Consider the following 70,478-nt stretch of genomic DNA (forward strand, 5'->3'; position numbering starts at 1 on the left):
CTTTCTTTTGGATTATCTTTTTTTTTTAATGAATTGCAAGCGCTCTTTATAAATTAAGGAAACTCATCCTTTTGATCCTCCCACCCCCACCCCAGATCCCTGGTGTTTATTCTTTTCTCTCTGACCGCAAATGTAACAGATGATACAAAATTCAGACATTATGGAAATAAATTGTATAGGAAGAAGCCAATGGAAACAACCCAGGTGTCCATCAAGAGAGGAGTAGGTGAGCCGTACCATGACCCCCTGCCCACCCATTCCCATCCCTCTTTGGTTATATATTTTAGCAACTACATCAAATATTAAATAAAATATCTTAATGCAATGCTTCAGACACACCCCATGGGGACATAAGTCCATGTATGTGCCATGAAACACCACTAGCAAATGTGTCACACACCCCGTCAAACAGAGACCCCTCCCCAGAGATTCTACTCTCTGTCTTCTGGGCACACCTGACTCTTCCTGTCAACAGTTTGTCAGCTTTACTTCTGTAGTTTGTATTATAAAAGCTATAGCATGAGGTTGGGGTTTTTCCTAACCATAAATTGGAAATATAAACAAAATTATATAATGTTACCCACAACCTTGCCAGTCAAAGTGTGGTCTGTGGATCAGCATTGGCATTCCCTAGGAGCTTGTCAGGAATGCAGAATCTCAGCACCCCCACTGCCATGGAATCCGAATCTGCTTTTTAACAAGATTCCTAATGATCTGTGTGCACATAAGCGTTTGAGAAGTATTGCTCTAAAAAAGAATATCGTGAGTTTTGTAAAGTATATTGCATTTTTTACATTTTGAATATACCTTTTCAAACCATTCGTGCCTTTCACATCTCAGAGATTCCAAAACGGTCTGGATGTTTTCCCACCTTGTTGAGGACAGTGTTTTTGAATGAATGCTGTGGAACCGTCCACGTCTGTATGTCTCTTGACTGGAGCACTGTGCTAGCTCCCTGTATCTGTTAGGTTTTGGCTATAGATAACAAACCTTTGGCTGTAGATAACAAAAACTTACCTTTAAGAGCAGCTTACGCAATAAAGACACTTATTATCTCACGTCTTAAGAAGCCCATAGGGAGGCAGCTGTGGGATTCGTTCAGGAGCTCAACTACATCATCCAGATCCTTGCTCTTGCCATCTTTCTCTGCTGGCATCTTCCGTGTGTTGGCTTTTTGGCCTCAGGCTTGTGCCTCCTGACCTCATTAGCATTGCCACAGCCCCAACCATCACAACCTCATATTATAGGAAGGAGGAAAGGGGACAAAAAAAGGTTTTCTCCTCAGTTATTACCGGGGGTGGGGGTGGGGGAGGGGAGGGTGGGGACGACAGTACTTTCCAATCGTGCCCCCTCCCCAACTCATTGGCCAGAAAGAAGTAGGTCACAGGCACAGCACTGGACCAATCACTGGCAAAAGAAAATGGCAGCGCCTGTGACTGGCTGGGATTCACACCTGGAAACTGGGCCTCTGGCTTCCTGAACAAAACCAGGCTTCTGTGAGCACGGAAAGCCCTGGTGACTGGACTGGAGATCAACAGTGTCCAACACACCTCTCCCCTGGACTCGCCACCTCCAGTCCTGCGCCGCCCAAAGGGTTCGCACTTTGTAAAAAATACCAACCCGCTCACATTTAGCTTAAACCTCCCAGGCCCTACCTCTCTCACCACAAAGGAAACAGCAGGTGCCCCAGCGTTGAGAGCTCTGCCAGACCTGACTCTACTCCTTCCTTGTTAGGTGACCCTCCTCCGCGCCTCAGTTTCCTCGTCTGACAAATGGAGATGATAATAGCTACTTTGCACGAGTCACTGAGGATTAAATAATAATAATAACAGCTAATACTTACATAGCACTCGCTCTGTCCCAAGCCCTTTTCTAAATTCTTTAGTTCCATTACCCTTGTTAATCTTCCCAACAATCCGATAAAACAAGACTCTTATCCGCTTCAGCTGAAGCCATCAGCCCAAGTGCAGAGCTGGGACGGGTCGCAGGCGCCGGAGAAACCCCGCTCCGGGGACTGGCTGTGACCTCCGGGGAGGGGACGGAGCTTCTCCGAGAAAGCGCGAGCGCGGGGAGGACTACAACTCCCAGCAGGCTCCGCGACGCCGCGGGCCTATAATAAGCAGCATGCCCCGGGCGGTCCCGCTGAAACTATTTCTCCTGCTAGGGGTTATGCACCGGACTTCGCTTTGTCTATTTTGCTTGCCAGAAATTGCCTAGGAGAACCAAGGAATCTATGCGAGTAAACATTTATTAGCATCATGGATAAGAGGCTTGTGTTTTTTTTTTTTTTTTTTTAAAGATTTTATTTATTTTATTTTTTCCCCCCAAAGCCACAGTGGATAGCTGTACGTCATAGCTGCACATCCTTCCAGTTGCTGCATGTGGGACTCGGCCTCAGGATGAACGGAGAAGTGGTGCCTCGATGCGCACCCGGGATCCGAACCCGGGCCACCAGCATCGCAGCGCGCGCACTTAACCACCAAGCCACAGGGCCGGCCCAAGAGGCTTGTGTTTTAATGCTCACTCCCTCACCTGTTAGCTCTGAGTCTCATCTCTGAAATGGGGCTATTCCTAGGAGTTGCCGCATCGAATTGTTGTGATGACTGCTTGGTAAACGTCTGCTCTTCCGGGGTCCCCTCCTTCCTCTGTGCCAAAGGGTTTTATCAAAGCATTTTATCTCCATGGCAACCCTACGAGGTTGATACTGTCATCCCCTTTTTCAGAAGGGGAAACTGATGCCAGCAGAGGTTCGATCCTTGAAGTCATACAGCAAAGTAAGTGGTGAACGAGGACTCGAACCCAGAAAATTTCACTCCAGAGGTGAGTCCACCTTAGGACCCCAAATGCTTCCCACTTGCTACCTCACGCTTTATAGTGACCTAAAGTCCAGGGCAAATATTTTCTGTGTTCTTCAAGGTAAACTTGAATCACGTGATATGTGGAATAATGTCACGATCATTGCCCGGTGCCAGTGCTGGAAGGAGACCCACGTGACACTTTGAGAGTCAGTTACAGCTGAATTTTACCTGGTTGGAGAAACGGAAAGCTTCCCTGAGGGGGTGATGCTGGATCTGAGAACTGAAGAGTGGGAACAGCACAGGCAAAGGCCCTGAGGAGGGAGAGGACATGTGTTCTAGAGGCCTTGACAAGGGCCAGTGCAGCTGGAGAGGCACAGCGAGTCTCAGAGGTGCAGGCAGTGCCAGGGAGGGGGAAAGTGAAGTGCACCCAGTGTGGAAATTGGAGGGAGGCACTCACTCGCAGGCTGGGGACCCAAGAGTGGAAGCCTTCTTAAATTTGGCACCCTAGACACCGCACTGGCCCCATCCTAGTCCTGGCCCTAAGTGCAGGGACTTGTGGGTAGAGTGTTCATCCCTCCTGGTTTGCCCTGGAGAGTCCAGGTTTCTGCTTGTTGTCCTGGCAAGATTATACTAGGTCCCCTTTCAATCTGATGATTGTCCTTGTTGGATGATAATTCTATGGCCACTTAACTTGTATAGTCTGTATTTTATCCCAAGGGATTGGGGAGCCACTGAAAATTTTAGCTGAAGAGTGTTTTGAGCAGATGCTGGCTGCCATATGGAGAATGAACCATGGGGGTAAGAATGAAGGCTGCTGGGGTCATCCAAGTGGGAGACCTGGACAGCCTACTGTAAGTGGGAGAAGTGGATAGACTCGAGAAATGCTTAGGAGGCACTGCTGTCAGAACAAAGTGATGAATTGGATGTGCTGGGTGAGGGCTTCTGGCTTCCTTGTTCCTCTACTGAAAGTCCTGGTCCTTCCTCTGCCAGTGTCTAGCTGTGTGACCTTGAAGCAGTCCCTTCACCTGTCTCAAACTGTTCCCACATCCCTCTAAGAGGTTCTTAGACCATTTATGATAAAGGAGCCGTCACTTCTTGGATTTAACATTTATTGGCAAATATATATCCCCAGGGCCTTTGCACATGCTGTTCTCTCTACTTCTTTCTCATCATTCAGGTCTCCTTTGAAATGCGACCACCTTAGGAGGCCCTCCCTGACCACCCTCTGCTGCCCCTTCTCTGGTTTACTCTGTATCATATCATAGTTATGTTCTTTCCTATTTATTTGGTTACTTGCTCTCTGTCTCCAACTAGAATGTAAGCCCATAAGAGCAGGGACTTGCTTTACAGTGCCTGGCACATAATAGGTGCCTAGTAAATATTTGTTTGGATGAAAAAAGGGATTGATGCGTGAATGAGTGAATGCTTTCCCTGCCACCTTAATGCCCGCAAATCATTTAGCTGCCCCGCTACAAGCCTCCTCTGGCCCGGGAGCATCGACTCTGGAAGCAAGACGATCTGGCCTGGGTTCAAATTCTGACTCAGCCAATTAACAGCTGAGTTTAGATAAATCGCTTAACCCCTCTCAGCTTCACTTTTCACATTAATCCAGACCTGGTAGAGATGTTGTGAGGATCCAACTAGACAGGAACATGCCCGAAGCAAAACAGGCGCTTTTTTAAAGCTTTCTTTTCTTCTTTTTCTTTCACAATCGCGCCCTCCCAAGTCTCATCACCCCCTTCTCACCAAGCACCTCAACACCTCCCTCGCACCCGAGCCCGGAGGGACTTGAAGGTTGCTGGGCCCTCGCGCACGCAAATATTTTCTCTCTTTAAAAGGACAGAAAAAAACCCTTCCCGGCAACCGGTCGCGCGGTCCGCGAGCGGCGGCGACTGCGCGTGCGCGCGCGCCTGCGCAGAGGGGCTCGGGGACGGGGTGGGGGGGTGAAGAAGGGGCCGGCCTTCGAGCGACAGCGACGCAAGATGGCAGCCACCACGGGCTCGGGTGAGCGAGGGCGCCGGGGCCGGCCAGCCGAGGGGGCGCGGGCTCGGGCCGGGGGCCGGGGACCCGCAAAGGCTCCTGCAGCGGGGCCGGGGCCTCCGCGCCGCCTCTGTCCGCTGGGCTCCGCGGCGGCGACCCGGGCGGCCTGAGAGGGGAGGAGGAGCAGGCGGTGGCCGGAAGCACGGGCGGGGGCCGGAGGGGCCTGTGGGCGGCGCGGCGAGGCCCTGAGGCTCCCCGGGGCGGCGTGAGGGCCCCGCCGAGAGGAAGGGCCGAGCCCCGCGGCGCTGCTGGGCGGCCGGAACGGGCGAGGGGCGAGCCCAGAGTTCCTGCTGAGGAGCCCGGGGCGGGCGGTTCTTTGGGGGAGGTCGAGGGGTTCCCTAGAGGATGAGAAGGCGCCCCAGAGCGAATGGAAGTCCTCTCCTGGGTTCTGGGGGTCCGGTGAGGGGAGAGCCCTGGGATGTCCGTGTAGCGGGGACTTCAGAGAAGCCCCTCGGGATGGATGGGAGGAGGAAGCGGGATCCTGAGGGGTGACTGAGAGGGTCCCCCATTAGTGAAGGGGACAGATGCAGCGTTAGTTTTGTGGTGGGGTTAGCTGAGGGTGTCTCTATGTTGATGAGAACGGGGGAGTCTTGGGGTGGCTGCTTTTGGGAGGATTAAGGGTATCTCCATGGGGTAAGTGGGAAGGGGAAAAGGATCTCTCAGATTCCAGAGGAATCTGGTTGGAGCGGCCCATAGTGAAATGACCCCATCGTTACCGGGCCCCTGTTTGAGGAGACGGATGTTCGGTTTTAGGAGGCGAGCTCTGAGTGGGGCACTTGGCGGAAGCTTGTGATATTGGGTGAAGAACAGGTGAATTGGGAGCCTTCGAGGTGTCTGTTGGGCAGTCCCGTGCAGTGGGTGAGAGTGGGAAAAGGTCAGGTTTCAGAGATGTTTCTTTTAGAGGAGAAAAATCTCCTCTGTTGGGTGCAAGAAGCGTAGCCTAAAAGTGTCTGTTTCATGGAGACCGTCTCTCCCCGCCACTCCTTTGGATATTGGTGACAGATATGTGGGTTTAGCTCAGAAGTTCCCCATCGGCTGGATGGGCATGGGGAGAGGAACAAATGAAATGGGAACTTTTGGGTGACTTCTTGGGGAAGGAAGCCTGAGCAAACCCCCATCTCTCCAAGACGGGAGTGAGGGGGCTGCACTTGGGGGAGAGGGAGTTCTTCCCGTCCCTAGTAGGTTGGGGGAAGCAGCATTTATTCTCTGCTCTCGTCCGGCTCCTAAGATGGGCCAGAGGATCAGATCCCGAAGGGTTTGTTTCAGAGTTAACATTGTGCATCTGAGCATCAGGATGGATTCAGGTGGCCTTCTTGAGAAGTCAGTGAGGATTGGCTGGGGAAGGTCCCAGAAGGGCTGATGAGGCAAGAGATTCTGGAAGTGCAAGATTTGGGGGAGGAGGAGCGTTCCCCTTTTGGTGAGGAGGCTGTACCCTGAGGTGCCTGGCAATGAAGCTGGCCAAGGAGGATGGGGTGGTGATGGGTGGCCTCTGATGGAGGAGGCAGACGGACACCAGGTGGGTACCTAAATCCTCCAGCTGTTTAAGGCCGTAGCAGCAGCACTGGTTTTTTTTTTTAATTTTTTCCCCAAAGCCCCAGTAGATAGTTGTACATCATAGCTGCACATCCTTCTAGTTGCTGTGTGTGGGACGCGGCCTCAGCATGGCCGGAGAAGCGGTGCGTCGGTGCGCGCCCGGGATCCAGGCCTGGCCCGCCAGCAGCGGAGCGCACACACTTAACCGCTAAGCCACAGGGCCGGCCCAGCAGCACTGTTAGGAGAGGTTGGTGACCTAAAGCGAACAGGGTGAGGGGAGTCCATCTTTCCAGGATGTTGCTCCTCTCGAGTCCCGAGGAGCCGTCCTTGTGTGATTGTTAGGGTGGGAATAGAAGGAATTGGATGTAGCAGATCTGACTGAAATGGCCTAGCACGGGCTGCCTTTCGCACTTAGAGCAGTGAAGTCTTCCTGGAGGATAGAGGAAGCCACACATCCTTTTCCTAGATTTTGGTTTCAGTTGGAACAGTGCTGAGTCAATTCATATACCAAGATACTGCCAGAGACGCTCTCAGAAGAGAGGCTGAGTCAGGCCAGGCTGCTGTGGGAAACTTCTCAGCAGAATAACACCCCCGCCAGGTTGCTATGAACTGGAGGTACAGTGTGTCCAGAGCAGCCAGCGTCATGGTGGTATTGCGGCCCAGCCCTGCTGACGGTCACTTGAGACTGGCTACCTACAATCCAGTTTAACAGCTACTTAATTCTAACTGCTTGAGGCCCTGCCGATTGAAGAGCACTTCGTAAATGCTCTGGTGGTCAGAGAAAACATCATCAGCTGCTGGCTAGTGGAGTACAAGAGCCCTGGGCATGGTTTAGGTGATGTGGAGCAGGCTTTGAGGTGCCGCAATATGGGCTTCCCAAAACTTCTTGTCTGTTTATTCAGTAAGTATTTATTGAGGGGCTGCTGTGTCCTGTTGTGAGTAGTGAGGAAGATGGACATAGCCCCTGTCCTTGAGGAGCTTCTGTTCTAGTCAAGGAGAAGGCCATTAAAGAAGTAAAGAGTTAAGACAATTTCAGATAGCAGTAAATGCTATGAAGGAAATCGTGTGATGTGATAAAGGGTGTCTGGAGAGGTGGTCAGGGAAGGCTTCTCTGAGAGGAGGCATTTGAATGGAGACAGATGATGGGAGGACCCGACCCTACAGCGTGTATCACAGGCAGGGGAGGGGGAGACAGTGAGTGCAAAGGCACTGTGGCAGGACCGAGCGGGCACGTTGAAAGAACAAAATAAAAGCCTTAGTGCCCAGGGAGGCTCGTTCAGGAGATGAGTTGGAGGGATGTGGCTTTGGATGTTATTCAGTGTGAAGGGAAGCCGTTGAACAAGTACCAGTATGAAGTAGGCATTTACTAAACACTTGCCGAGTGAATGAATGAGAGTCTTAGAAAGAGGGGGATGACAAGATCTGACCTGTGTCCCTAGGCGGTGAAAGGAGTGCAGAGTGCTAAGAGTGGAAGCAGAAAGGTCTAATTGGGTTAAACTAAAATGAGTGTACAGGCCTCTCTGCTTTCTAGCTCTGAGAGTCCTTCAGGTGTGGTCCAGGGCCCTGAGGCCTTTCTTAGTCAGGTTTAGAACCAGCCTCTTGATTAATCTGTGCCCCTGGTTGCCAGGAAACAGCTGTGAAGTCTTTGAGTTCCTGTAAGGGCTGAACTTAGTTTTTTATGGTCATGCTTTCAACACTTGACTACAACACCCTTCCACCTCCCTTGGTTCTGCAATGTGTGATTTCTGCATAGATCCTAAAGGGTGGGACTGTGAAGAGCCTACTAATCCCTCAGGATGCCCGGGCTGTGACAGGTGACGTCCTCCTGCCTTGGCCTATTGGAGGACCTCAAACAGTGGTCCTTAGCGGCCAGGTCCTTCCTCTCACCCAGCATCCAAAGGCTTCTCTGACAGTTAACCGGAAACCAAGTGCCAGAAGGGGAAGCCCTGGCTGGGCATGATTTTAAATTTGTATACATTGGCGTGGTCTCTTACATGCACTCAACTTATGAAAATTTAACCACATGGGCAGTGGAGGTTAAGTAGTCTTCCATTCCATTCATGGCTGTTCCCCTGAGAGCTGGAGATGGGAAATGAGAACTTGTAGTCTCTTTGGTCTCATTCCGTGTCTCACAGTGTGAGCATCTTGTGCTGGTTGTAGCTAAGTGCCTTTTGTAGAACATGGGCCCTGCGTTCAAGAGAGCTGCTTCATACAGTGCTCAGCTGAAGGAACAATCATCTGCTCCAGTGATGGACAGGGAAACACTGTTGGGCCAGTACTATTGCCCTCCCTAGGGATTGCCAAGGTTAATGTGATGATCTTGACGTTCCCCTTCACAGTAACTTCACCACCACCCTTTTTCCCCATCACGTTCTCTTCTCCCTCCCTCTTGCTCTCACCTGAAGCGTAGCTCTACGTAATTTGATAGAAGCGGAGTACAAACTGTAAAGTCAGGAATCCTCTGTTTAATTCTGAAAGGCCGCAGTGAAGTACAGAGCAGCACGTTTGGTGAAGTAAATATTTTAATTCTTTTATATTATGTGTAGTGCCCTAGAGTTTTCCAAGTACTTTGACTTAGCGTCCAAACTCTCCACAACCTGGCGAGCTAAGCAGGGGAAGTGCTGGCCCCACAGTATTACTGAGGGAGATTGGTGGCTGAGGACTGGTGACACTCAGACTAGAGCCCAGGGGTTTTGACTCCAGTTCCCTCCTCAACCTGCTCCAGTACCTTAGGAAGGAAACGGAAAGGCCTGGATTTTGGCATATGCTCTTCCTGGGTCTTAGAGTGTTTATCTTGGTGAGGGAAAGGACTTCAATGAGAAACATCTGCCACCTGTAGCAGGAACCCTTTGTATAGCATCCCTGGCCGCTGTTGATCCCATTCTGAGTAATGTGCTGTGCAGTGAGAGTGAAGTCCATTTTTAAGGCAGCTCTCCCTTATACCCTGTACTCACTAACTCACACTCAGTGGGCTTAGGGCCCCCTCATGTCCTGTGCAAAGTCGGTCCTTGTCTTCAGTTACATGCAAGCCCTTCAGACTTCTTTTTAAGCTACGCTTCTAGGGCTCACTGTGCTAGACGCTGTGTTAAACACATTATCTCATTTCTCACAGCAACCCTTTGAAGCAGGTATCTCTTGTGAAGGTGAGGAAACTGAGGCCTGGAAAGGAAAAATGACTTGCCTGAGGCTCAGAGCCAGGGACTTGCAGAGCCAGGACACAGAAGCAGGACAGTTCTGCTCCAGGACGCACGCCCTTGGCCATGTTTTCATTCTTCCAGCCCCGGTTGCCTGTTCTCCAGCTAGGCGTCTCAAGTTCCTTCAGTCATTGGCAGGTCTGTTGACATTTCTGCCTTGGCTGATTAGTTCTTTCATGGGTAGATAGTAATGACTGTCAAGTGGGATTCTTTCCTCCTCCTCACATTCACCCTATCACAGTCCAGTAGGTGTAACCCCAGAACAGATGCCAAATCCCCCTTCTCTCCATCGCCATGATTGTCAGTCTTGTTCACCCAGAACCACCTTTCTCATGCTTAGAAGACTGCAAAAGCCTCCTGCCTCCAGCCTTGCCCTTTCCCAGTCCATTCTCCATAGAGGAGGCAGAATGGTCTTTACAGACATAAACCAGAAACTGCAGCTCCCCTGCACAGAGCCCTTCCCACTGCACCTGGAATAAAATAGATTTCTTTTCCATGGCCCATGAGGCCCTCTGTGGTCTTGGCCTTGCTGGCCCCTGACCTCCTGGAATATCACACACACCTCTGCTCTTGCTCGTCCCCTTTCAGGGATGCTCTGCCCCCAGATCTTCACGGGACTGACTGCCTCTCGTTCTTCAGGTCTCAGCTCTCCAGAGAGGACCGCCACATTTAGTATGGTCTTCTCAGTCCTTAGCACATCTCTGTTCTGTTCTCTCCCAAAGCACTTAACCTTATCTGAAGTTCTCCTGGTTTCTTGCATATTTTCTATGCCTTTCCACTAGGGCACGATTCTGTCTTGTTCTCTGCTAAGTCCCTAGTACCCAGCATAGTCCCTGACATATAGTAGGTGCCTAATAAATATTAAATGTTGCAATGAATTAATCCAGGATCTCACCTTGATATAGGCAGATAGATAAATTTGACATATTTGGAGAAACAATGTATCTGATAGGGCAGAAGCAAAAATGGCTGTTCACCTTTCAAAAAGGAAAGCTCTTGTCCTGATCAGTTGTTATTTATAGAGGGCTGTTAGCATAGAATTAACTCTGTCCTCTCCTTCACTAACTGTCCTGACACGCTTCCCACATCCTGTTCTTTGTCTCCACCTCTGTCACAGAAAATCTCATCTTTGACCTTGGTCACCCCAGTGGAGAGAAACACAGGGTCTTGCATTTTGTCACCAGCTGTTTGTTGTCACATTGTCTGGACTATAAAGAATGATAGATTGCCACTGTTTCTTCCCCTAGATCGGTGGTTCTCAAACTGGCGTGCATCAGAAACACCTGGAGGGCTTGTTAGCTTGCTGGGCCCCACCCTCAGAGTTTCAGATTCAGTAGTTCTGTGGTGTAGTGTAGTGTTCGGGGGTGTAGCTGGAGAATTTACATTTCTAGCAGTTCCCAGGTGATATGTAGGCTGCAGGTCTGGGGACCATAGAGAACCATTGCTATAGAGAAGGAGAGAAAAAATATGCTCCCCTGGGCAGGCACTAACTAGGCAGCCAGACTGCACTTGCCAGTTGCTCTGGAATAAAAGTTCCCTGCCCCTGACTGTATATCCACTTTGCAGGAGCGTTGAATCCAGGTGCATCACCTTCCAGACCTCCTTATTTTCTGAAATAGGAGCAGCACCAGGCTCCTAGCTCAGCTCACTGCCTTCCCTGAATGGGCAGCCAAACCAGTTTTAACTAGCAGCTTTCTGTTCAGGAGCAACCTGTGAGGCTTTGCCATTTTAAATCAAGACCCAGGCCAGACCAGGGTTTCCTGAGATTGGCATGCTGCAATAGGTGCTGCTTTGTGGCCAGGATTTTCCCAAAAGATGTTTTAAAGGGCTTCAGAATCCTTTTGTTACCACAAATATTTTAATATGTTGCTGTGTTTCAAATTACTGCATTAAATGTTTTACTATGACATGGTACAAAACCCTATCAAATATTTATGCCTTTTCAACCTGGTTGTCATATTTTCTTTGTAATATCCTGCAGCTGCTGACTTTTCAGTTTATATTTAGCCAAGAGAATAACGGGCTGACTTTTGATACTGATACAGATCCAGGAAAAATCCTTCTGGAAAGAAGAATTCTGGAGTAACAGGAGCAGATGTCTTCTTTTAAAAACTCTTGGATTACTGTGATATTTTAGCACCTTGGTGAAGTTATCTTACCATTTTCATAGGTAACTTCTCAATAGTTACAGTCTATTAATAATCAGAGTCCATTTTTACATCGTGTATATTGTCATTTGAAGCTGCCTTTTAGGGGTCAGAGTCACACAGAAATTTTAGGACTCATAAGATTTAGGTTGATTCAATGGATTAAAGTGCCATAGGAATAAAACATATGTTAGAGAGTATTCTTGAATTTTTCTGATCTGTTATGCTTCTATTTTGGGGCATTTATGGATTTAATTTTTTAATATATTCACTGAAATCTTATGTTTAAATTAATATGCCATGATTTTGAGTTTATACTCTCCGTTTGGGATGGGATGAAGTGCTCACTTAGGACTGATACACTCACGAGGTCTATAAGATATCCAAACTTCACCAGTATTTGGATTTATGTCCCTGGAGTAGCCCCTGAAGTTCTAGAACTAGAGTGTGGTCAGGCCATTTGGAGTTAAATGCTCTTGCTTTGTAGAAAATATTGATGTATTAACTTTATGTGCAGTTTCTAAATGATTTGAAATATCAGTAACATGCTTTCATATGTATTTTATGAAACAAAGTTCATTTTGTAGTGAAGAGTCTTTGGCTCATGTGGTTTGGGTGAAAAACCAGTTTTCCCTCATTTAAAAAAAACAACTTGCCTTAAAAGTCTTGATCACACTTCATTAAAAAATAACGAAATTTTAATTATCTCAAAATAAAAAACCTTAGGTATCTCACTTATGTGGTATCAATGTCCCATATTTTGGCCACAGTAGACCTTATTAGAGTTTACAATAGGAAAGGAAGAGATACTGCCATTTCTTCAATCAGGACACATTTATTGAGTACCATTATATGCCAGACAGCATACCAGATTCTGGGAGGCAGGATTGAATGAGTCACAGCTCTAACTTGAGAAGCTCAGAGAATGAGTCAGACAATAAAAAAGAAAGAAAAGAAAATTTAAAGAAAAGAAAAAATACAGCACAGCCATTGCGTGAGGGTGAAGGTATATGGGGGGGTTGCTCTGAGAAGACATCTGCAGAGTACCTGGCTTCTGATTTAAGATTTATATTTCTTCTTAAGATCATTATATTCAAAATTTAATGGATAACTTGTCTTGGGCTATTTAAAATCCATACTAAGCCCCTTTGATAATCTTGATAATATTAGACTCCCTTTTAATAGTGCTATGAATGTTTCCCTGCTGTATTTTCAGAAATAAACCAGTTAGAATTTCGTGACATGGAGCATTCTTCATTCTGAAATAATGTCCCTAGCTGTCACCCAGCCACCCATTCATTCATTCGACAAGCATTTGAGTTATCATACTCTGGCAAAGCGCTCTTTGAGGTGTTGGAAATTCAGCAATGAACAAAACAGATGAAGTTTTACTCTCATGGAGCTTATGTTCAGATGGGAGAGACAGACATTAAACAACTAATGAAGTGGAAGTGAGTATATTGAAAATGTCAAGTGGTGATGAGGGCTGTGAAGAAAAATAAAGCAAGATAAGGGAATGGAAAGTTAGACCTTAGATGAGGAAGAAGGGAGCCGGCCAGCCATTCACAGCTCCGGGATGGAGGATTCTAGGGAGAGGGAACAGCAAGTGCAAAGGCAGAAAGTCAGGTTACTTATTGAGGAACTTAAAGACGAGTGTGGGGGGCGGTGAGGCTGAAGGAGGCGAAGAAGCAAGGAAAAGGGTGGTAGGGACTGATGCTGGAGGAGCAGGTGGGGCTCTGTAGGCGAGCTAAGGAGTTTGGATGTCTGCTGCTTCCGTGGGAGGCCGGTGGAGGGCTTTGAGTAGGGGCATGACGGGGTCCCTGTGGCGAAGAGACCGGGTGCACTAAGGGACCAGTTAGGAAGCTGAGGTGGCACGGACTGCAGTGATCACAGTGGAGGTGGTGAATGTGATCCTATGTGGGGTCTGTTTGGAAATGGGTTGGATATGGGATGTAAGGGAAAGTTTTCTTAATCATGACTCCAAGATTTTTGGCCAGAGCAATCTGGTAAATGCTTGTGCCGTACACTGAGATTGAGGAGTGGGCGTTTTTGTTTTTTGAGGAGTGCATGGGAGTTCTGTTTGAAGTGTTGTAAGTTGGCGAGGCCTATTAGGCATCTGAATAGAGATGTCTAGGAGGCAGTTAATTGAAAATATAAATTGGAGAGTCATCAGCTTCGTTGGTCTGCGTAAAATCACTTGGGGAGTAGAGTAGACAGAGAAACACAGGTCGGTGGGCTGTGTGTGCCCTGAGGCCGGGCAGCCAGTGTTTGGAGGTCAGGGAGGTGAGGCGGAGCAGCCAGTGAGGGAGGAGGAGAACCTGAGGCTGGGAGAAAGAGTTAGAGCAGGGAGGAACCTGAGGATCAACCACAGGACTCGGCTACATGGTGCTGCTGGGTGCCCCTGACAGGAGCAGTTCTGGTGAGTGACTAGGTGAAGAGCCTGCTTGGAGTAGGCACAGGTAGGGGGAAGAACTGCAGACAAGGCGTCTGGACAGCTCTCCTGAGGATTTTGGCTAAGATGGAACAAAGAAATGAGATGGTCGCTAGAAGAGGATATGGGGTCAAGTGAGGGTTTATTGTTTTTATTTTATGGTGGATGATACAGTGTGCTGGTGCGGGTGATTCAGTGCTCTGTGCCAGGTGTTACACAGAGTGCCGTGCAAGTTTTCCGTCATTTATTCTCCTTGCTGTCTGTGGAGACAGGGACTGTTGGGAGCCCTGTTTTGCTGAGGCTCGAGAAACTTGCACAGTCACACAGCTAGATTACTGCAAAGTTGGGGAGCGAGGACATGATCCCAGGTCTGTGCTCTTAATCCTCTGCTGAGAGGTTACAGAATTTTCTCTGAAGTGTACTCCAGTTCTTTTTTGTAGGAGATAACTTAGCCATTACTCTGACCAGCCTTTTTATTTTTTATTTTTTTTTCAGGGTAATAAAAAATAAAACTTTATTAAAGTAGCTACACTTGGCAGCACTTTTTCAGTGGTACACCTATGAAGCAAGACTTAAAAATAAGCATAGTCTCATTTCGTGCATTTCTGATTAATTATGACAATTCCTTTTTTTTTTTTTTCTTCCCCCCAACCCCAAAGCTCCAGTAGATAGTTGTATGTCATAGTTGCACATCCTTCTAGTTGCTGTATGTGGGACGCGGCCTCAGCATGGCCAGAGAAACAGTGCGTCAGTGCACACCCAGGATCCGAACCTGGGCTGCCAGAAGCGGAGCTCGCGCACTTAACCTCTAAGCCACAGGGCTTCTGACCAGCCTTTTTAAAATAGCATGCTAGACCAGCTCTCCTTACATTCGTGATCCTATGTCTGTGGCATCTAAAGATCGTTTGTGTGAACATACACACACAAGGAAGCATGGGTTGACTTTGTGTTTATCTTTTATAAACTGGAGTATGCGTACCTTTTTATCCTTTGCTCAATTTTCGGAGTTTTCAACAAATATTTCTCTGAAGCCTACCATGTAAAGGCCAGTTGTTTTTATGTTGCATTGTAAAAATGGGAACTACCACCATAGTCATGCAGATTAATACGTGCTGCCTTAAATCTCTTAACATTCCTTCTGTTTGCCACCGTCTAGACCTGTAAGAAGTTTGACAACGTGTTCTGTCACCTATTTGCTCTGGCAAATGCTTCTGGCTTTGTATCCCAAGATGTTAGTAGTAGCACATCCCAAACCTGGCCTCTAATCCTTCCATCCCATCCTGAACATTACCCAGGAGATTTGGCTTATCTCGTGCCCTACCCAGAGCCTTTGCAGCTCCCCACTAATTACCCTCAGGGTAAAGTCCAGTCCCTCTTAGTAACAGGGCCCTACCTCTGTAGCTTTCATCAAATTCAGAGGGATCTATGACCCCCTCAAAGATTAAGAAACATTGTCCTGTCATAGATTATATTTCTCTCATACATTTTGATACTGTTTTGTTTTATTAAACTTTGTATGTGTATATCTAGTTTCTATAGTGAGACTTTATACTCTGATTGGGAGGCCTCTGTTTTTGTTTCTTTTATAGCCCCTGTAAGGTCTAGCATGGTGTTGGATAAGTGTTGGATAATCATTGCACTGAAAGAAGGTGTGTGTGTGTACATTTATGTTACTGACAAATGTACAGGGAAATTGTGACAAGCAGGTAAAACGCCTAGCAGACTTTTTTCTTTTTAATTGCAATCCTGAAATCTGTGGCTTTTTTGCTTGTAAGTGTGGAGTGAGCTCAGTTTTACACGTGTTAAATGTGGTAAGCCCCAGGAGAGACCCTTACCAAGTGGGATGCAGTAGATCAGCTGACCAGGTGGTAATTAGCCACTTCTGTTTAAATATCAGAAAAACTAAATGAACCACTCCATGATTTGTAAATTTTTTGTAATTCCTGATTTCTCTGAGACATTATTATTCCCCAGACTTTACTTTTAATCAATTTTTGAGTGAAAATAAAAGTTTATGGCTTAGAAAAAGTAAATTAAAAAGTAACAGTCTCCTTTAGAATTTATCTAGTTTGTGGACTTATTCTTCAAGATTTAGCTAAGTAAAAGTTAACAGAGTACTTAACCACCCAATGCTTCCAGATTAGCACATTTATCAATCTTTGACAAAGGGTTTAAGATATCCTCTGAGCTGGCCCAGTGGTGTAGTGGTTACGTTTGCGCGCTCCGCCCAGGGTTCACAAGTTCGGATCCTGGGCGTGGACCTCTGTACTGCTTGTCAAGCCATACTGTGGCAGGTGTCCCACATATAAAGTAGAGGAAGATGGGCATGGATTTTAGCCCAGGGCTAATCTTCCTCACCAAAAAATAAAATAAAATAAAATATCCTCTGAGCTAAACCTAGGATGTTAGGGCTCAGAGGGATTTTTGAGAACAATTAGGTGAGCCCAGATGTTGCAAAATGATGGTCCATAAGTAGAATCTGCCCTACAGACCTTTGGCCAGAGCAGAAGAGTGACTGTCCCCTTTAGACAGAACATATATTCTCCAGCTCACCTCAGTTCTTAACACTCCCAGTTGTTTTAAGCCGGACATTAAAGAAATTTGCAAAGCCATACCACTCTTGTCACTAATTTTCTTTTGTCTTTGGAAAATATAGTTATCTCGTTAAGATATGTTATTTATCTTAACACATAATGGTTTGTTGTGATTAGTTTTAAATGAATTAAATATTTTTTAAATTTCTGTTTTAATTTCTAATTTGGCAAATATAAATAGCTATAATGCACATAAACAAAGGCTCTTTGAAATCTATAATTTTTAAGATTGTAAAAGTTTAACTGCTGTTCAAATGGAATAAATGCTTATTGTAATCAGTATATAGTACAGTTATTCTGATATTTATATGTATATTCCAACTCTTGCTTGGAATATTTCTAGACTGCCTAATAGATATTGGCTGATCCAAAGTTTTTCATTTATTAAACTGTTTCTGATGCCTATTTTATAACTGAATCAAATTGAATCATCCTATAATGTCAGTACTGCAAAAACAACAAAAAGCTAACTGTGTCCTCTGTGGTGCTCAGTTACTGTTCCAGATACTAACCTAAAATAAGTTTAGGTTGACTGAGCTCCCTATTTTTTTTGTTCGATTGTGTATATGGGCTTTGCACACTTGGTTTTTAAGTAATTGAATGTCTAATCCAATGGAAATGTCTGTTGGAAATATAAGATTCACTACTAATATAATATGTCCCCCTACTTCTCAAGTCAAAATCAAACATCAGAAAAATATAGCTTGAATTCATTATCTGTTTTGAAACTAATAGCAATGAGCTTGTGATATTTGGATTAGGATTTCTTAATCAGATCTGTTGTTGGGTGAAGAGGTAACACTTCTGGCTGCAAGGATGATCTTTGCTAAAGTTTACAAGAGGAATAGTCATACCAGAAATAGTTAATCCGGCCTGACTTAAATATCTGACACAAGGAAGTAGCACATTTTTTATCTTGTTGAAAACAGCAACTCGAAATAGAGGTCACGTGTATAATTCCATTCAATAATGAAGGGCTTAGGGGCCGGCCCCCGTGGCGTAGTGGTTAAGTGCAGGCGCTCTGTTGCTGACGGCCTGGGTTCGGATCCTGGGCGTGCACCATGCACCGCTTGTCAGGCCATGCTGTGGCGGCGTCCCATATAAAGTAGAGGAAGATAGGCACGGATGTTAGCCCAGGGCCAGTCTTCCTCAGCAAAAAGAGGAAGATTGGCATCGGATATCAGCTCAGGGTTGATCTTCGTCACAAAAAAAAAATAAATAAATAATGAAGGGCTTAGCCATGGAAGCTGTTGTACTTTGCCATTGTTCATTTGACTTGAGCAAGTTTTGGTAACATCAAAGAACATGGACCACTTAAAGTTAGTCACTTAGGGAATACCTTTCAGTGCGAGTCTCAGCCTCGGAGAATCCTCCGTCCTTATTGCAATCAGTGTCATATAACTGAAGCCCTGAAGAAGGTAAGGGAGCGTGACTGATGGATATCTGGGGGAAGAAGGTTCCAGGCAGAATATTCCAGGGAATAGCAAGTGCAAAGGCCCAGAAGTAGGACTTGCCTACAGTGTGGTTGACAAGGTTCCTAAGTTGTTTTATTTTGTTATGCAAATAACATGAGATCATAGTTAAATCAGGAAATACAGAAAAGTGGGGGGATATCACCCCAATCCTTGTACCCAGAGATAGCCACTGTTATCGTCTTGGTCTCTATCCTTTCCAATTTTCTTAAGTTTCTTAAGATGTCACTTAGTATTTATAATTGGTTTACTAGGGTTGCCATAACAATATACCACAGACTGGGTGGCTTAACAGAAATTTATTTGCTCACAGTTCTTGAGGCTAGAAGTCCAAGCGCAAGGTGTTGGCAGGTTTGGTTTCTCCTGAGGCCTCTCCCCTTGGCTTGCAGATGGCTGCCTTCTCACAGTGTCCTCGCATGGTGTTTCCTCCATGCATGCATGTTTTCTTGCTGTCTCTGTGGGTGTCTACATTTCCTCATAAGGACACCAGATAGATTGGATTAGGGCCCACCCAACGGCCTCATTTTAACTTAATTACCTCTTTAAAGACCCTATTTCCAACTACAGTCATATTCTGAGGTGCTGGGAGTGAGGGCTTCAACATAGAATGTGAGGGGACACATTCAGCCCATTACACCATCTATGAACAAGTACCTCAGCTATTTATCAGTCTTCCTTTGGCTGATTCTGTGCTCATAGGGTATTCATTTTTATTAGTGCAGTCTTATAAATTCACCAATAGTAGTGCACAGTGATTTTTTTTCCCCCTAAGCCAGATTAGTTAGGATTATTAAGGATTTAGATTTAACTCTTTCTTAACAAAAGACATTGTGTTGTCTGGTTCTTTGCTTATAATATCACAAACATCCGTCAGTTTTGTGTTTGCTGGAGGAAACTTAATCCAGTATAGCTGAATAATCCAGGTGGCTATTCTATGGATGAAAAATGCCAGCGTTTTCCAAATAAACCATTCAAGTATGCTTTCAGGTTTTTGCTGTTTTCTTTCAAGTACTATCTGTGCTATTTAATATTTTTCTTCAATCAACTGACTCTTTTGGTTACATTTATTTTAAAAGGACCTTCTACCATCATCGTAAATGGAAAGTGAGTATAATATTACTTGCTCTGAGTTCTTAAACACAAGACTGTAAAGTGAAGTGTTCACCATGTGCCACCTACAGTCATCTAATGCGCCAGTAGCAACTCCATCCTTCCTGTTGCCAGACCAAACGCCTGCGAGCATGGTTGACTCCTCCCTCTCTCACACACTTCACAGGCGACCTGACAGCAAATCTGATCAGCTCAGACCTCTAAACTATGTAGAATTGTGTTCCTTCTCACACCTTCTCTGCTCTCACCCTGGTCCCAGCCAGTCTTCTCTCTCGCAAGGATGATTGCAGTAGTCTCCTGGCTGTTTCTGCGCCAGCTCCCATCACTGCATTCCTCACACAGCAGTCAGAACCTGTCGCTCCTCTCTTCAGAGCGCTGGTGGCTTTCCGTGTCGCCCGCTAGCAGCTGGAGTCCCTATTTTCCTACTGCTCTCCCATCTCGCTGACTTGGCGTTAGCTGAATTGGGATCTTAGTTGTTCTTTGACACTCTGGGCAAGGTCCTACTTCAAGGCCTTTGCACTTGGCGTCTCCTCCACCTGGAGGAGTCCGCTCAGCTGTCCGTAAGTCACACTCCGCCATCTTCAGGTCTTCAGTTGTGACGCCTGATTGCAGTAAGGCTTTCCTTCGTCACCTGTTTAAAATTGTAGTTCCTTCCCCCAGCAGTCGGCTCCAGACCACCGCCGGCTGTCATACTGCGTCAATTGCGTATTTATTTTGTCAATTATACGTTTCCCACTAGAAGGTGAGCTCCAAGAGGGTAGGCGTTGTTGTTTTGTTCACTGCTTATTCCCCAGTGCCTAGAAAAGTGCCTGACGTATAGTAGATGCTCGGGTATTCATTCCAGTTGAGTTAATAGTAGGATCTGTCCCACGCTTTGGGAAATGCTGAGATATACTGGGAACACCTCCCACAGTCTTGAGTCCCTCCAGTGGGTCTCTCTTCATAGTCATATGTTGAGTGCTGCTTGCCTCTGAGAGTCTAGCCAGTTGGCAGCTCAGCATTTAAGGCAAAGAAAGCTTGTAACTTGCCTGGATCCTGAGTTATTTCCAAAAGAAGTAGTCCAGATGCCAGGGAAAGAAGGGCAGGAGGGAGAGGCAGACAGGATTGGTTAGGAGAGTTGCTCTGTGCCCAGGCAGAGGAAGAAAATCGGTCTCCCTGCCCTCCCACAGCCTCGTCCCTCTCTGGCCCCTGTGCCCAGGCTCTGTTCTGGAAGACACCCAGAAACAGCTCAAGCCTCAGCCTGAGCTCGGGTACAGTGGCTTGAACCTGCGAGGTGTGTGCATGCTTGCTTCCGTGAGCTACTCACCAAGCTTTGGGATTTTTGGAAACAAGTAAATCAGAGAACTGGCTGCCCTCTTTAAGCTTTTTCACAAGTTGAGAGAAACTGTGGCTTAAATAATTGAAAACTTTTTTTTCCTTGGCACCTTCAGTTGACTCTGAGTTGATCAAGAGGACACAGTTGTTATTTGATACTGCCTGGGCGGCTGTGCCACCTAAGGTAGTTTGAGAATCATTCCAACAAATGAGCACACCCTTAGCCTCAGAAATGTGTAATAAGAACAAAACAAAAGAGATGGCCTCTTTTCTTCCAAGGCACTTTTGTTAGCACTTGATATTGATGGTTTTCATCATAAACTAGTGGACCCAAATTATTCGACATGTAAACTCTTTATGACGTTGGTCAAAGCCAAGGGGATGGGGGTGGGGTGTCTTCTCGGTTTGGTCATCTAGCCCTGGTTTAGTCATCACTTCACTTGTAACAGACCATGTGCCCTTCCTTCTGGTTGTGCTGGTTGATACAGATGGCTTTGTAAGCAGCAAGTTTGAGGTACAACAAATGTCAGCAATTTTGTGCATGTTAGCATCTTTATTCCCAGGTAGTGGTAATGAGCCGCTAGCTCTAGGCTTACAGGTTCCCCTGGAGTTGCTAGTATCTTGAATTTCTTTCCATTTATTTTAGGAGTAAAAGTCCCTCGCAATTTCCGACTGTTGGAAGAACTCGAAGAAGGCCAGAAAGGAGTAGGAGATGGCACAGTTAGCTGGGGTCTAGAAGATGACGAAGACATGACACTTACGAGATGGACAGGGATGATAATTGGGCCTCCAAGAGTAAGCGTCGAGCCGCGGCTACAAATGTCAATGTCTTAAATTCACTGCCTCCTTGTAAAAATATTAGCCTTGTCACGGAAAAAGCTCACCAATGGTATATTTTCTGAAATGTGGCTATTCTTTTTTGACCAGTTTCAGTTTATATATTTGAACCTTCTCTGATGCTGTTTAATCCCTCTAAATGGTAAGCAAAAACCTGTTTAGACTCCCAGTGTGAATTTACGTGACAATGTAGACAGTGAGATTTGAGGTAATTGTACCCTCAGATGGAGTTGAGAACAAACTCTTGGGCTTATCAAACAACAAGGCTCCAGATAAAACCAACATTCCTGAAGACAGTGTCCAAATGAACTTTGGAAAGCCTTCACGGTTGTGGTTTCTATTGATTGTTCCTGGTTCTGCCATGCATCTGTATCCTAATTGATCGGGCCATTCAACAAAGGATTATTGCCTGCCTGGTCTGCTCTGGTCTGTTCCAGGCACTGTTAGGCCCAGGAGCCTTTACAAAGAAGATGAAGACAATGGGGATGGGGAAAGTGACCTCTCTTAGAGCTTTGTGATTTGTGAGATTTCCCAGTCTTCATAATGCCAGATCACCTTTTTTTATGGTACATAGTAAACCCCCCCAGAAATGTCATGTAATTCTCACAAGAACCTGTTGTTAGGTGCTACTAGTGTGTAGTTGCATTCCATTTACAGATGAGGAGACAGACTCAGAGAAGTAAAGTTACTTGCCGAAAGTCACATAGCTGATAACTCCCAGACCAGGTCTGACTCCAGAGCCTGGGCTCTTAACCACTATGCTACAAGTCCTCCTCCTGTTCATATTTTGAGTTTTCATCTGTTCTCATTATAGAATTATCCAAAATGTTAAGTAGTAATTTGGTGTAGGAGTGAAGAAATAGATTCCCATAATGTGACACTTGTGTCAGACGAGCAAGAGGAGATTCTGCCTGAATGTAGGGGAACTTGCCTGTGTCTGCTTGTGTTCAAGGATGATGAAGTTCATTCATTCTTTTCACTGCATGCAAGGTTCGGGATAGAAGGACGTGTAGGATGTGGCCCCGGCTGAAACAAGGAAGAGCGTCGTGCTCATTGTTGGCACAGTCTGGTGTTCATCTTAGACTGTCATAACACTCATGGTGAATGACTGGCTTTGCCATGTAATGTTACTTCTTGAGTCATCCTTGTGACCCTATAGTTTTGTTTTTTGGATTTTTTAAAAAATATTCAATCTGTTTTTACTTGTTTCTTAATCTTTTTTTAACCCCTGAAAACCAGGATTTTCTATATCTGTAAAATACTGGGGAAAACCTGATCTAGAAAGCTTGTTTCTTCTTGGAGATCATTTTTCTTGCTGTCTCTGAAAGTCCATTGTATGGTGATGGCTTCCTTCACTGCATTTCTTCTCTTCCTAAGAGTGATGTAGGTTTATTAAGGATGAGAACTATTCTTCCCTCCTCCTTACTCTCCAGAGCACCTGGAAATGACTCAGAATGGGGTAGCAGTTAATAGATTTGTTAGTCAACAGACTGATTTTCAGGTTCTAACAAGTTAAGAATGAACCAGTGCACAATATTGTGAATACACTAGATACTACTGAATTACACACTTAGATAAATGAACCACTAAGTTTTATTGAAAATATTCTCTTCCACCTAAAAACAGAGTTGCATTTTATCTCTTTCCAAAGAGTGCTACTTTTTTTTTTTTTTTTTAAATTTTTATTTATTTATTTTTTCCCCCCAAAGCCCCAGTAGATAGTTGTATGTCATAGTTGCACAGCCTTCTAGTTGCTGTGTGTGGGACGCGGCCTCAGCATGGCCGGAGAAGCGGTGCCTCGGTGCGCGCCCGGGATCCCAACCCGGGCCGCCAGCAGCGGAGCACGCGCACTTAACCTCTAAGCCACGGGGCCGGCCCATAGAGGGCTACTTTTAATGAGTAGCTACGGTATGCAGGGTGCTTTCCATACATCCTTTTTTTAAATAAAAGCTTTATTGAGATATAATTCACATAACATAGAATTCACTTATCCTATAATACACTTTTAAAGTGTACAGTTCAGTGGTTTTTGTTATATTCAGAATTGTGTAGCTATCACTAATTTCAGAACATTTTCATTACCCCAAAAAGAAACTCCATACCCATTGGCAATCACTCCCATTCTGCTCTCTACTCCTCACCCTTGACGATCACTAATTTACTTTCTATCTCTGTGAACTTGCCTGTTCTGGACATTTCATATAAATGGAATCATACAATATGTGGTCTTTTGTGACTTCCTTTTACTTAGCATAATGTCTTCAAGGTTCATCCATGTTATAGGACTTAATCAGTAGTTCATTCCATTTTATGGCTGAATAATATTCCATTATGTGGATATACCATATTTTGTTTATCCATTAATTAGTTGATGGGCATTTGGATTTTTTCCATTTTTTGCCTATTATAAATAATGCTGCTATGAACATTGGTGTACAGGTTTTTGTGTGGACACATGTTTTCAGTTCTCTTAGGTATATACCTAGGAGTGGAATTATTGAATTATATGGTAACTCTCTGTTTAACATTTTAAAGAATTGCCAAACTGTTTTCCAAAGCAGCTGCACCATATTACCTTCCCACTAGCAATGCATGAGGGTTGTAATTTCTCCACACCCTCACCAATACTTGTTACTGTCTTTTTACCTCATAGTTTTTTGTTTTGTTTTGTTTTGTTTTGTTTATTGATGTTTTAATAGTTTATAACATTGTGAAATTTTGGGTTGTACATTTTTGTTTGTCCATCACCATATATATGTCTCCCTTCACCCCTTGTGCCCACCCCCCTACCCCCATTGCCCCTGGTAACAACAATACAGTTTTCTCTGTCCATGTGTTGGTTTATATTCCACATATGAGTGAGATCATACAGTGTTTGTCTTTCTCTTTCTGGCTTATTTCACTTAACATAATACCTTCCAGGCCCATCCATGTTGTTGCAAATGGGACGGTTTTGTCTTTTTTTATGGCTGAGTAGTATTTCATTGTATATATATACCACATCTTCTTGATCCAATCATGAGTTGAGGGACACTTAGGTTGCTTCCACTTCTTGGTTATAGTGAATAATGCTGCAATGAACAGAGGGGTGCATAAGCCTCTTTGGATTGTTGATTTCAGGTTCGTTAGATAGATTCCCAGTAGTGGGATAGCTGGATCATAGGGTATTTCTACTTTTAATTCTTTGAGGAGTCTCCATACCGTTTTCCATAGAGGCTGCACCAGTTTGCATTCCCACCAGCTGTGTATGAGGGTTCCTGTTTCTCCACATCCTCTCCAATATTTGTTGTTTTTTGTCTTGGTGATTATAGCCATTCTGATGGGCGTGAGGTGATATCTTAGTGTTGTTTTGATTTGCATTTCCCTGATGATTAGTGATGCTGAACATCTTTTCATGTGCCTATTGGCCATCTGTATATCTTCTTTGGAGAAGTGTCTGTTGATTTACTCTGCCCATTTTTGATTGGGTTGTTTGTTTTTTGTTGTTCAGTTGTGTGAGTTCTTTATATATTATGGAGATTAACCCCTTGTCAAATATATGTTTTGCAAATATTTTCTTGCAGCTGGTGGGTTGTCTGTTCATCTTGATTCTGGTTTCATTTGTCTTGTAGAAGCTCTTGAATCTGATAAAGTCCCACTTGCTTATTTTTTCTTTAGTTTCCCTAGTCTGGGTAGGCATGTCATCTGAAAAGATTCCTTTATGACCAATGTCAAATAGTGTATTGCCTATATTTTCTTATATGAGTTTTATAGTTTCAGGTCTCACCTTCCGGTCTTTGATCCATTTTGAGTTAATTTTTGTGAATGGTGATAGCCGATGGTCCACTTTCATTCTTTTGCGTGTGGCTGTCCAGTTTTCCCAACACCATTTATTGAAGAGACTTTCCTTTCTCCATTGTAGGTTCTTAGCTCCTCTGTCGAAAATTAGCTGTCCGTATATGTGTGGTTTTATTTCTGGGCTTTCAATTCTGTTCCATTGATCTGTGTGTCTGTTTTTGTACCAGTACCGTGCTGTTTTGATTACTATTGCTTTGTAGTATGTTTTGAAGTCAGGGATTGTGATGCCTCCAGCTTTGTTCTTTTTTCTTAGGATTGCTTTAGCTATTCGGGGTCTTTTGTTGCCCCATATGAATTTTAGTATTCTTTTTTCTATCTCCGTGAAGAATGTCATTGGGATTCTGATTGGGATTGCATTGAATCTGTAGATCGCTTTAGGTAATTTAGACATTTTAACTATGTTTATTCTTCCAATCCATGTGCATGGGATGTCTTTCCATTTCTTTATGTCATCATCGAGTTCTTTCAATAATGTCTTGTAGTTTTCATTGTATAGGTCTTTCACCTCCTTGGTAAGATTTATTCCTAGATATTTTATTCTTTTTGATGCCATTGTAAATGGTATTATCATTTTGAGCTCTCGTTCTGTTAGTTCGTTATTAGCATACAGAAATGCAACTGATTTTTGTAGATTGATTTTGTACCCTGCGACTTTGCTGTAGTTGTTGATTATTTCTAATAGTTTTCCAACGGATTCTTGAGGGTTTTCTATATATAAAATCATGTCATCTGCAAATAGTGAGAGTTTCACTTCTTCGTTGCCTATTTGGATTCCTTTTATTCCTTTTTCTTGCTTAATTGCTCGGGCCAGAATCTCCAGTACTATGTTGAATAGGAGTGGAGAGAGTGGGCAGCCCTGCCTCGTTCCTGTTTTCAGAGGAACGGCTTTCAGTTTTTCCCCGTTGAGTATGATGTTGGCTGTGGGTTTGTCATAAATAGCCTTTATTATGTTGAGGTACTTTCCTTCTATACCCATTTTGTTGAGAGTTTTTAACATAAATGGATGTTGTATCTTGTCAAATGCCTTCTCTGCATCTATTGAGATGACCATGTGGTTTTTATTCTTTGTTTTGTTGATGTGATGTATCACGTTGATTGATTTGCAGTTGTTGAACCGTCCCTGCATCCCTGGTATAAATCCCACTTGATCATGGTGTATGATCTTTTTAATGTATTGCTGTATTCGGTTTGCCAATATTTTGTTGAGGATTTTTGCATCTATGTTCATCAGCAATATTGGCCTGTAATTTTCCTTCTTTGTATTGTCTTTGTCTGGCTTTGGTATCAGGGTGATGTTGGCCTCGTAGAATGAGTTAGGAAGTGTTCCACCTTCCTCTATTTTTTGGAATAGTCTGAGAAAGACAGGTATTAAATCTTCTTTGAATGTTTGGTAAAATTCACTGGAGAAGCCATCTGGTCCTGGACTTTTATTTTTTGGGAGGTTTTGGATTACTGTTTCAATCTCTTTTACTTGTGATTGGTCTATTCAGATTCTCCATTTCTTCTTGGTTCAGTTTTGGAAAGTTGTATGAGTCTAAGAATTTATCCATTTCTTCTAGATTGTCCAATTTGTTGGTGTATAATTTCTCATAGTATTCTCTTATAATCCTTTGTATTTCCGTGGTATCTGTTGTAATTTCTCCTCTTTCATTTCTAATTTTATTTACTTGAGCCTTTTCTCTTTTTTTCTTGGTAAGTCTGGCTAAGAGTTTGTCAACTTTGTTTATCTTCTCAAAGAACCAACTCTTTGTTTCATTAATCCTTTCTACTGTTTTTTGGTCTCAATTTCATTTATTTCTGCTCTGATTTTTATTATTTCTCTCCTTCTGCTGACTTTGGGCTTTGTGTGTTCTTCTTTTTCTAGTTCTGTTAGGTGTAATTTAAGGTTGCTTATTTGGGTTTTTTCTTGTTTGTTAAGGTGGGCTTGTATTGCTATGAGTTTCCCTCTCAGGACCACTTTTGCTGCATCCCATATGATTTGGTATGGCATATTTTCATTTTCGTTTGTTTCCAGATAGTTTTTGATTTCTCCTTTAATTTCATCAATGATCCATTGGTTGTTCAGTAGCATGTTGTTTAATCTCCACATTTTTGTCACTTTGCCAGGTTTTTTTTTGTGGTTAATTTCCAGTTTCATAGCATTATGGTCTAAAAAGATGGTTGTTATGATTTCAATCTTCTTAAATTTATTGAGGCTTACTTTGTTTCCCAGCATATGGTCTATCCTTGAGAATGTTCCATGCGCGCTTGAGAAGAATGTGTAGTCAGCTGTTTTTGGATGGAGTGCTCTGTATATGTCTACTAGGTCCATCTCGTCCAGTTTTTCATTTAAGTCCACTATTTCTTTATTGACTTTTTGTCTGGATGATCTATCCATTGATGTAAGTGGGGTATTAAGATCCCCTACTATTATTGTGTTGTTGTTAATATCTCCTTTTAGGTTTGTTAATAGTTGCTTTATGTACTTTGGTGCTCCTGTGTTGGGTGCATATATTTACCTTATAGTTTTGATTGCTCTGACTCCCCAAGGTTAAAAGCAAAGTCATAAAAGGAACTATCTGCTTCTAGGTGCTTCCTGTGGCCTATCTATTTTATGATTAGCTACAAGGTATATGCTGTACATCTGGAACATGAACATAATTATTAAAGCATCTACATAGAGCACTTGAGTGACTCATCTCCCTGTTACATTTTTGTTATTGTATTGCTCAAAAGGAAGTCTTCATCAAAATTTAAAGGTATATATACCATTATGATGCAGCAGTTCTGCTAGGAGTTTACTCAGCTTTTCTTGAATGTATTGCCCAAAAGCTTATATGTACAAAATTATTTCATGCAGCATTTTCAATTGTAGCAAAATATTGGAAACCACCTCAGTGTCTTTTAATGGACCATATTATGTCCTGTTTAGCTGTTGAAAAGAATGAGACAGATTTGTGTGTGCTGAAATGGAATCATCTCCATGGTATTTAAGTGAAAAAAGTAAGGTACAAAGCAGTGCACAGAATATGCTGCCCCTTGGGATAGGGGGAGGAGGGAGAGGAAGAGGCCATACATGTACTTGTGCTTCTATGTGCTTAGAATACTTTTGGAAGAACATAAAAGCTGGTGACAGTGGTTGCTGTCTTCAAAGGGGATCTGGCTGGCTGGGGCCAGGGTGGAAAGGAGACTTACTTTTTACCATATACCTTTTTGCACTCTTCAAGTGTGCTTTAATCATTTGTGTGTTAGCTATTTGAATACTTTTTTTTTTTTTTTTTAAAGGAAAGCAAGTCCTCCAAACCTAAAAGCAAAGCTTCCCATCTAAGTGCCCCTTCCAAAATTCTGGCAAATGTCCAGCTATCTACAGCATTAAATGTGGAATATTTCTTCTCTGCCCGCATAGGTGTTCCCCGTAGCCAGGTTATAGAGCAGAGTTTCTCAGCCTCGACATGATAGACATATTGGGCTGAATCTTTCTTTCTTTGGGGCTGTCCTGTGCATTGTGGGATGTTTAGTAGCATCCCTGGTCTCTACTCACTAGATGCCAGTAGCACCTTCCTCCCTGACTTGTGACAACCATAAATGTCTCCAGATGTTGCCTAATTCCCACCACTCCCTCAGCGTGGGGGGTGTGTTGTGCAGAATTGCCCAGGGTGAGAAGCACTATTATACCGCTGGTGTTCTCCAGGATAGTGTTTTTCTGTGTGAGTTAGAGCCTGGGTGTGTGTCTATACACATACTTATCTAAAAGTACTGTATGCTGGGGCCAGCCCTGTGGCGCAAGTGGTTATGTGCATGCGCTCCACTGCGGCGGCCCAGGGTTCGCCAGTTCGGATCCCGGGCACGCACCGACGCACCGCTTGGCAAGCCATGCTGTGGTGGCGTCCCATATAAAGTGGAGGAAGATGGGCACAGACATTAGCTCAGGGCCGATCTTCCTCACAAAAAAGTAAAATAAAATAAAAGTACTGTATGCTTTCTTAAGAACAAAACAATTACAGGAGTGTGTGAAGTAGCAGGAAAGTGATCCTTTCCCTGTTTTATTATACTCCCCACAGCATGGAAACTGGTCGTTTGGTGTGTGGTGTTTTTCTACTGGCTTTTGCTGTAGGTACGCAAACATAAATACATATCTTTTTAATAAAAATGAGACCTTGCAATGCATGATGTTTTGCAACTTCATTTTTTTGAACTTAACAGAGGGTAGACATCTTTCCATATCAGTGCATATTGACCTTTCTTTTTAAAAGCTTTAATTTACATGTCTAATATATGAATATATTTTCATAAAAATTTTCAAACAATACAGAGTAGGTAGAGTAAGAAGTTCACTTTGTTCCCCTTAACTCTTTGTGTCAGTCAGGAAAAGAGAAACCATACTAGGTATTTGAACAGAGATAATTTACTATAGGAAGTTGAGCAAATAGGTATTGGACTGAGAAAGCAAAAAAGGCCCCTGAGAGAGCACAAAGATAGCACTGCAGAAAACAGTCACCACCCCTGGGGCTGGGAGGACAGAGGAGGCCCAACCAGCAGAACCTCGCCCTTGGAGGAGGTCCCTTCCTCCGCTGGTCCCTGCGGAGGCGGGGAGACGGGTTGGGGGAGCCCTCAAAGACCCGAAGCTGCTCTTGCTGCCAAGGTGAGGGGTCCCTGCTGGGTGAGCTGACAGGTGCAGAAGGAAAATGGGAGGAGCAGGTCCCTTTCTCCTGTTTGTTTTATATTAGGATTGTGTGGCTTAGTCTTTAGGTTGTAGAATATTCAGGTGGCACTAGGGTTGAATTAGAGAAACGAATAATTAATACTGCCTTGAGGTGGGTCCTGTGGCTCACTCAGGATACCCTGACTGGTGGGAGGAGGGAGAGGTTCTGTACAAAGGAAATCATGTCTTGTCGCTGTCTGGAGGGGTGGGTGCAGGGCTGGTTAGTAAGCTCCAAGCCCACCTTCTCCGCTCTGCTTTGGCTGCTGAGGCTGGCACTCTGCACTTGCTTTGTCAGCTGCTTCCTGCTAGGATCCTCCAATCAGGGGCACGGGAAGGAGCCTGAAAGGCACAGAGAAGGGATTTGCTCCTTCCTGTTTGCCTGTTGTTGTGACTGCGCCACTCTGGTAGTGACCCCTCATGCTGTTGTCAGCAGTCGGTTCCAGCATCCAGCCTTTGGGGGCACGGCCAGAACCGGCCTTGTAGCGCCCCTCTTCAGAGGTCTGAGTTCAGCTCTGGAGACATTTCCCTGAGCCCCTGGGTCTAGTGAACTGCGGCTTATTGCCTTTGCTCCTCCAGCCTCACGGGTTACCCCCCGCTCCCTGCAGTTACTACCGCTCTGTTAGTGCAGATTTGCTTTCTAAAGCTCTTCTCAGTCCAGTGACACCTCTGCCCTATTCCCTGTATTCAGTTCTCTGTTAGAATACCTCGTGCGGTGTCTTTTCCTGCGGTGTCTTTTCCTGACTCATCCCCACTCTCCTCTCCAGTTGACCGTGAGCAGCAGTTTAGGGCGTCTCCTTTCACAGCTCTGTGCCTTTCCCTACCTGTCTACACCCTGAGTCACTGAGATCTTCTCAGGCTCTACACAGTCTCCCTTCTTAGAGGGCCCACCCTTATTGCTAACATAGCATGTGCCCACATTGTACATTAAACATAATTTTTATATAACTACATAAGATTTGAATAGAGTAGCAGTTGACTAGTTGGCCTGATGTCACCTTTTTATGTATTAATTTAGATTTTGTAGTTTTCTTGGCATTTTTTGTAGTCTACCTTTTTCGTCTTCTCATGTCTCATACATTTTTAAAGTAAATTTTATAATACTTTTAGATTTACAGAAAAGTTGCAAAGGTAGTATAGAAAGTTCTCATACACCCCCATTGTTAACAGTATAGTACATTAGTCACAACTAATGAACCAATATTGATAGATTATTATTAAGTAAAGTTCATAATTAATTCAGGTGTCCTTAGTCTTTACCTTATGTCTGTTTTCTGTTCCAGAATCCTATCCAAGATACCACACTCTATTTTGTCATCATGTCCTGGGCTCCCTGTGGCTGTGACAATTTCAGGTTTTTCTTGTTTTTGTTGCCCTTGACAGTTTTGAGAAGTACTGGTCAGGTATTTTGTAGAATGTCTCTCTCTTGGAATTTGTCTGATGTTTTTCCTCATGAGTAGGCTGGGATTATCTCATATATATATTTTAGGCCCAGGAAAAGGTCGTAATCTCTAGACTCTGGGCCTGGAGTGCCTAATGGAGGAAATAGCCTGTGTGACATAAATATGCCCAGAGTTGGAGGGAGGTGTCTGCTTTTATAGGTTGTACATATTCTGCAACTTGTTGGCTCTACCACGAGCTGTTTTGGCAGTGTGTGTGTGTGTGTGTGTGTGTGTGTGTGTGTGTGTGTGTGTGTGTGTCTGGGCCTCAGCCTTTGAAAAGGCTAAAGGATCTGGTTATATGAATATGCCATATTTGTTGAGTCAGTCCCTCGCAGGTGGACATGTAGATTGTTTACGGTTATTTTTGCTATTGCAGACACTGCTTCACATTTTTGTGCACAAGTATGAGTCCATCTGTAGGAAATTCCTAGAAATGGTCTTGCTGGTCTGAGTATGCCTATTTGACGGTTTGATAGGCACTGCCAAATGCCCCATGAAGCTCAAGCCACATCAAAAAAGAGGAAAGTGTTTGTTTCATTATCAAGTAATGAATCTTAAGAGCTGTGTTCCTCACTGAGACAGAATGTTCTAGCAATTCTCCTTCAGGCACATTTCCTTTCTTCTTGGAACCTTTTTAGCAGGTCCCTGGAGCATCTGTAAACAAAACAAAAGAAGAAAACCAGAGCTACGGAAGTCTTCGTTTGCTTGCGCTTTTTGATTACTCCGCAGGTGCCTTTATGTTTATGTGCCTTGAGGCATTTTTTACTGTGTTGCAGTGAAATTGCCAGTTGAACGTGAGTGGTCAGAAAGTCAGTATTTCTTTTTCTTTCTACGCGGTCGGTCATAGCATAGGCGTTTCCACGTTAGACGTCCGAGTGTGGAGAGAGAGGTTGAGATCTCAGTGTGCTGAGCAGGACCCGCTAGCTGCACAGCTGCTTAACCGCTGTGCTGCTGCTGTCGATGGGATGAGGAGTGGAGCTTTACCCACACTGATGAGCCACAGAACATTCCAGCGGACGGATACATTGGTGCGTCAGAGCCTCCAAATGTGATATCAAATATTTTATAATTGTTTATTATTATTATTTATTTATTTTCCCCCAAAGCCCCAGTAGATAGTTGTATGTCACAGCTGCACATCCTTCTAGTTGCTGTGTGTGGGACGTGGCCTCAGCATGGCCGGAGAAGCGGTGTGTCGGTGCGCGCCCGGGATCCGAACCCGGGCCGCCAGCAGCAGAGCGCGTGCGCTTAACCACTAAGCCCGTACGGGGCCGGCCGTTATCAAATATTTTAAAAGACTTTCTGATTTTGGTAATTACCACGAGCCCATGGCCCTAGGGACTTTTTATGTAAGAAATTCTGTCTTTGAATTGTGACGAAACCTTTGAGTATGAATATAGGACACCGCCAGAGATGAGTGTGGGGTCCATGCAGTCAGCAGATACTTAGTGTGCAGTTGCTGATGGAGGCTGTGCTAGGTGCTGAGGATAGACCTTTTGTTTACACCTTTTGTATTTTCCTTAAATCTCCATGGAAATCCTGCCCTTTTTTGCTTCCTACTTGTTAGGTTTACTGAGTGAATTTTTTTCTCTGAGGAAACTCCTTGACTGGAACAAGATGTTCATTTTCTGTAAGCATGAAGTGCAGCATTCATTTGTTCAGCAAACATTTGCGTTCCAGTTCTGTTGAGTACCAGTTCCCCCTCCGTCTTCTGTGTCTGGTGAGGGAGGTCTGGCACGAGACTGGGTGTTAGTCTTCAGATGAGGGTCAGGAGGACTTGTGCGAGGAAAGTGCACTTGAGCCATAAGCTGCCGGACGCAGAGGAGCAGCTGGTGTGGGGACTCAAGGTGGAGAGGTCTTGGCACGTTTGAAGAGTAGGAAGGAGGCCAGAGGGGCTGGATGGAGAGGGAGGAGAATGAAGGGAGAGAAGGCATGGGCACACAGGGTCCCATCTGGGGACTTGGGCTTCCTTCTCAGGTCTCTAGGGAGCCTTTGGAGGGGTTAAGCCGGCAGGGACACTTTCCAGACCCCTTTTTAAAGGGTCAGTCAGGCTGCTGTGTGGAGAACAGACTGTAGAGGAGCAAAGGAGAAAGCAGAGGCTTGGGGTGATTCAGATGAGGTACGGTGCGGGGGGAGAGTGGATGGGTGTGGGGTCTCCTTTGGAGATAGAAGCTGAGACTTTTTGATTGGGAGGTCGGGGTAAGAGAAGAGGGCAAGCCTGGCTGGCTGCTGGGTTTCTGCTTTAACTAGCTGCTCAATGGTGCTGCTGCTTAACCAGGGAAGAAGAGAAGAGGAGCAGGTTGAGAGGGTGGAAATCCAGGATTGAGTTTCGTTTCTTTTTAATAGTTTGGGGTCTCTGTTAGGTGGATGTGGAAGCTTTCTATGGGTATCTTATGAATGCCTTCTGAATCTTAAAATATGTTCCAGCTTTTTTTGTTAGGGACAGGCCACTATTTAGACATAATGTTTTCCAGGGTTTAAATCACACCCTCTGTGATTTATTCCCCCACAAAGACCGCTAGATGTCGCTGTTTACACAGGCAGGAGCCGTTACTTGTGCATCATGTGCTGAGGAAGGGACACAGGTGCTCTCGAGGGGAAACTGTAGGAGGGTGGCGCCTGCCTTTGAGGAGGCCGGTCTCATGGGGAGATATCACCCTCTGGTGTGGTCTTCAGACACAAGTGATAACAGTGTGACTTCGTATAGGACAGAAAGCTGTGGACTAGCCTTCTGCCCTATATGATGTTTGAACAGGGTCTTAAAGGTTGTGTGGTAGTTCGGGGGAGCGGGGCACTCTGGGCAGAAGGAACAGCCTGGCAAAGGCAGCACGTTTTGCTGCTCGTCGGGTAGAAGTTAAAGTGGACAGTGGAGAGACCCTGGGGGACTGGACTTTTCCAGTGTTTCTCAACAGAGGTAGGGTTGGCATTTGAAGCAGGACTATTTTGTCTCCACAGGCCTGGTGTCCTCGGCCCCCACCTCACACGTAAATGCCAGTGATCTCTCAGACAGCAGGGAGGGGCGGTACATGCCAGTTGAGGTCTCTTGTGCAATGCAAAACCCCAAAGTGAAGGTGAAGTGGGAAAGCACCCCCACCCCTACCTTGTGCTTAATTGTGAAGTTCTCTAAAGAGTTGCCTGTTCTGTGCTTTGGACATGGTGGCATTTCATGCACTGGCTGATGATCCTGGTGTGAACAGACATTTAATGTGGCTTCCCAGAATAAAGAAGGCCTCTCACACGCCATTCCCCAGAGCATAGGACAGGTCTGCTGAGTAGAGAATTAACATAAAACAAATCCATCTGATTGGACTTAATAATACTGACTTAAAACTTCAATGATACTAGCTTAAATTTTCTGTCTCCTTTTTATTCCCCCAAGGCCAGAATTCGTATGCATTAGTGTCGGGCCTAGTTACTGCTAATTAGCAAACAACAAGTAGACTGTGTCGTGGAAGCACATGCGCCAGCTCTGCAGGCGGGAATAAATAGGGTTTCAGAAGTTCTACCTTTTTGAATTCTTTGTTTGTAATTGCCTGACATCTCTGTACCCTTTTTTTCCAGACAATTTATGAAAACCGAATATACAGCCTTAAAATAGAATGTGGACCTAAATACCCAGAAGCACCCCCCTTTGTAAGATTTGTAACAAAAATTAATATGAATGGAGTTAATAGTTCTAATGGAGTGGTAAGTTGTTTTTTCTGCCCCTACTTGTTCCTCAAGTGTTCAGAAATGCTTTGTGCTTTAACATCAGGGGCACTTGGGACCTGATTCCATGTGTTCTTTGGTTATTTGATGATAAAATATATTGCAGCGTGAACATGCGCAGATTTGGGATGGGGGCCTGTTTCCCGATCGTGTTTAACCGTCACCCATACAGCACTTACTCTGGGCCAGCCCTGCTGGTCACTCTGAGCTATGAGCTCATTCAGTCCTTGTGATATACCCCCATGAGTTAGAGAGGAGGAAACTGAGGCACAGAGGGGCGAGATCTTGCCAGGGTCACACTTTTGCCTCTTGGGCCTTACCTGTGGACCACTGGTACATGATATTTTTTTTTCCTTTAATGGCCTTGCTTTTTAAACTTATGTTTACTACCATTTGCACTACCTTAAGTGGAAACCAGTCTCACTTGTCATTCAAGAAGGAGGTAATGGCAACAGTAGACACTGCAAAACAAAGCAAAGTTAATAAATTCTTCCTGCACATGTTGCTTGCCAAAGCCTTTGAGCCTTTGAGGCCTGCTCTTGTTCGCAGATATCAGAAGTGGTAAAGGGTGTTACACATTAGCATCGCATGACTAGGCCTTTGTTTTGAGGTATTCAGAAAATTTGAAAGAAAATTGGAAAAAGATGAGCCTTGTGACTACGTGTTCAGTATTTAATGTTGCATCTGAGTTCCACCTAAAGTCCTGGACCTACTCGACCCACGCCTTGGGAAATTTCTTGTGGGAAATGCTGCACTAACTTGAGAGAGTATGACACTGAGGCAGGCCCTTGTCATTAGAGCATGAGTCCGGGCCACCTGTTGCTTTTGCTCTCCCTACGGCCCTGCACATCTTTATCATCCATCACCTGGGTGCAGAGTCGAACAAGGACAGGCCCCGAGCAGAGGCAGCAGCGGGCCCAGGAGCAGGTCACTGTTTAGAGCCGTCGTGTTGCGTCTCGCCAAGTCAGGGCCACTTCTCAAAGGTGGCCTTATTTATCCAAATTCTTTCTCTTAGACAGTGAGGGTTTCAGACACAAAAAGGGAAAAATAGACTGACTGGAGGGGAGGACTCATGCAGGTGTTCTGCCTGTCACATACCATTGTGAGATCAGCGTGTTCAACTTGAAAAATCCGTTTTACTCAAGTTTGTCCTGTAGCTTAACTCCAGCCTACAGCTCTTCTTTTGTTTGACAGCCTGACAGTAATTTGGGTTTTGTTTGCCTTTTTGTAGGTGGACCCAAGAGCCATATCAGTGCTAGCAAAATGGCAGAATTCATATAGCATCAAAGTTGTCCTGCAAGAGCTTCGGCGCCTAATGATGTCTAAAGAAAATATGAAACTCCCTCAGCCGCCTGAAGGACAGTGTTACAGCAATTAATCAAAAAGAAAACCACAGCCCCCCCCATTCGATTTAAGCAGTCTTCATTTTCCACAGTAGTAAATTTTCTAGATACGTCTTGTAGACCTCAAAGTACTGGAAAGGAAGCTCCCGTTCAAAGGCAATTTATCGTAAGATACTGTAAATGATACTAATTTTTTTGTCCATTTGAAAAATATAAGTTGTGCTATAACAAATCATCCTGTAAAGTGTAACCACTGTCCACATAGTTGAACTTCTGGGATCAAGAAAGTATATTTAAATTGATTCCCATCATCACCGGTGGGGCACATCTAACTCAACTGTGAAAAGACACATCACACAATCACCTTGCTGCTGATTACACGGCCTGGGGTCTCTGCCTTCTGCCCCGTCCCTCCCCCTGCCTCCCCCCTCCCTGCAGCAGCCCTCCAGCTTGGGGTGGCTTGTTGGAGTAGATGTGGAGGTTTCAGGTCACCGCCTGTGGGACTCCTGCTGGTGGGGGGGGTGCTCTGTCTGCATCCCTGGTTTCTTTTTTTAAGTCTTAAATGATGCCCCCCTTCCAAGCCATCATCCTTTCCCTAGTCTCCGCTACCACCCTTGGCCGAAGCATAGATTGTAACCCCCTCTGCTCCCCTCTGAAATTGGCCTTTGGTGAGGAATTCAGGGCTTTCCCCATATCTTCTCCCCCCGCCTTTATCGAGGGGTGCTGCTTGTCCTTCCTCCTCCTCAAGTCCTTTTCTGCACCGTCACCACCCAGCACTTTCCACGACATTGCCTTGCTTTGGCCAGAAGCCATCAGGTAAGGTTGGAAAGAGTCTCTGACCTCCCTTGTTTAGTTTTGGAACCACATTTATTTACTCTCCACCAGCCTGGGAAATGAATATTGGGTCCTCAGCCCTGCCCCCCTCTGCTATCATCATCAGCTGATGCGTTTTCTTAGCTCAGGTTTTGATAAGGTGAAAAGAACAGTCACCAGGGTTCCTCAGCCCTGCCAGCTCTCAAAGCCCTTGGTGGTTAAACCTGGAGAAAGGCCACAGAAGACACTTGTAAGCACACACGATCCCTCTGAATGAATTGTTTTCTTTTCCTGTAATTGCTTTTGCTTTTAAAAATGGAAGAAGTTAAACAGGGCTGTCATTTGGTCATCCTTGCAATCCATTTGGGTCTGGTTTGGAATTTGACAACTGGAACAAAAGAACCTTGAATTCGGTGCATATTTTGGTTTTGGTGCTGCTGCTTCTCACGGTCCTCAGCAGGGATTCAGAAAGAACTCGGTGTGCACAGCAGATCCCGGAAATTGGCGGGCTTGACTTCCTGGCAACTTGCTGCGTTTCTCCACTTTTCTGTTCAGGACCACTAAATGCTGAGATGTGGATGCATACTGAAATAAAAGCAATGCATTGTGTTCTAAAGTTTTTTTTTTTTAATTTAGCGTTTGTGTAAAACTACCTTTTAAAGCAGCAACTATCAAGTCTGGAAACCAATTGATGTTTCCATTAATCTTTTTCTGGGGGAAACCTTAGTTCGAAGGATTTAACATCCTGTAAGTAAAGTTTAACATAACAGTATTCCATAAGCAGCCTTTTTATTGTCAGACCATTGCCTGATTTTAATATAATAAAAAAAAGTGTGCATTAATATTTAAGAAGCTGTGCTCTTTTTCCTCTTGGCATATAATTTATTTAGGAACAGAATTTAATGTTGAGATGCTTTGATTCAAATTGGCACCCTAAAGCAGTGATTGGCAAACGTCTTCTACAAAGGGCCTAGGTTAGTAAATATTTAGGCTTCGTGGGCCAAGAGGCAAAATCAAGGATATTATGTAAGTGTTCATATAACATGAGAATACGTATTTCCACAAATTTTTTTAATGATAAAATTCAAAATATAATAATTGAGTACAATTTTTTCACAATGTTACAGGCCTACTAATAAGAATGGAATTCCTTTTTTAGGGAATAACATTTAGCTTAATTGGGATTCAAAGTATTACCTGTTATCAAATCAATTGTAAATGTTCATCTGTAAAAATCATTCTTCATTTGAGGAGCTATACAGAAACAGGCCGTGGGCCAGATTTGGCCCAGGGACCATAGTTTGCCAGCCCCTGTCCTAGAAGATTGTAGTAAAAATGAGGAGGTCCTTCCTTTGATTTAAGTAGCTTTGTGGGACTCAAGCTATTAAGTCTCCATTAGTACCTGTCTTTTTCGGTGGATTTAATAGTCTATTGGAGGGAGGAAAAAAGGATCTTCACATGTATTTCTGGTATTTGAAACGAGAATTTTGATTGATGATTGACAGTTTGCCATCTGCTGTGTGACGAGTAGAAAGGTGGTGGCTGTTTTTACCCAGGATTTGAACTTCCTGCTGTGGTCCCAGCTGCCAACAGGCATAACCTTGGTGTCCTGTGGCAGGAGCCAGGGCCCTTCTTTTGGGCTGTTGGGGAGCTCAGGTGTCAGTACCTGGCCACCTGGGAAGAACCAGGTGGTTCCTAAAGGCCACCCTCTAGAAAGCCCTGCCTGAATTTTTGCCAAAAATTTGAATTTTGAATTCAAAATTCAAGGATTCATTATGAATCCTCTGGAATGAATTGCTGCCTTTCGGTTCCCCTAAAAGGGGATTGGGCCAGGGACGTTCGTGGGTTCTTCGCCCTCAGTCAACTTGCCCAGGGAGAAAGAGGACAGGGAGCTTCTAAAAGTATTTCAAAATGCTGCTGGAAAACCCCAAAGCAAATTCAGGGCTGTCTAAAGGTGCCAGCCCTCCTGTGCTGAGTCACCTCCAGAGAGGAGAACGAGTGCCATCTGAAGTCCTGGAGTTTCCCCCTTTTACCGTGGTGGGCTACACGGAAATGGACCTAGAGCCTCTGCAACACAGCTAGAACCTTCTGTGACAACCGACGGAATCCATGGTCTGTGGTGGTTCTGTCCGGCAGTTGTGTGATCTGCTCTTTCTCGTTGCTGGTGGGGTCATAGGTGGTCTGAAGTTGATGGCGGGAGTTCAGGCCTCAGCTTGGGGCGGAGAGGAAGCGCTCGCCTGAGGTTCAGAGAGAGCGCCGCTTTGCCAGGTGGCCTCCCCGGATTACACGCTTCAGGTCCCCAGCTCCTGAGAGAAGATAACGTCCACTGTTAGTTTTCACTGTGTGGACCTGCGGGGAGGTCTCCATAGTGACCTGACAAAGTTGGGGGGAAGCACCCCCTTTGACCCAACAGTAAACCAGCACTGGGTCTCCACTGCCCCGTGACCTCTGACCACGGTCTTGGGGTGAGGGCAGGTCCCTTGAGGTATGTCTCTGCCAAGGAAGTTCCTGAGCCGTTTGGGTGGGGGTGCCACCGATGCACTGCTGCCTTTAGTTGTGACGTAGCAACAGGGATGGTGTCAGATGGCACAGACCCTGCCAAGTGTCTGCTCCTCTGTCTGCCCTGGCTGCCGTTGCTCCCTGCTGGGCCTCTCGCTCTTTACCCTTACCCCCAGGGGCGCGCATGGATGCTCAGTCGTGTTCCCTTTCCTTGCCTGTGCCTGCTTCACTTCCTGCCCTCATTCCAGAAGCCCCTGAAGGACTCGGGATGTGGTGTCAGGGGGTCCTCTTCCTTGTTCAGACAAGGAAATTCCTCTAAGGAAGGGCGGCTGGTGCAAGCGTGTCTTCTCTCCGGTCTGAGAGGAGTCAGGTGCTGGGGGCGGGCTGCACGTAGCTCTGAGCCCTGGGGAGGAGAACTGGACGAGCCTCAAGGGCTTTCTTGTGGGGATTACACGCGGTCACCTGCTGCTGTTTTAGTCAGAGCTGTGGCACAGCTGAAGGTGACCTTGGGAGAAGGAAGATCTCAGTGCTCGAGCCAAGCTCGTTGCCGCCGCTGGTCCCGTCACTGAGCGGACGGGTGCTGGCCACATCTTTGGGTTCTGGCATGTCTGATGTGGGGTTACTGTGAAGGTGCCACTGAGTGTGAGGGGTGTGGGCTCAGGGAACGCCAGGCCTTCCTGATGCCCAAGAGAAGCTGTGAAAGCAGAAGTTCTGTGACGTCTCCAACATGGGTGTCGGCTGACGAACTTGCTTCATTCCTTGTGCAGAACAAGGTACCATCACAGCTTGCAGACCATGGTTGAGCCCTCCCCACATAAGGCTCTGTCACCAGTCGCGCTCCCAAGACTGTCATCGTAGTGTCCTTTGACCTCTGGGAGGCCTGTGGTCCTGGAAGCTCTGCCCAGGGACGTGCTGTGGTCCTCCGGGCACGGGCAGCACCGCCTGTGGCACAGGGGGAGGCTCCGAGTAACAGCTGCTGCAGGACCCACGGGAAACAGGCCACGTTCCACTGAGTGAGATGCCGGCCACTGTGAGACGCACGGTTTTATATCCCACCAAGAAAAAACGCTGCCAATGACAAGCGTAAGACACGATTGATGGTATGGAACGTCCCAATTCTGGAATGTCAGGATGTGAAAGAGTGTCCACTCTAGAGTTGTCGAGAAGCAGGGTGCATCAGCTGTGATAAGGACAGAGGTGGTGGCCACGCTGGCGGTGGACGGAGACCACATCCCAGCCCCTGTTCAAACTCCTCTGCCCCTTACACCATGACGGGGACTTCTGAGCAGAGGGCCCCATTTTCGTTTTTACTAAATAGGGAATGCGTGAACCTAGAAAGTACCTCAAACGGTAGACAGGGACAGAATGGAAGAGGACGCTCCCTCCTTTCTGTCCCCCTCTCAAGGCAAGCACCAGGGTGGGGTCCCTCCGAGACTGAGCCCACCGGCCAGCCAGTGCCCTCTCCCCCTCTCCTTTCGTTCCCACCCACTATTTTTTTAAAAAACATAACTGGGGGGTGGGGCTGGCCCCGTGGCTTAGCGGTTAAGTGCGTGCGCTCCGCGGCTGGCGGCCCGGGTTCGGATCCCGGGCGCGCACGATACACCGCTTCTCCGGCGATGCTGAGGCCGCATCCTACATACAGCAACTAGAAGGATGTGCAACTATGACATACACCTATCTACTGGGGCTTTGAGGAAAAAAAGGAGGATTGGCAATAGATGTTAGTTCAGGGCCGTTCTTCCTCAGCAAAAAGAGGAGGATTGGCATGGATGTTAGCTCAGGGCTGATTTTCCTACAAAAAAAAAAAAAAAAAAACCATACCTGGGACTGTGGCATCCACTTTGCTCTTTCCCCGGACGTTCTCTTCCCTGACGGGACCTCTCGAGGTCCCCGAAGAGCAGCCCCAAGGAACTGCCCTGTAGTTGTGAACAGCTGCCGAGCACCCAGCACCCAGCTTGCCACCACCCAGGTGACCAGGCCCTTACTGATGGACACTGAAGTGGCCTCCGACGTTCTACCGCTGCTCGCCAGCCTCGGTGCACGCGCGCGTGTGTGTGCATCCATGGAATAAAGTCCTAGAAGTGGCTTCTCCATCCAGGGACATGGGCGTTTTGATTTTGTCATTTTCAAGTTGCCCACCAAATAAGGACCAGCTTACCACCACCACCCCACCCCCCGCCCCCCGCCCCATGGTGTAGTTCAGGGGCTTCCCCTCCTTTCTCTACGATCGTTCTTGGCCCGTCTGTGAGCTGAACGTGCTGTTTGCGAGTGTTCACGTGCGTTTTCTTATGTGTAAGGCTGAGTGTCTTTTCTCAAGTTAAGAAGCCATGTTTTTTTCCTCTCAACTATGTCACCTTGTTCCTTTTTCCTGCTGGTTTGTAAGAGTGCCTTCCATGAAGGAGTTCTCGAGTCTGAGACGGTCATTGAAGCACAAACAAAAGGCTCTTGTGTGGCTCGGCAGGGCTCGCCGATGGGTGGCCACCGTCACCAGCCACCCAGGGCCTTTCGGTACAAGCAGTTCAGGTCGGAAACCCTTCCCTTGTGGTCAGCTGGGGACGTGTTCAGCCCCTCCTCGAGCCCTGTCCACCTCAGAGTGCCGTGGATGAGCAGGGTTGAAGATAGGCATGTGGCCCGCAGAGTGGCTTCCTGATACCCCCTGTAGCGTGCTGGGTGACGTCGGTATGTGTTCTGATGTGGACGGGGGAGACGAGGAGGTGTCCTGCCCCCCGGCAGTGCTTTGAAAGTGCAGAGCTCCAACCTCATGCCAACAAGTGGGTGCTAAGTTGATGCCCTAGAAACCTCTTGCTCCCAAAAGCCTGTTCTCACGTCCATCACTACCTTCCTAGGCTCCCGGCTTCGCCCTCGGCCCCCTCGGCCATTCCCCACACACAGCAGGAGGGATCCTGTTAGACAGCCCAGAATGCTCTCCCCTCTCCTTTCCACGTGGCTGGCTCCCCATCACCGGATCGCAGCTCACGTGTGTCCTCGGGTGAGAGGCCCCAGCCCCCTGTCCTTCTCCGTCCTCCTCACCTGATGTGTCTCGCTCCTGGCAATGACTAACATCAACGATCTGATTCCTTGGCTTCGCCATTCCTTTTTCCCTCACTGTCATGGGCTCATGCAGGTGGGCGCCTCCTCTGGCTGATTCACGGCTGTGCCCCCTGTGCCGGGAGCAGTGCCTGGTATAAAGTCAGGATCGTTAGATGAGGGCTCGAATTATCCCAGAGCTGGGCCTGGGCCTTCCTCCCCGGGCCACGGGCAGGGAGAAGGGCAGGGTCCCCACGGCCTGCGCGGCCTCCCGCTGCCTCCACCACATACTCACTAAGCTGGGTGGGTGGGTGGAGGACAAACAGGTGGGCTAAGAAGGTTAGCAGTTCCAGGTGAGGTCTGTGAACGGCGAGGGATGGAGGGACAAGCAGTGAGCGTGAGGTGGGTCTTCACGGAATCTCTGTACCTGGCTCATCCTGCCCAGGCCGGCCCCAGCTCATCGCCCACCAGCTGTGCGCCCCTGGGCAGGTTCCTTAAGCTCTCTGTATCCACTTCACAGGGTTGTTCTGAAGTTTACGTGGTTTTACGTGTAGCGGGATTCTCACAGTCCTCGCACCCGGCAAACCCTCACCCCTCAGTAAACGTTAGTCAGCTGCTGTTACTACCCCATTCCACGGCAGGGAAGAGAAACTCCCCCGTCTCCCCGCGCGGCGATTCGCGGCTCTGGCTCGGGCCTGCGCGCCCGCCGGGGGCCGGCAGAGGGCGCCCGCGAGCTGCGGACGGAAGCGCCCGCTCGTTCTGCCCCGGCGCTGGGGATGGAGGGCGCGACAGACGTGGCCTCTGGGCAGGGAGGGGCCCCCTCGGAGCGGGGCTCTCGGGCGTCTCGGTGTGCGCTGTGGCGCAGGGCGGCCCTGCAGGAGCCCCTGCAGGAGGGCGCACACACCGCCCAGCCCCTACCTGGAGGAGCTCCACCCCAGCGCCTGCGCTGGCCTGCGCTACCAGCCCTCATTTTTTCACTGAGGACCGAAAAGGGCGTGTCCGAGGGCCGCGGGCCGGGTGTGCAGGGTGGGGTCGTGCCGCGGCGCCGTGGCGGCCTCTGGCTGCAGGGGTCGCAAACTCAAATGCTTCAAGGGGCTGATGGGGGCCGCTGGGAACTGGGGAACCGACCGTATTTGCCTCTGGAATGCGGGCTCAGGGTGGCCGCATCTTTTCATATTTCGAGAGAGAGAAGCCACACATCAGGATATAGGCATCTCAATTTTTTTTTTTTTTTTTTGCTGAGGAAGACTGGCCCTGGGCTAACATCTGTGCCCATCTTCCTCTACTTTATATGGGATGCCGCCACAGCATGGCCTGACAAGCTGTGTGTGTCCGTGCTGGGATCCGAACCTTCGGACCCCTGGCCACCGCAGCGGAGCACGGGAACTTAACCGCCACTCCACCGGGCCGGCCCCATCACCTCAATTTTTATGGTGGCAACGAATTAAAGGCTTTCTTATTTTTAATCACAGTTGCCGCCTCTGAGCTACCTCTTAGCCCTCCCTAGGAGGAGGGGGTTTTGAGCAAAACCATCTCCCCCTTCTCCACTTGCCTCCCCAGTGCCCCTCCTCAGCCTCAGTTTACAGTCACCTTCTCCATCTGGGTTAGGAGCCATCTGAGCTTCCCCAGTGAAGCTTCCAGGCATTGGTTCATTCTTTTGTTCATTCAACAAGCATTTATTAGGTGCTTTCTGTGTGCTGACCCCTGTGCTGGGGACACAGCAGGAAACAAAACAAACAAAACTCTGTCCTTCGTGGCACTGATGTGTGAACGGGGGAGACAACAGTAAACAGAGTGAATTCACGGGGTCACTTTTCTTTATTATTTTTTTTTTGTGAGGAAGATTAGCCCTGAGCTAACATCCATGCTAATCCTCCTCTTTTTGCTGAGGAAGACCGGCTCTTAGCTAACATCTATTGCCAATCCTCCTCCTTTTTTTCCCCCAAAGCCCCAGTAGATAGTTGTATGTCATAGTTGCACATCCTTCTAGTCGCTGTATGTGGGACGCGGCCTCAGCATGGCCGGACAAGCAGTGCGTTGGTGCACACCCGGGGTTCCAAACCCGGGCCGCCAGTAGTGGAGCACGCGCACTTAACCACTAAGCCACGGCGCTGGCCCACGGGGTCACTTTTGAAGCATGAAGCGCATCCCCAGTAAAGGAACAGAAAGGGACGGCAGCGCTGGGCAGGGAGGGCCTGTCTGAGGAGGTGACCCCAAGTGTGTGGAGAACCTGCTGTGCCCAGAACCTGGCAGGGTGGACAGTCCCATGTGAAGGGAACAGCAAGAGCAAAGGCCCTGGGGTGGGAAGATGCGTGTCACATGGTCTCATTAAAAGTCCACGGTGCCTGGTGGAGAGCAGGCACTCTGAACAGATGGCTAAATGGACATGCGTGTGCTGGGCCAGGCCCTGTGCTGGGCACGGGGGAGACGACATGTGGTAAAAGAATGAATGAATGAGGGCCGGCTCCGTGGCTTAGCGGTTAAGTTCGCGCGCTCTGATGCTGGCGGCCCTGGTTCGGATCCCGGGCGCGCCCCGAGGCACCACATCTCCGTCCAACCCGAGGCCGAGTCCCGCGTACAGCAACTAGAAGGATGTGAACCTACGACATACAACTATCTACTGGGGCTTTGGGGGGAAAAAATGAATAAATAAAATCTTTAAAAAAAAAAAAAAAAAAAAAAGAATGAATGAATGAGCGAATGTGTGAACGAACAGCTCTGGGGTTTGCAGAGTCCAGCTGCTGCTGCCCCTTTGTCTCAGCTTGATCCCGGGCCTCTCCCCACACGTGTTCTGGCCTCATACACAGCCCAGCTGGGACTGATTTTCCAGTCCCACCTCTGGCTGGAAGGACCCCTGCACAACCCCAGACAGCCCCCCCAATCTGGCCCGAGCCCCCTTTTCTATGGCTCCGGGTCCACATGGCTTGTCCGGGGCGTGGGGTGGAGGAGGGAGCTGAGCTGGTCCCTAATTTCCCTGGGCCAGGCAGACAGGAGGTTCCAGGAACATCAGGCCCTTGCTCGGAGGAAGGCGGTGATCTGAGGGCAACAGAAGCCCCACCCCACCCTTCGTCCTGGGCTGGAGTCCAGCCTGGATGAAAGAGATCTCTCCGGAAAGGTGGCCTCGTTGGCACGTCCAGCCATGAGTGGTACAGAGAGAGGACGCATCTGTCTGTCTGACTCTTGCTCATTCAACAAATATTGTGAGAGCCTCCTCTGGCCAGGCACTGGGGATGCAGAAGTGAGCAGGGCCGAAAAACCTCGTGCTCTCACACTGCATCACGCATCATTCCAGGCGTGGGAGACAGAGAGGAAAGAAGTAATGAATAAACAAGATAATTTCACAACTGGGTCAGGGTAATAACAACAGCATAGGGAGCTGATGTGACAGGAGAAAGGGTGGGGGGCTGCTTAAATGGGTGGGCAGAGAAGACCCCAGCACTCAGGTGACATCTGAGCTGAGTGCTGACTGGAGAAAGAATTGGCAGAGGGAACAGCAGGTGCAAAGGCCCTGAGGCAGGCACGAGCCTGGTGGGATGGTGGAACAGAGAGCAGGGCTGTGTGGCTGGAACAGAGTCTTTGAGATGTCAGTGGTAGGAGACGGATGAGATGGAGGCAGGCCCTCGAGACCCGCTGTGATGGGAAGAGTGATTGTGACCACCTCGTGGGGTGATGTGAGAATTAAATGAGACAGTACGGGAAAGTGTCTGGAACACAGTGTGAGTTGTGATTATCACTATTGTTATCGCTCACACATTCCCTCAAGGTCTGGCCCTCAGGACTGTTCTGGGAAGGGCCGTCAGGTCTTTTGGGTTCTAGCTGTGGCTTGTGGCATCCGCAGCCCCCTCTGTTGACCTGGCTGCCCCCCAGGGTCTGGGGGATGGGAGTGGACACTGCCTGGCCTGAGGTGGTGGCTCAGCCAGCTCCAGGGGTCCCTGAGCTGCCCCCCAGCCCAGCGCAGTGGTCTCCCCTCCCCGGGAGCTGTGCCCTGGCCGCCAGCCACAACTTGGGGCACCTCTCCCAGCCTGGTCCAAATCCGAGCCCTTCTGGGTCCCTCTGACCTAATGATCTGACCTCCCTGAGCCTCAGGCAGAGCCAACACCTGCCCCTCCCCCCCCGTCCCCCCACCCCCCCCCACCCCCCCGTCCCCGCAGTGCCTCTGGCGCCCAAGCCATGGGCTCCTTGGAATGTGATTATTTTTCTTCCCAGATAATTCAGGCCAGAAGACTGGGCCAGCCACTTCCGGCCGTGCTGGCCTCCCTGCCTCCCTGAGCCTTTGCTCCACAAACTTGACACTGTGGTCGGAGGCCTAAAGGCAGAGCCAGAGCCCCCGTGCCCCCCTCGCCCTGGCCCGGGTCAGCGCCCAGGAATCTGACCATAAACACCCAGGACCCTCGGTGCCCCTTTCCCACAAACTCCAGCTGAGAAGACACTGACCCCGCCCTGGCCTCCAGGGGTACTGCCCTCTACAGTTCACAGGGTGATTCCTAATCTCAGAGCTCCCTAGAGCCTCCTGGTTAACCCGGGGACATGTCAGCATCCACACGTCCAGATCCATTCATTCAACAAGTATTTAAGGAGCACCTACTGTGTGCCAGGCACAGCCCTAGTCCCAGGGGATACAGCAGGGAACCAAACAGAAACGCCTGCCCTCGTGACATTGACATTCTGGGGGTGGTGATGGGCAGTGGATGCAGGTACAGGTGGGGGTGATTGGAGTGGGGCTCAGGTGCCAGGGAAAATTGCCAATGGAGCAGGGAAAGCCTGATATTTGAAAGGTGGCATTTGAAGAAAGACCAGAAGAATGTAGGGGAGTGAGTCATGGGGTCATCTGGGGGAAGAAACAGCCGGTGCAAAGGCCCTGAGGCAGGAGCGTATGCCTGATTTGTTGGAGAAATGGCCAGGAGGCCAGTGTGGCTGCAGCAGAGAGAGCCGGGGGAGGAGGGAGAGGATGAGGTGGGAGATGGGAGATGGATCATGCAGGGTCTTGTAAAGATTTGCCTTTTTCTCTGAGGGAGACAGGAGCTGCGCAGAGGAGGAACAGGATGGGACTCAGGTTTGCACGGAGTCCCTCTAGCTGCGTGTGGAGAACAGACCACGGGGCAAGGGTGGAAGGGGGGAGCAGGAAGGTGACAGAGATAGACCCGGGGGTGGGAGAGGATAGGGCTGCCCCGGGCATTCCCGGGAGAGCAGGTAAGAAGCGGTCGGATGCGGGACACCGTATTTCATTGATTCCAGGATGCACGTTTTTTCGTGTTGTGCGCCTCTCGGGTCATACTCCAGAGCCCCTTAGAGTCAATGAAATGCAGAATGTCAGACAATGGGGTTCACAGGACGCACTTGTGGGGGGCTGTGGGGGGTAGAAGGAGAGGAGCAGGGCCCCCAGGTCCTCGGCTGAGCCCAGGAGGCCGGAGTTGCCTTTTCCTGCCCCAGGGAAGGCCTGGGGGAGCCAGTGTGGGGGTGTGCTGGGTGTGAGTGTGTTGCACTGCCACGCCTGCGGGACCCCCAGACAGAGGGACCAAAGAGGCTGGCAGGTCCAAGCTGAGCGGAGAGCTGGGCTGGGGACAGATGCCAGAGTGGCCTCGTGGAAATGGAGTTTAAGGCGGAGTCTGAGCTCCCGGGGGCAGCTGTGGATGGAAACAGAAACGGAGGCCCATAAAGCCTTCCGCGGCTCATGGCTTTCAAATTAGGACAAGGCCCCCCTCCCGCAGGCACAGCCCACCTGGGCAGGGGACCTGGGAGCCACTGGCACCCTCTGCCTCTCCTCGTGGGTGCAGCCCTGCACCAGGCGCACGGCACAGAGCACAGCCGGGCCAAACTCCAGGCCCTACTCAGCCCTCTGCTGCACGACCCTGGGGTCTTTGCATGTTAACAGGATAAAACTGAGGCCCAGAGAGGCTGAGTGACTGGCCCAAGATTGCACAGCTCTGAGCCACAAAGTGTGATTCAACTCTGCCCAGTGCAGTCTCGAATGAGTCACACTGCCCTAACTCCCCATCCCTGACCCCACCCCGATGATTATCAGCTACTTGGCAGCCTGGTGAGGTGGGTTTATTTGGGCCCGACTGAATAAATTCAGGCGCACGAACATCACACCCACGATCTCACTTTTCTTCCCAACCCTCCCACAGCGTTGTTGGCACCCCCACTTGACAGATGAGGACAGTGGGGCTCAGAGAGGGTAAGTCACTAGCTTAGGGTGACCCACAGAGCTGAGATCTGAACCCAGGAGGCCTGGGCCCCCCGGGCAGTGAGGTGGCCCAGGGACTAAGAATAACAGTCAAGGCTTCAGGAGCATGTTCTGCACGCTGGGCGCACTGCAGAAATAACCTTCCCCCAGCCCCACAAGGCAGGGACTATGTCAAACCCATTTTATGGAAGAAAAAGTGAGGCCTAAACGACTGTCCGTGGGAATCCGCTGGTCCCTGCAGCTCCCAAGGCCCCCACTGGCCCATCCTTCCCCAAGGCACCAAGGTGGTGGGAGGGGACAGGCTGCTGGTGACCTTGGGCAGTTTGCTGGCCCTGAGCCTTGGTGCCCTGGGCCTGAGCACAGGCTGACTCAGAGCCCTGGGTCCCCCAGCCCCGGGGACATTCTCCAAGCCCCCTGCTCACCCCAGCCCAGGACCAGATCCATCAGGCTGATGCCTGTGACATTTTTACCTGGGGCCAGCGCTTCCTAGGAAGCCGTGAATGCCGGACCCTGCAGCCTGGCAGAGCAGGGACGCCGGGGGGTGGGGGGCAGGCCCCAAGGGGCCGAATCTGCACGGGCTTCGCACCCACCGCAGCGATGCTCAGATATGTCACAAAACCTGCCCGCTGACCTGGCTCTCGGCCCAGCCAAGCACCTTCCAGGCCTGAGTTCCCAGAACCAGCACAGCCCTGGCGCTGGGGGAGGCGGGGAGGCTGAGGCCCGAGGCTCAGAGGGGGCGCCACGGGCCCAAGGACGTGCAGCTGGCAGGGGCCGAGGGGGCTGGAGTGGGGGTCTGAGCGCCTCGGGACTATCTGCTCCACAGCTGGGCGCAGAGCAGACACAGCTGCTGCGGTCCCGCGCCGGAGGGCCCGGGGACAGGTGCCGGGTCCTTGAACCTGGGGAGCAGCGGAGCCCAAGGTGTGTGCGGGTGTGCGTGTGTGTGTGTGTGTGTGTGTGTGCGCACGTGCGTGGGCGCAGGAAGAAAACCCAGAAGGAAACTCTCCCACATTCTAATGCCCTCCCTCCAGCCAGCTCTCAGCCAGGGGCTGCCACTCCCCGGGACACTCGGCAATGTCTCGAGACATTTCTGGTTGTCACAACAGGGGGGTGCCACTGGCATTGGATGGGTGGGGCCCAGGGATGTGGCTAACCGTCCTACAGTGCACAGGGCAGCCCCCCAGCAGAGAACAATCCAGAACGTCGGTGGTGCCCAGGCTGAGAAGCCCTGCTCCAGCCTGTGTGAACTCGGGGGTCTTCTCCTTCCTCCCTTTAGCTTTTCGTGTTTCCTAAAGGGCAGTGACAAGGAGTATGGACGGTGCAGCCAGGACTGGGCTTCCCATCGCGTCTCACCAGCTGTGTGCCCTGGGCTAGTGTCCTTACCTCTCTGATCACCAGCTGTGGCCTGGTGGGGCACGAGGCCTACCTCCTGCGGCTGTGGGAAGATTCAGTGAGAGATGTCTGTGAAAGGCCTGGCTCACAGTGGGCCCTCCATTCAGGAGAAGCCAATGTTCGTGTCGTTAGGAAAAATAATAGTAACAGTGTCAGTGGCTGAGCACGGGCCATGCCCAGGGGCTGGGCCGGCACGTCACATAAAGTCACTCGAGTCACCCTCCCTGCAACCCTTGGAGGGAGGGACTGCTATTATTCCCCATTTGGCAGATAAAGAAATTGAAGCACAGAGAGGTTAAGCAACTTTCCTGACGTCACACAGTGCGTAAGTGGCAGAGCAGGGATCAGAACCCTCACCTCAGGGCCCAAGTCCCCACCCTTCAGCCACTGGGGCCCTCACTGCCTTTGACATCAAGTAAAGGGGCTTTTGGGTTGAGTTTTCCCAACTGTCTTCTCTAAAACCTGGGATGATTAAGTCTTTGTTGGAGTTCAGATCACTGCTAAAATCTCGATGCCCCTTGTACCCGGCCACTACCCTCCTGCCCGAGCCCCAGACACCCTGCTTTATGGCGGTTCCCCAGAGAGGGGCCGAGACTGCTGGGAATGTCATGCCCCCTCCTGCCTGGAGCTGACTTCAAAACCCTCCGTGTCGTGAGCCCCGCTTTGATTTCAGGCATTTTATGGGTATGAAATCCAAGCCTCGGTCCTTCCAGATAGGGAGCACCTTGGGGGTGGGGGTGGCCTTGTGGGGCCACTAGACAGGCCATGGGGCAGGGGTGGGGCATTGAACGGATCTGAGGCCAGGAAAATATAATGCCCCTGTCAGGATTCAGGCTGTGTCCCGGGAGAGCGGGACCCCGGGCCCACTCATCTCAGAAGGCACCTGTAGGCCAGGTGCTCCTCATCTCATCCACTCTCCACAAGAGCTTCTGCGAAGCTGGGCGACTTTCCTCAAATTACAGATGGGGAAACTGAGGCTTGGAGAGGAGCAGCCACTCACCCATCACTCAGCCCAGAGCCGGGTTTCAGGCTCTTTCCCCTGCATCCTGCCGCCTCCCTACCTCCAGAGACCACAGCAGGAGGGACTAAGGGCAGACAAGGTGGAGAACTTCCCTCCCAACAGCCTGGGCTCTGGGATCTACCTGGAGGTGATGAGACTCACTTGGGTGGACTTTCTGAGGAGCGCCCAGGATCTGGGGACAAGTACTGGCTGCAGCCCATCTGAATGGCATCAGGCCCTGGGGGTCCAAGCTGGGCGTGGACGTGGGCTTCTGGGACAGGGGTGATGTCTCCAGAACCCGATTCCTTGCCACCGCAGCCGGAGCACCTCAGCAGCTCCTCACCCCCACCCCTCACCGGCTGGACCGCCTCCAGCCCCCAGCCCACAGCCGGAGCAGGCGCCCCGGGATGCAGACCCGGTCAGAAGGGACGGGGCGGTCACCTCGCCACACGCGGCCAGCCCTGGACGGCCACCGCACTGGACTGCTCCCGTTTGCTCCTTTGCTCCCTCGTTCATCCATATGAGTGAAATCCGTATGAGTCTCCTGCAGCTGCTGTAACAAATTGCCACCAAATTGTGGCTTAAAACAAGAGACATTTACTCCCCCACAGTTCTGGAGAATTCCGAAATCGAGGCGTCAGCAGGGCTGTGCCCCTCTGGAGGCCCCAGGAGAGACTCCTTCCTGCTGGTTCCAGCCCCGGGCTCCCCATGCTCCGTGGTTCCTTGGCTTTGTAGACACATCACTCCAGTCTCCTCACATGGCTTCTTCCGTGTCCCCGAGTTCTCTCCTTATAAGGACACCAGTCACTGGATTTAGGGCCCCCAATCCAGGATGATCTCATCTCAAGATCCCTAACTAATGACATCTGCAAAGACCCCATTTCTGAATACGGTCACAGTCTGAGCTTCCCAGTGACGTGAACTTGGCGGGACACTCTTCACCCCACTGTAGGTGCCCCTGTGTGCTCCAGGCCCTGGGACAGGTGATGAACAAGCCAGGGTGGCTCTGCCCTCGTGGGATCCAGCTCAGGGGTGGGCCAGGGAGAGACAGAAACAGAATTACAGAAACGAGGCTGTAGCGAGCTCCACCGAGGAACATGGGACACGGGGACACACACAGCAGGAGGCCTGGCCTTCCGTGGGCTGGGGGAACTGACCATGGACCCCAGACCTCCTGGCCGTCTCCCCAGGGCTGTGAGGGGGCCTCCGCAGGGCCCGACCTCCCACCCACACGTCCTGGGGCCTCAGCTCAGAACTCACCTCCTCCTGGAAGCCCCCCGTGACCCCACAGGTGCCCGGTCTGGGCTTCCAAGGCCCGTGAACTTCCTCCCAGCCTCGGTAGGTGGTTGAGTTGTATTTTTTCTTCCTAGGGAATTCTTTGTGTCTATGTATGCAAAGAATGCTTTCTGTAGAAAACGATTTTTTTTAATTAAAAACATCGATAGAAAAGTGCACTTTCTCCCCTTCCTAAACCCCCTATCTGGAAATTCTCTCTCTCCGTGGTAGATGCGCTCAGCATAGTAACTGGTACACAGCAGGCGCTCCATAAATGTTTGAATACGTGAGTAGGCCCTGGGGACAAGAAGATGAGTAAGTCGCCACCCCTGGCCCCCAGGAGTTCCCTGAGGTACAGTCGCTATGCTGCCCAGTCCAGAGCGGGGCACGTAGTCGCTGCTCCATAAACGCTGGCGGGGGTGGGGAGTGGCCCGTGGGGTCCCCTCCACCTTTGTTGCCGTCCCTGTGGGGAGCCCTGGGTGCAGTCAGAGCGGGAGCCCGTGAGGTGGCCCAGGAGGCTGGCGGGAGAGGTTGCAGGCGGCCGGGATGTGGGAAGCTCCCGCCCGTGGCCCCGGGGGCCGGCTGCTCCCCCGGGCCTCCACTGCAGGCCCAGCTGTCAGCACCCAGGTCTTCCGTGCCCAGCCGCTGCCCAGACCTCAGGACCTGGGGCGTCCGCTGGTCGATCCATTAGCATTAAGTGCGTACCTGCTGTGTGCCGGAGACGGCGGTGACGCAGGCCCCTGCCCCTCCCTCCCTCTCTCACGGAGCTCGTGTTCCAGGGGAGACAGGCGGACAAGTCAGGAAGATGTGGCTCCGAGTGCCAGCGGGAAAGAGGCCGAAGGGTTCAAAGAGCGTCTGGGAGAAGCAGAGGAAGCGGGAGGCTGCCCTCGGGTCCCGGGAGGAGGGAGGAGCGGGCGAGGCTGGCGCAGGGCGGGGGCCGGGAGGCGACGGGGCACGTCCTGCCGGCCTCGTGGCCAAGGCCACGGTGAGGCCTGTTCTCTGGAGGAGGTGGGAGCCGCGGAGGGTCTGAGCCCAGGACGCCGGGAGGTGACCCGGGTCTAACGTGGGTTCTCAGCCTCGGCACTGTTGACACTGGGCCGGATCACTCTGCCGTGGGGCCGTCCTGGGCACCGTGGGAGGTTCAGCAGCACCCCTGGCCTCCCCCCACCAGACGCCAGTGCTGGCAGACCCCTCCGCCAGTTGTGACAACCTAAAATGTCCCCAGACATTGCCACATGTCCCCTGGGGGTGGGCAAAATCGCCCTGTTAGCCTGTAAGAGGAGCCCGTCGGGCAGCGAGGCTGGAAACCGGGAGACAGTGAGGAGGGGACAGAGACGGTCCAGCCAGAGAGGCTGGAGGTGGGCGGTGGGGAGGGGGCAGGCTTTAATTTCTAACTTCACGATTTTCCATATTTTCTAAAGTTTCTGCAAAGAACATGCTTCTCTTTCGCAATCAGAAAGAAAAAACAATAAGAAAGGGGTTTGGGGGCTTGTTTTTAGGAGAGACTCATGGGTAGCTGGTCCCACTCCCCCTTAAGAACAGTGGGCTGTCTCCGTGCCTCAGTTTCCTCGTGTGCGGCTGCATTGCTGGTGGGACAGTACAGGGACACAAACTTCAGGGAGGGCAAATTAGCACGGAGTCAGAGGAGTAAATGTGCCTACCCTGCGGTTCTGCTTCTAAGAGTTGACCTTCTAGAAAGTACTTGCCTGAGTCCCCAAGACATGTACAACGGTGGTCACCCCAGCATGGTCTATGGGAGTGATCACAGGCAGCAACCTCAGTGTCCACCAAGGGGAGCCCAGAGAATAAGCCATGTGCCTTCACACAGTGGAGTAGTATGCAGCTGTGAAAAAGAATTCGGCTGCAGGGAGGGCCCCGGATATATTAAGTGAAAACATACCAAACAGTGTATATTTGGATACTATTTGTAAGACAGAAACAAACGAGAAAAGAGAATAGATGTGGATTTGTTCATGGGTTCTCAGACAATCCCTAAAAAGTATCGAAGACACTCTGAACAGGGACACAGCTGAGGGACAGGGGCAGGAATAAGTCTTAGTTTTTTCCTTTTTTCTCCAGTAATTATTGTTTCTCAATACAAAATAGTTCAAGTCAACAAAGAAAATATAAAGAACATCCCCACCACCCAACCTATGAAAGAAAACATTACGGAGAGAACAGAGCCCTGTGAACCCTCCCAGATACTTTCCTCCCCCTCAAAGGACACACCATCCTGAACCTGCAATTCATCCTTCCCACAAGTGTCTTCACTCTAGCTACTCACTTAGCGCCCCTTGAATTTTAGTGAGTTCTGCACTTTTTTTCTGTGTGGGTTACCTTTCCCCTCGGGGAGGTAGAAAGATAAATTAAAAAGAAGTTTCCCTGTGTTGTCAACCCTCTAGATTGCTCCTGGAGCTTTGGTTTCCTGGAAGAGGGTGCGCCCCTTGTCGGGGCCCCAGAGGACGGAGGAGCACGGAGGAGCTGGGCTGTGGAGCAGATGAAGACCTGGGCACAAAAGCCCCGCGCGGCTGGCCCGGCTTCTGCAGGCCCGGGGCTCGGAGCCAGCAGGCTGGAGCCAGGCGGCCTCCCGGGCCTCCTCACAGCCGCTTTTGATAAAGCCCCTCTGTGCGCGGGTGGGGGGGCCCGGCCGGCTGGAGCCAGCTCACATCTGGAGGCCAGCACAGGCCCGGGGCAGCCGGCGCGGCTGACAGCGGCGCCACCCCGAGCCACACGCCCGGCCCTGGGTAAACACGCCCGCGCCCACCCAGCGGCTCACCTTTCCCCCACAAGGCTGCCTTTCTTCTCGGACCCAGGCCGCGGCCACCACGAACATTCCTCCCAGCTCAGGGCAGAACGGGCCGCTGACCTCAAGGCTGAGCCGAAATCTGAATCCAGGCGCTGGGCGATGGAGAGGGGGGCTGTGGAAAAGCACCTACTACGTACGTGCCGGGCACCGAACTCATTTCAGGCCCACTGCTGCCCTGGGAGTGGGTACACGTGGTTAAGAGCGTGTGCTCTGGAGCTACAAGACCTGGGTTCAAATCCCAGCCCCAGCTGTGTGACCTTGGGCGAGGCACTCAACCTCTCTGAGCCTCCGTTTCCTCATCAGTAAAATGGGAATAATAATAGCCCCTCCCTCAGCAGGTTATGCGAATGTTTAAAAAGTCACCGTACGTTAATTGCTCGGAAGAGCGCCTGGCCCACAAGCTCTTGATAGTATGACTACTCGGTCATTCATTCCACAAAGCTTCACTGAGGGAGTCCTGGGCTGGGCACGAGGGTTAAGACGGTGAAAAATGGGGGCTCAGCTGTCAACCTTGCTCAGCTGAGCAGGAAGGGAAGATCTGCAGGGAAACCCCCGAGAGCAGAGGGCCCCGCCTTGTCCCGCAGCCTGCTCCCTGGGACGAGGCTCCTGCCCAGCCACCCGAGGGACGCCCAGGCCAGAGGGGGCTCCAGGCTGGTGCGGGAGCAGGCGGTCTGGCCAGGGCGCCACACCCCTGTCCCTGGGGATCGTGACCTGGGAGCAGCCCCGGGCAGCCGGCCTGTGTCCTCACCTCCTCTGCCCAGAGTTGGTGGGTTGGTGGGCGAGGGAGCACCAGGTCTCCTGACTTGGGCCCAGGTGCCACGTGACCAGGAGACGCAGCTCCAGGTGGCACCCGGCTGCCTCCGTGACAGCCTCCCATTTCTTCTTTCGCAGGGGCAAGGGGGTGGGGACAACGGCATGGGTACCTCCTGACCCTCCATTTCCTCATCTGCCGACAGGCACTGGCAGGGATACCAGTCCTGCCACGGCGCCCGGAGACTCTGGGAGAGAGACTGTGGGATGGGCACAGTGCTGGCACAAAGGGAGAGGCCTGGGGGAAGTCAGGGTGGCTTCCTGGAGGAGGCCACTGTGCACTCAGGTGGAAGGAGAAGCAGGAATCAACGGAGCATCAGGGAGAGGGAGAACCGAGGGCCTGCAGTGTGTGCAGCCTGCACACCGCCCAGCAGCTCACCTGAGCCACATCACCGACTCTTCCAGCAACCCGACAAGGTCTGTCCTCTAGCCATCCCCATTTTACAGGTGAAGAAACCGAGGCCCAGAAAGCAAAAATAATTTATTTGCTCAGGGAGTAAAAGCCAGAGCCAGAATTTGAACATAGGAGGCAATAATGTCTCCCTCCCTCCTTTTTCCTCCCTCACTCCTTCCATTTTTTCTTTCCCTCCCTTCCTTCCTTGGGTCTTTCCCGCACCCCTACTGTGTGCAGGATCCACAGAGATGAAGCAAACCCAGCATCAACCCTCCTGAGCCCCTTCCTCACGTCTCTGTCTACCACCAAGCTTGAACCGTCTCTTGCCCCATCTGGGCCTCGGTTTCTCTCCTCTGAGCAATGGGTTCAACCTCTACAACCCCTTCTGGCCCAGCGTCCCTGACTCAGGGCAGCATGGATGAGCGGCAGCCGAGGCCGCCTGGTGGGGGCCTCCCTGCCCCAACAAGGCGGGGTGGGGGTCCTCCACCTGCTGCCACCCCCCAGTCCCCCGTGAACCTGCTCGCCAGGCTGGAGCCAGCCGCCATCTGGAGCGACGGGCTGTTTATGGAGCCAGGCGGCGGCGGCCCTGGCCCTGACCCGGCCAATCTGGAAGCGATTAGCGGCCCGGGCTGGGGAGCATTTGGAGTTCTCATCATTCGGCTGCTGGGACCCTCCCCGGCCCCCACTCCCCGCGCCACCCGGAGCCGAGGCTCCTTTGGGGGTCTCCAAGGAGCCCCCATTCTTGCGGGGCACTCTAGCTCGGACCTACTCCAAGGCCTGGAGCTCTGAAAACCAGCAGTGGGAGATGGGCCACACACAGGCCAGGCTGCGGGGGCGGGGCGCAGGCGCTGGGTGTGGGGGGAGAGCTGTGCCTTCCCGGAGGAAGCTCGTGCAGAATTGCTTTCTGGAATATTTGGTTTTGAATATACACACAAGTGCACAGGCGAAACGCACACACACGCAGCTCAAACAGCACCGAGGGCGTAAAGGGTGCAGAGCGAAAAGTCAGTGTCCCTCCCCATGTCCCCACTGCCCCCCCAGAGGGATCCGTGTGGCCAGTGTCTTGGCTCTCCTGGACGGTGTGAGCATCTACGCACGTATTAGCTAGTTATTCTCCTCGCCTATTTCTACAAGTAGCAGCCCACTTTATGTTCCCTGCTGCCCCTTCCGTTTTCCTGCCTGGGATTAATCCATGTTTCTGCCACTACTACTGCTAATAATCACGAGATTAATAATAACAGCAGCAGCAAAGGCTTCTATAGGTCTGACTGAGTGCTGAGCACAGTTCCAAATGCTTTACATGGATTAACTAATGAATCACAGGGGTAAAGTGATCCTAGTAGCAGGTTCTATTAGTCTCATCATCCTCATTTTGTAGATGGGGAAACTGAGGCACAGAGTGGCTGGGCACCTGCCCAGCACCACACAGCAGTGACTGGCAGAGCCAGGATTCAGGCCCAGGCTGTCGGGCTCCCCAGTCTGTGCTCTGACCCTCTGCACCATCCTGCCTCTCCTGAGGCTCCAGAATATTCTGGCGTCTGGATGGATCCCGGTGGATGTGAGGAGGGCTCTGGTGATGCACCGCTGGGCTGTTTCCATCTTGGGCGGGTGCCAACTGTGCCATGAACATCCTGCGGGACACGATGCTACACGGGGTTGGCAGGAGTGCGGGGGTCAGGGGTGTCCATTCCCAGAAGGGTCAGCCGGTCACAGGGGTGAGCAGTCCGAGGGCCACTTCCCAACCGTCCTGGTGCTGCTGACGCCTGATCCAGTCCCCTGGGAGGAGGGAGGAAGCCTCCTCAGCAGCCACATCCTGGGCCTGTTTCCAGGGAAACCCAGGCGGGCACCCTCCCCCCTTCCTCTGGCTGACTTCTCCTTCTCATCCTTCCGGTCTGTCCTTCCGGTCTGAGCTCTCGGCCTTCCCTAAACCCCCCGGCCCCCATCAGGCAGGTGTCTTCCTCCTTCCCCCGCCCGTCACGCTGTGGTCCCATGGCTCTCTCCCCTGACAGCATGTCAGCTCCAGGAAGATAAGACTTTTGCCTGTTTTATTCCTTTCGGTATGCCCAGAGCCTAGAGCAGAGACTGGAGCACAGTAGGTGCTCAAAAAAATTCGCTGAATGCATGCACGCAGGAATGAGTGTGTGAATGTATGAATGAATGAATGAGTGGGTGGGGGGCCCCGATCTGTGGGCATAATGGGTGCCCTGTGGGGAGGGGGAGACGGGGGTACAGCTGGGAGAGGAGGAAACAAAGATGAGTTTAGAAAGCACCTACTGTGTGCATCAGGCACTTTCTCATTCCTAGAGCCTGCGAGACCCATTCTACAGATGAGGAAACTGAGGCCCCTTCGTTCACTCCACAAACCCACCCCGGGAGGCTCCAGACCCTGGGTGGGGGCTGGGGTGACAGTAGAGAACAAGCCAAGCATAGACCCTGGTTTTTTAGAGCCGGTGGGGAGGCAAACCCACAGGAACTGGAATGGAATGAACCACAATCAGCGCCTCAACACCTCAGTGATGCCACTCTGCCTCTGGCCGCTGGCGTGAATCCTGGCACCACCGTGAGCGAGTTTGTTAGAAGGTCGTTTTCTTGACACCGTGGTGTCTGTCTGTCCCTGTTCTGGCATTCAATACCAATAATGAGCTTACTATGCGCCAGGCCCTCATCTAAGCACTTTACACAGAGGAGCTCACGTAATTCTCACCAGTCCCCTGAGGGGGGAATATTATCATCCCCATTGTACAGATGAGGAAACCGAGGCCCAGAGAAGGTAAGCGACTGGCCCAGGGACACACAGAGGTAAGCCCAGGAAAGTAACATTATGAAATCACACACAGGGTCATGGACGCCAAAATCAGGATGAAGTCATTTCTGGTGGGCAGGCGGGGGATGCTCAGGGGTCTTCCACGGTCTCTGCCAGGTTTTATTTCTCTCTCGGAGTTGGGAACCTGGACGCTCCGGCACCATTTCTGCACTCTTTTTGCAAGTCGAAAATAGTGCATCACAGCAAGGAGCCACGGAGCCACGTTACGTGCAGTGACTAACGGTGGACAGGGGGCAGGCCTCTGACCCGGCTCTGTCTGACTCGGGGCTACAGCCAGCCGGGGCGTGGGGCCCCTCACGGCCCTCCCGGCTCCCAGTGACGCAGCTGTGGTGGCGTTTGGCAACCGGGGCTGCCCACAATTACGACAGCCCTGGCATCTGCCGGCTAGGGGAGGGGGGAGCCCGGGCCTGCCCCTGCTTCTGCCGGTGGACGCCTCCTCCTGGCAGCCCGCCGAGGGGCCCGGACACCTCCCTCCAGCTCCTCCAGCTTCGTCTTTCCTCAGAGTGCTTCTCGCCACCCCACAGCACAGCTGTGTGCAGGACCAGATGTCAGCGGGGCGTGGGAACGAGTCCCGCCTGTGGTCATCGCCACTCTTCCCCCAGAACTAGCAGGCCGCCGGCACTCAGAGAGCATGCGCTGAATGGACCAATGAGAAACTGGATGAAGGAACTGCAACCCTCCCCCATCCCTCCCTTCCTTCCCTCCTTCCTTCCACAGATAGTTAGTAAGCACCTACTATGTGCCAGGCCCCGTGCTAGGTCACACCGGAGGAGCAAACAGGCAAAGGTCCGTGTCCGCACGGAGCTGACGTTCTAGAGAGGACGCTGGTCAGCGCAGTCATCCCAGCAGCAAAATGCGGAGCTGCAGCTGCAGAAAGTTCCAGGGAGAGGCGATCCGGCGCGGGGTGCCGCTGCCCGGCGGCTGACCTCCAGGGAGCTGGGGCGTCTCCCCGGGAGGTGGCTCTGCCCGGCTCGTGCGCGCACTGACTGGGCACCTAGGACGTGCCGGGTCAGGGGGCAAAGCCTGCGCCTCCCGGGGAAGCTCGGGAGCCCCGGCAGTGAGTAGCACACACGTTACAAAAGCGGGAACCCTCGGGCGCCGAGCCAAGAGCGTCGGGGCCTGACCTCGCCCTCCCGGCCGGAAGGGTCCCTGAGGAAGTGACGGCCTGCGGTGCCCGAGCGCGAGCGGGGCCGCGGCGACCGCGCGCAGGAGTGTTCCCGGCAGGGCACGGCCGGTGCGGACAGGAAGGCCGCCACGCCCCCTGTGCATGGCTCTGCACGGGAGGCTGCTCTCCGCCTCGCTGCCTCCCTCGTGCCCCCCCCAGGCAGGGGTGCTGGAAGGTTCCCTGGGAGCCTTTTAGGGGCTGGGCAAGGCAACTGATTTCCATCCTGCAGGGTGTGGGGTTTTCCCTGTCCCCCGCTGGGCTGAGCCCCACGGAAGAGCGCCCAGCGCGGCCTGCACACAGTAGGTGCTCAGGGCAGGTCTGATTAAATGAGCCCCCGAGTTCAGTTTCCCCACCCGTGTGGTGGGGATGATGCTGGTGTGGCCGCAGGGAAGGAATGAAACGCTCTTTACACCTCTGTGTGGTCTCCTCTCCCAACCTCCTGGTGGTAGGTCCCACGTCTGTGGACCCCCGAGTCCTCAAAAATGACCCTCCCTGGGGCCTGGGGGAGAAGGCGACGAGGGGGTGGACGGAACACTCTCCAGCTCCAGACTTCGAGGCGGGATCCTGAGGTTCCTAGAAGGAAATGACAAGCAGCCTCATTTACAATCGAAGGAAACTGAGGTACAAAAACAACAGCAATAATAAAATCTGCTGACTGAGCACTCGCTGGGCCAGGCACAGTGCTCAGGCCTTTGACCCAAGTATTTGGTTTACTCCTGTCAACAATCATCGGGTGGGAAGCTAACACCAGGACCCTGTTTTACAAGTCAGGAAAGAAAGACTCAGGGAGGTAAGTCAAGGCCACACCACCAGTCAATGGGGGCCCTGGGACAGAACGCAGACCCGCGTTCAGAACCAGAATCATCAACCCAGCACTTCCTGTGGGGAGGTGGGGGCGAGAGAGAAGGGTGAGGGACGCCTGGGGCAGACGGGAGGTAAGGCTTCACCTGGGGACCAAGGGCCATGGGATAAATAATTGCAAGAGTGAGGGGCTGGGGGCAGTCCCATGTTCTTCCTACTTGGATGGCCCAGGGAGCCTGGAGGAGCCCCAGTCTCCAGCCTAGAATTTACTCTGCTTCATTCATTCATTCATTCAACAGAAAATAGAATACAGGATGACACAGACCAAACATATCCATTTAAACAATAAATGTAAATGGGTTGAATGACTCTATTAAAAAATAGAGACTCCCGGGCTAGCCTGGTGGTGTAGTGGTTAAGTTCTTGCACTCTGCTTCAGCAGCCCAGGGTTTGCAGGTTCAGACCCCGGGCACAGACCTACGCGCCGCTCATCAAGCCATGCTGTGGCAGCGTCCCATATAAAGTAGAGGGGGATGGGCACGGATGTTAGCCCAGGGCCAATCTTCCTCAGCAAAAACAACAAAAAAACAGAGACTCTTCTATTAGATCAAAAATCAAAATTCATTCATTTATTCATGGGACAAATATTTATTAAATGCCTAAATATTCTAGGTCCTATTTTAGATTCTAATGATAACAATAAAATCTCTGTTAAAGAAGGGAAAAAATGGGGAAAAGGTGATCTGGGGAGAGAGACCTGCCGGTGCAAAGGCTGTGAGGCTGGAATGAACTTGGAGACGGAGGAGCAGACGGGGTGGGTGTGGTTGGAGAACAGCGCTAGTGAGCGAGCGTGGTGGGGGGAGAGGGGGAGGGCCACGTGCCCGAGAGCACAGACTGGGCAGAGGCCGAGCATGGCAGCGCCAAGGAGGCGCCCCTCCTTGTCAGAAGAGCCGGGTCCTGTTTACACAGAGCTCCAGGTCAGCGATGGCTCCTCACTGTCCCAACAGCCCCCGCTGGACTCTCGACCCTTCCCAGCCAGGGCCCTTCCCCCCGTGAATGGAGCCAAGAAAGCCGAGCACAGCCTCCGCTCTGGGAAGAAGACCCACTGTGAATGGGTGCCCTACTGGGGCCAGGCTCTGCCGCTGGTGGCTTACATGCTTCATTAGCTTATGAAGTCCTGCCAACAGGTTTGTTTTCTCCCCATTTTGCAGAAGAGAAAACTGAGCCCCAGAGAGGTAGAGTGACCTGCCTAAGGCCACCCAGGGAGTGGCAGGGCCGGGGTTTGAACTCACGGTGTCCCACACTATAATGTGCCTCCTTGGCACCACGTAGCTGCCTCTAGGAGACGGCAGTAGAGAGGCCTCAGCTGGCTGTGTCCTCACATGGGTCCCCTGACCTCTGTGGCCTCAGTTCCCTTCTGGGAAACCCCAGGTCGGGCCAGTGTCAGGAGCCTGGTGACTCCCTCCCTCGGGGCGGCGGAGTCCCCAAGGTGCTGAGCGGGCATTTCTGGTCACCCTCACAATGCCTCCATTGACAGAGGAGGAAACTGAGGCTCAGACGGGCAAGTGATTGACCAAGATCATGGCCTCGGGCTCTCCTGGGCGCCTGGGACTTTTGCTGAGTCTGCTCATTGGACGGTAAGGATGGGGACACCCGAGGAGGCAGAGACTGTGGGGTGGGGTGAGGGGACAGGAGGAAGGACACGCACACAATAAGGGAGAGGAGGCCTGGGACCCAGGACACCAGCTCTCAGCCCCTGCCTGTCTCTGGTCCCCTGGGGGAAGGGGGCTGGCCCCTCCATCCGGGTTATTCCTGAGAGCGAGGAGGGGCCCTGGGAAGTCTCCCCAAGTCTCCCACTCGGGTCCTGCCCCGGTCCTGCCCAAACAAACAGGAAATGCCAGGCAGTCCCCCCACCCCCCCACCGTGGGAAGGCTCCGCCCGGGGTTCCGGTGCTGCCAGCGCTAGCCCAGCCGGGGGGAGCCAGGCCCTAGCAGGGCTTCGTGACCTCGGGCGAGTCGCTCCCCCTATAGGGGCCTCAGTCTCCCCCTCTGCAGCCACAGGCTCCGGGTCAGACAGAGCTCTGCCCCTCCTGTTTGTGTGACCTCAGGCAGGTGGCTGTCCCCCTCTGAAGCCCAGTTCCCCACTCTGTAAAATGGGGACAGTACACACAGCAGGTGCTCCATCACCTGAGCCATTGTCACCCCAGTGAAGGGGTGACGGGGACCACTGGCCTTCGGGAAGCTCCGTGCGGCCCTCCCTTGGACTCAGGACCACTCCAGGACCCCTCTGCCCCTCATGTCCCCAGTCTGTGAAAGAGGCAGAGCTGGGGCACTGGCTGAGGTCAGGGAGTGAGTGACAGGAGCAGGGGTCATGGGGCCAGTGGCAGCTGGAGAAGGTGGGGTGAAGTGGGTTCGGTGAATGAAGCAGGGGTCCTGGGGAACGTGGCCTCCTGGTCACTGACTTCTCTTTCCTGGTGAGAAGAGGCAGGCCAGGACAGGGGAGGGGGGACAGGCAGACAGGACTGGACCCCATCTCTTGGGAGCTTGCAGAGGCTAATGTGGGGCAGGCTGGGAAGGAGATACAGACCTGGGATGGGGATGATGGGGCTCTCGTCCTTCCTCCTGGTCCTTCCAGGCAGGAAGCAGGTGCTCCCAGGTGCCAGGCCTTCCGTGGGTAGCCTTCACTCCTCCCCGGAGCCCAGCGCACAGATCCCAGCCCAGAGCCTCCTCAGCAAGCTGGGACTCCATGGAGTCAATTGAGGCTGGCAGCTCAGAGAGGCACAGCAGCTTGCCTTAGGTCACACAGCACAGTTGCCACCACTTCTTCAGGCCCTCCCTAGAGAGAGGGGGTGTCCCAAATGTGAGCAGGAAGGAGGCCACCTGCCAGTTCTGAGCTGGGGGCAGCAAGAGCCCAGACCCTGAAGAGACTTGGGGAAACTAAGGCTCCAGGGAGGGTCCTCTGGCTTTGAGGCACCAAACGTGCAATGGGCTTCTGCATTTGGGCCTGTCCACCTCCCCGTGCCAGGCACGTCCTGGGGCAGAAGAACCTGGGAAATGGGCGCCAGCTCCCTCATTCTGTCTCACGACAGGCGCAAAGTTCCTGCACTTCTCAGAAGCTGGGCTTCTTGCTGTAAAGTATCATAGAGGGTGTGGGAGGTGAGAGATACCGGATGTAGAGCCGTGCCCAGAGCCCCTCGGTTACCTGGGGCTCTTGTAGCTGTTATTGTTAGCGACCTGTTCCCTAGCCCCTCTGAGCCCCACTTTGCTCATCTGTAGAATGGGCACAACAGTCCCCTCTACAGAGAGTTCCTCGGAGGATTCCAAGACTTGTCCCACGTAGAGCACTTACTAGGGCCTGGCTTCTTTCCTCCACTTCTATTCTAACACCAGAACAGTGCCTGGCACATAGTAGGAAATACGTCTTTGCTGCTGCTGTTGTTGTTGTTATTATTATTATTATTATTATGGCCCTGACTCCCCCACTCCCAGCTGTCCGGGGCCTTGGGCAACTCACCAACTTCCCGCCCTGCTCAGCTTCACTTTCCTCCTTCATCGAATCCAAGTAACAATAGCGGCCGCCTCCGGGAGCTGGGTGAGGAGCCGTGCACGCATTCCACAAATACAGATTAAGCGCCTGCTGGTTTTAGGAACTGGGGCTACAGCTGAGAACAAAACTAAAACCCAAAAACCCTGCCCTGTGGGGCTGACACTGGTGGGGGAGACAGACGAGGTGAATCGGTGTTTTATAAGGCCCGTGGGAAGGTGGTAAGAGCAGGAAAAGGCAGTGGGGCGCGGGGCACAGCAGTTTTACGTGGGGGGCCTGTCTGAGTGAGTCATGGGGAGCGCCTTCTGTGTGCGGTGGGGGCCCTGGACGGCTCTGAGCGGAGGGACGTGGGCTGACTTCAGTTCTCCTGCCGAGCATGGACTGGAGGGGCCGAGCGGGGAGGCTGGGAGCCCGGGAGGAGGGCGCTGTGATGGTCCAGGCAGGAGGTGAGGGGCTGGACCAGAGGGCGCAGGGGAGGTGGGGAGACGGGGAGAAGCTGGGGCTGTTCTCGTGCTCAGACCTTCTTCCCACAGCCCCCGCCCCCGGCTCCACAAAGCCCTGCCCGGCCAGCTGCCTGGACACGGCGCCTCTGCCAGGAGCCCTGAGGATCATTCCCGTTAGTATTAGATAAGTAATACACCATAATTATAAGTTATATAAATAAAGCTCCGTGGTCTAAGGATGTGGAAGCAGATACTATCATTAGCCCCATTTGAGAGCCCAGGACAGACTGGGGTGTCACTCCCTGAGGTCACACAGCGGCAGGATTGGGATCGGAACCCCCACACTTGTGGTTCCAGAGGCTGAGCTTTTGTCAAAGACAGAATGAAACAGGCCGTCCCGAGGTTCCAGTCAGCTCCCTTGCGAGACAAGGGGGGACACTGAGGCCCCAACAGGCTCAGGCCCCTAGCCACAGAGAGACCCCAAAGCAAGTCCAAGAGGCCGAGAGGCCCCTTCCCACAAGCCGGGGGGGCTCCGGGCCCCGCAGGAAGTGGCCAGGGCCAGGACAGGCCTTTGATCAACTTTATGAGCCGTGGCTGTTTATGGAGGCCCGGCCCCCACCCCTGCCACCCGGGACTGCGTCTCGTCACCGGCACTCGGGATATGAGCAGTCCCAGGAGAGTCTGCCAGCGGGGTCTTGGCCCCATTTCCTCCAGCCCAGCCCATGCCTTGCCCCTTGGCCTCCGCCCCGGGAACAGATCCCTCACGGAGGGGCCTCCTGGCAGTTCCTCTGCAAATGCAGAGCAAGCTCGTCCCACCTCAGGGCCTTTGCCCTGGCTGTGCCAGCTGCCTGGAGCCCGCACCCCCAGCTTTCCACACTGCTGCTGTGCCAGGTGTCTCCACGTCACCTCCTCAGAGGGGCCTCCCTGACCTCCCGGCTAAAGCAGCCCCATCGCCCTCTAGAACAGCTCTAACTTAATTCTTCATTGCCCGTATCACTGTCTGGAATTTTCTTGCTCATTCTTTCTCCTGTGGATTTTCTGCCTTCTTCCCAGGACAGGACCTCATTTGTCCCACCTACTCCTTTGTTCCCAGCGCCTAGCATGGTTCCGGCACACGGTAGGTGCCCAATAAATGTTTCTGGAGTGAAAGAATGATAACCTCTTTGGGGGGGTGAGCTGTGAGCAGCCCGAGGCCCCAAAGCATTTCTCAGCTTACCCCCCCCCCCATGTCCTGGAAGATTCCCAGGCACAGACCTGCACGTGGAGGAGAGTCTCACCCATGTTGTGGATGAGAACACTGAGGCTCAGAGAAGTGGCATGTCCGGTGTCCTCAGCCTAAAGCAGCAGGGCTGGGATTCTACCCCAGGTCCCTCTGCCCCAGCCCCGTGCCCCCCACCTCACACCCCCTCCCACCTTTCACCTCCCCCTTACCCGGGCCTGGCTCGTGTGCCGTGATGGCTCCTGACAAGAGGCAGCAGGGGACAGGTGTCCGACCAGCCAGCCCGGGTCCGGAGCATGTATGGGGGGCACACCCCCACCGTGCCAAGGGTGACAGCGGACACCTGTTCCCACACCTGCCCTGCCTCCTCACCCTCCTTCAGGCCCCACGAGTCCCCCCCCACCCACAAGGCCACAGTGGACAGTCTGTCCTCAGAGACCCCCAGGACGCCTGCTCCCCACCCCCTCGGCGCCCTGCCTGTGCTCTGTGACCTGAGGCAGGTGCCCCCCGCCCCCGCTTTGGCCTCGGGTGGGAGCAGCAGGGGGCAGTTTTCATCCTCCTGCATAGACACCATGTGGCCTCCCCACTCACCCCGGCCAGCTGGGGAACCTGGGGGTGCAGGGCGGGCAGGGCATGTGGGCACCTGCTGGGGGGGCTGGTTCCAGTTTTCACAGAAGTCACCAGGCTTCCCAGCAACCTTGGAGGAGCCACTGTGGTCATCCCTTATTCTAGCTGAGGCCATGGAGGCCCCGAGACAGAGAGGGCAGGGCGCTTGCCCCAGGTCACACAGCACGCAGGACTGGAACCCAAGTTTGTGCGTTTTCCCTATTCCTCCGACTTGTCCCTCCTCAGGCCATCAACGTCGGTCAATGTTCTGCAGCCTTTGCTGAAAACCTACTGTGCCCCAGGCACTTAGCCAGGCCCGGATTCATTCAAAACACTCATTCGCAGAGCAGCGTGCTGGGTCCGGGGATAGAGCAGAATGAGACAGACGCACCGGGTCTCGGGGGGCTGCCCTTCTAGTGGGGAGACAGAGTAAGCAAGCAAAGGAGAAAGCCGGGCGACTATTCAGATGTGACGGGGGCGAGGAGATGGAGGGGACCGCAGAGGGAGGCCGGCTGCGGGCGTCCCGAGGAGGGGAGGTTGGGCTGCCCTGAAGGACGAGAAGGGGCACCGTGCGAAGAGGAGAAAGGGTGTCACAGCAGCGGGCCCTTGACAGCAAAGGCCTGGCGGTGGCGAGTGTCGGGGCATCTGAGGCACAGCGAGCAGAGCGAGGAGGAGAGGGGGAGGGGGCGTCTGGGAGATGGGGACCCCCACGGGGCCTGGGGGAGAGAGGAGGGGACTCTGCAGAACAAGACGGGCCTCTGTTTTCTCATCTGAAAACTGGGCTGAACTGCTCTCCGGGTTGCAAAGACCACAGGCCTTTGAAGAGGGTGGGAGCTGCCATCCCTGTTGACTGCGCGGTCGTCGGACCCCCTCCTGCTCTGGGGGTCCCTTCTTTTGCCTCTCCCTCCTCCTAACTTAAGAAGGGTCAGGCACAGAAAGGAGCCTGGAGCTGGAGGAGCTGGGCTCTGTGATCTTGTGTGAGTCGCTGCCCCTCGGGAACCTCAGTTTCTCCATCTGTAAAACGGGCACAGCCCTGCTCCCCACCTCACAGGGTGGGTGGCCGGGCTTCAGAGGGTGGGCCTGCCGTCAGCAGGTGCTTGGTTTAACAGGGCTCCTTCCTTCCTTCAGGGTGGAGTGGGGCGTTGCTTCACCTAGCAGAAGCCCAAACCTGACGAGTGGCTGGACCTGTGAGCTCAGACTGTGTCGCTGCCCTGGCTGGAAGGTTCACAGCCCAGTTCAGGCCCAGAGAGCCAGCCTCTCCGCCTGCCTCCCGGGGCAAGTGGACAGGTCTGGGGCCATCTGTGTGGCCACCTCCTCAAGGGCCTCGTTGCCTCTGAGATCCTGGGCGGCGGAAGCTCCAGGGCCAGTCACTGCTCCGACGGGGGCCTGAAAGAAGCCAGATTCCTGGCATCCCAACTGTCTCATCACCCAGATGAGGAAACTGAGGTTCAGAGAGGGCGAGGGACTTGTTGAAGGTCACACAGCCGGGAAGGTGGGCAGCCCTGGCTGACTCCGGACCTTTTCCTACTCAGTCACAATGCCGCTCCCCACCCACTCCATCCATCTCACCGGCACGACAGCCCGGGAGGGTGGTACGTAGAGTGTGCCCGTCGCACAGACAGGGAAACCAGGGCTCGGAGGGAAGCGCTTGTCTGAGGACTCAAAGAGACAGGGCCTTTGTAATTTATGGCACAAATATTTATTGAGCACCTACTGTGTGCCAGGCCAAAATAGATGAGCAGGGATCAAAATGGACAGGCTCTGCTCTTGTGGCCCTCGCAGCCCCGTGGGAGAGACAGACACTGAACCACCAAGAAGTGATGCGCACCAAGTTTTGCAGACGGTCCTGGGTCTGAACCCCCATAGTCACTTGCCAGCTGTGTGACCTTGGGCAAATTACCTCTCTATGCCTCTTTCCTCATGTATAAAATGGGAGATAATAACACATACCTCGTAGGGTTGTTCACAGTTCTTAGCACAGGGAAAATGCTCTCTAAAGCTGTTGTTTTCTGTTCTTTCATTGTACAATAATTTATTGAGTGCCTGCTGTGCACCAGGCTCTGGTCTGGGAGTTGGGGACACAGAGTAACCAAGGTGACATGGTCACTCCCCTGTGGGGAATCTAGTTTGGGCCCAGGTGTCTTGACTGCCAGGCCAGCAGCCACAGAGCTGCTTCCAGCCCCATCCCCTCCTCCAGGAAGCCTTCCATGATGACCCTGGCCTGACAGGAGCTGCTTCACTCTGGGACTCTAGATTGACTCTGACACCGGCCCTTCCACCCACGGGTGCCCAGAGCCGCCCCTCTGGAGCCGGCGCCCGTCTCAGGTTGGAGGGGGGGCCTGGGCGCTGGAGGATGTTTTATCCATTAAGGTCCCAGCAGACGCCAGGAGACGGGCAGGGTGGAGCAGAGTGAGAAACGACTTCCGCAGGCGAGCCGCCGCCTCCCTGCTGTCCAGGTCTGGCTCTCCCCGCCGGGCAGGCCCGGCTCTCCACTCTGCGTGTCCTCCCCCAGGCCTGGCCACGAGGAAACGGAAGGCAGAGAGGCCCGGGACTTCTCTAGGGCGCACAGCAAGCTCCCAGCCTCTGGCCTCAGCCAATAGGAGAGACCACAGACTGCGGGCCATCAGACCCATCCAGACCCACAGAGGGACAGACGCATTATTTTGGCCCCCTCAGGATTTGAAACAGCTGGAATTCCTTGCCCACAGATTTCCATCAAAATCCAGACTTCCCATTTTCCCATGGCAGTGGGCCCACTTTCCTGCACGATGATGAAGCCTACCCCCACAGTCCCCACCAAGCCCTATTGCCCCACCCTTTGCTTATCTAAGTATCTGACTGGCATCTGTAAGCACTGGAGTCGTCTGATCCTTGCTTAAAGCAAGGGAGAGAGGAACAAATGGTGGCGTTTCAGGCCGGGGTCAGGGGAGGAGGGATTTGAGCTCCCAAAAGCAGCCCTTGGAGTCACTGGAATTTGCAGCCCCTGGCTGGGAAGGAACATCCCCTCTGGCCTTCCCAGGGCCTTTGTCCAGCCAGGGCCCTGCGTGTGAGTGTGTGCACAGCCCTGGGCTTCTCCCAAGTGGATTTGTGAGCCCAGCAGGCACATTTTGCAGACGTGTGTGTGTGTGTGTGTGTGTGAGCACAGAGGACTTTTGGGGAACTTGAGTCTTGGATCTGCCATTTCCTGGCTGCACGGTCC

The 70,478-nt window shown here is 51.1% G+C and overlaps 1 protein-coding gene across 1 annotated transcript; it reads left to right on the forward strand.

The window, feature by feature from the left end:
* The first annotated feature begins 4,731 nt into the window (after positions 1 to 4,731).
* Positions 4,732 to 38,143, forward strand: UBE2V1 (ubiquitin conjugating enzyme E2 V1). Its single transcript, XM_004430280.3, has 4 exons — positions 4,732 to 4,802; positions 21,280 to 21,428; positions 34,989 to 35,114; positions 36,367 to 38,143. The coding sequence occupies exons 1-4, from the start codon at positions 4,781 to 4,783 to the stop codon at positions 36,511 to 36,513; spliced, it is 444 nt and encodes a 147-aa protein (XP_004430337.1). The 5' UTR covers positions 4,732 to 4,780; the 3' UTR covers positions 36,514 to 38,143.
* Positions 38,144 to 70,478: the final 32,335 nt, after the last annotated feature.

Source organism: Ceratotherium simum, chromosome 21 (genome assembly GCF_057802395.1).
Source record: "Ceratotherium simum simum isolate JZ-2026a chromosome 21, ASM5780239v1, whole genome shotgun sequence".
Taxonomy (NCBI): Eukaryota; Metazoa; Chordata; class Mammalia; order Perissodactyla; family Rhinocerotidae; genus Ceratotherium; species Ceratotherium simum.

Coding starts and splice junctions, on each gene's coding strand:
- UBE2V1 (XM_004430280.3), top strand. CDS start 4,781: ATGGCAGCCACCACGGGCTCGG. Junction 21,429..34,988: donor TGATAATTGGGCCTCCAAGA/GTAAGCGTCGAG, acceptor CTTTTTTTCCAG/ACAATTTATGAAAACCGAAT. Junction 35,115..36,366: donor TTAATAGTTCTAATGGAGTG/GTAAGTTGTTTT, acceptor GCCTTTTTGTAG/GTGGACCCAAGAGCCATATC.